At 45.7% G+C, this 72,089-nt stretch overlaps 1 protein-coding gene across 2 annotated transcripts; it reads left to right on the top strand.

Annotated features, from left to right (window-relative positions):
- The first annotated feature begins 23,685 nt into the window (after positions 1-23,685).
- Positions 23,686-46,980, top strand: HNMT (histamine N-methyltransferase). 2 transcript variants are annotated; one of them, XM_073634245.1, is made up of 7 exons: positions 23,686-23,833; positions 31,196-31,399; positions 37,834-37,886; positions 40,026-40,133; positions 40,262-40,392; positions 41,773-41,866; positions 44,991-46,980. In XM_073634245.1, the coding sequence occupies exons 2-7, from the start codon at positions 31,263-31,265 to the stop codon at positions 45,365-45,367; spliced, it is 900 nt and encodes a 299-aa protein (XP_073490346.1). In that variant the 5' UTR covers positions 23,686-23,833; positions 31,196-31,262; the 3' UTR covers positions 45,368-46,980. The 2 variants fall into 2 exon arrangements, with proteins under 2 accessions (XP_073490346.1, XP_073490347.1); XM_073634246.1 differs by lacking the exon at positions 23,686-23,833 and adding an exon at positions 30,840-31,122.
- The last annotated feature ends 25,109 nt before the right edge of the window (positions 46,981-72,089 follow it).

Below are 72,089 nucleotides of genomic sequence, written 5' to 3'. Positions count from 1 at the left end.
ATATTACTGTCTGCAATTCTTTATGTAGTTTTATTATTCTTTTAAACCATTGGTGGATTCTGTAGTGGTGAGCTCTCCCTGCTATAAAATCCATGATCTGTTCCCACCCACCTGGGAGATTTATATCTTCCCGCTCACCTTTGTGTGTTTTAGTTTTCCCTGTTACAATCTCTACAGTATAAAATAAATAAGAATTCCAGCAGGGGGCATAAGAGCCCCTCATAATGGCCACAGCAGGTGTGCAGTCCTTAAAACGTATTTGATATCTCACTAATAAAGTCCCCAGAGATAGGAAAAAAACTGTGGTTTAGTGGTTTTTACACGACTGTGATATGATTTTGACCTGATTTTCAGTGCAATTATGCAGTGTGACTTTGATGTAACTTTGGTTGCATTTTGAATGTGGTTTGCATATTCTGTGGTGCCAAATGCAAATTGCATTAAAGTAGCACAGGAACGTTTTCCAAAATCGAATCATGCGGAGACATATTGATATGAGCAGGCGCAATTGAAAACCATGTGAGTTTCTTTGTCATGCGATTCATGCAGGTCACACCTGAAATCGCATTAATGTGAACCAGGCCTTAAAGTAGACAAAACAAAAATGACATGCATGCTGCAGTCTGTCAGTAGCATTAACATGGTGGTTTTTGTTTTCATGAGTCACCTGTAGAATAGATTTATTACCTTTTATGAACCATTATTTTTCACTTAGGCCCCTTTCACACTGGGGCGGGAGGTGCGTCGGCGGTAAATCGCCGTTGTTATTAGCGGCGCTTTACCGTCGTTTTAGTGGCGGTATTCGGCCGCTAGCGGGGCGGTTTTACCCCCCTAGCAGCTGAGAAAGGGTTAAAAACCACCGCAAAGCGCCTCTGCAGAGGCGCTTTGCCGGCGGTATTGCCGCGCTGCCCCATTGATTTCAATGGGCAGGAGCGGTGTATACACCACTCCGAAGATGCGGCTAGCAAGACTTTTTTTCCCGTCCTGCTAGCGCACCGCTCCAGTGTGAAAGCCCCCGGGCTTTCACACTGGAGACACAGCAGGGGCTGTTTCGGGTCAGTTTGCAGTCGCTATTTTTAGCGCAATAGCGCCTGAAAACCGCCCCAGTGTGAAAGGGGTCTTATTTTAAATGCTCAAGCTTCAAGCAAAAGTTGTGGTTGGAGGCATTGGAAGTAACCATATTGCACTGACTGGGTGCTGATAAAGATCAGCTTTTATCCATATGGTCATACCTCCCAACTTTCTGAAATGGGAATGAGGGACACCTATTAGCAAAAGTATGTAGGTATAGGACACACCCCCTGCCACACCCCCTTTAAAGGAGAATTGTACAAAAAAATAGATTGGCTAAACCCACAAGTGTTTTTACCTCTACTATTTCTTTATATTGGTTTTTAGTATTTACAAATGCAGCAATTTAGAAATTGGATAAAAGGTTTAGCACTAGAAAACACTTTTTGATAGATAAATAGTGCATTTTATATACAACTATATAGATCAGACCAAAATGAGGGACAAATGAGGAGGAAAGAGGGACAATGTTCCAAATCAGGGACAGTCTCTCAAAATCAGGGACAGTTGGGAGCTATGATATGGTTTGGTTTATACCTACTTTTTGCCCCAAAAAGTTGCTGTAACTGCATAAAAATGTCTGGAGTGATTACCCAGAAAAGCCTCTTCTGTGCACCTCTCTGATTGGGTTTCACTTTAATATTGAGCCTGCTGAACTCCTCCATTCGCTTTCAGTTACTTCCTATCCACATACACTTGTCTAGCAACAGCTGTTTTGGATCAGCTTACTGACAACAGCAGAACATGCTTGTATAATGTTTTCTCTTTTTCGGACCATTCTCTGTAAACCCAAGAGATGGTTGTGTGTGAAAATCCCAGTAGATCAGCATTTTTTGAAATACTCAGACCAGTCTGTCTGGCACCAACAACCATGCCACATTCAACGTCACCTAAATCCCCTTTCTTCCCCATTCTGATGCTCGTTTTGGACTTCATAAAGTTGTCATCACCATGTCAAGATGTCTAAATGCATTGAGTTGCTGCCATGTGATTGGCTGATTAGCAATTTGTGTTTTTACACGCACATGAACTTTAATGTTAGTCTTAGTCCGTAGGGTTCAATATTGAGGTGGCCCATCCTTTACAGCTATAACAGCTTCAACTCTTCTGGGAAGGCCGTCCACAAGGTTTAGGAGTGTGTCTATGGGAATGTTTGACCATTCTTCCAGAAGCGCATTTGTGAAGTCAGGCACTGATGTTGGATGAGAAGGCCTGGCTCACAGTCTCCACTCTAATTCATCCCAAAGGTGTTCTATTGAGTTGAGGTGCAGGCCAATTAAGTTCCTCCACACCAAACTCATCCATGGCTTTATCTACCTTGCTTTATGCACTGGTCCAAATCATTTGGTGGAGGGGGGATTATGGTGTGGGGTTGTTTTTCAGGGGTTGGGTTTGGCCCCTTAGTTCCAGTGAAGGGAACTCTTAAGGTGTCAGCATACCAAGACCTTTTGGACAATTTCATGCTCCCAACTTTCTGGCAACAGTCTGGGGGTGGCCCCTTCCTGTTCCAACATGACTGCGCACCAGTGCACAAAGCAAGGTCCATGAAGACATGGATGAGCAAGTTTAGGGTGGAGAAACATGACTGGCCTGCACAGAGTCCTGACTTCAACCTGATAGAACTCCTTTGGGATGAAATAGAGTGGAGACTGTGAGACAGGCCTTTTCATCCACATCAGTGTCTGACCTCACAAATGCGCTTCTGGAAGAATGGTCAAACATTCCCATAAACACACTCCTAAAACTTGTGGACAGCCTTCCCAGAGGAGTTGAAGCTGTTATAGCTGTAAAGGGTGGGCCAACTCATTATTGAACCCTACGGACTAAGACTGGGATGCCTTCTCCTATCTGTGCACTCCGTGCAACCTTTCCAACAATCCATTCCCACTCTCTGATCACCACCTTATTAGTTTTGCTCTCTCCTTGTCTTCCACCTCTTCTCCCTCCAACCGCCCAACAGTTACACGCAGAAACCTTCGCCACCTCAACCCTTCTCTTCTCTACTCTGCTACTGATCACCTCTATGACAAAATCTCCCCCCTGTCCTGCCCCAACCTAGCTACTTTCATTTACAACAGCTCACTGTCCTCCTCCCTAGACAAGCTGGCCCCCCTCACTACACGCAGAATTAGGCCCCGACTGCTACAACCCTGGCAAACAGATGACACCAGAAGTCTCAGAAAACGTAGCCGCGCTCTTGAGCGCCTGTGGCATAAGACTAAGACCCAGGAAGACTTCACACAATATAAATCTGCCCTCCTAAAATACTACTCCTGCCTTCACACTGCCAAACAGACCTACTTTATCACACTCATCAACACCTTCTCATCCAGTCCACGTCAACTCTTCTCTACCTTCAACACTCTACTCTGTCCTCCACTGCCTCCACCCACCAACTCAATCACCGCCCAGGAGATTGCCAATCACTTCAAAACTAAGATTGATACAATTCATGAGGAGATCGCCAATGCGCAAAAACCTCCCCCATGCAACACCCCATGTCCACAGATGCAGTCATTACTTCCCTCATTCAACCCTGCTACTACTACTGAGGTTGCTAAACTTTTATCTAGCACTCATCTAACCACTTGCCCCCTGGATCCTGTTCCCTCGCAAATGCTACGCTCACCCTCTGACTCGATTCTACGCTCTCTAACTCACATTTTCAACCTCTCCCTCTCTTGTGGCATCTTCCCAAACTCTCTAAAACATGCACTAGTCACCCCCATACTAAAAAAGCCCTCACTGGATCCCACCAATCTCAACAACTTACATCCCATCTCCTTACTCTCCTTCTCCTCCAAACTTCTTGAAAGACTGGTCTACAACCGATTAAGTGACCATCTGACCATGAATAAACTTCTTGATCCCCTTCAGTCCGGTTTTCGCCCTCAACACTCCACGGAAACTGCTCTCCTTAAACTCTCAAATGACCTACTAATGGCTAAAGCCAATGGACACTATTCTGTACTACTTCTCCTGGATCTCTCTGCTGCCTTTGACACAGTGGACCACCCACTTCTCCTCGAAAAACTCCACTCCTTTGGTCTCCGTGACTGCACTCTTCGCTGGTTCTCATCCTACCTATCCCACCGCTCCTTCAGTGTCACTTACAACTCTACTTCCTCCTCTCCTCTTCCTTTTTCCGTTGGGGTCCCCCAAGGTTCTGTTCTCGGACCTCTCCTTTTCTCAATCTACACCACCTCCTTGGGTCAGTTGATTGCCTCCCACGGCTTTAAATATCATCTCTACGCTGATGACACCCAAATCTATCTCTCCACCCCCCAGCTCTCTCCATCTGTCTCCTCACGCATTACCAACTTATTAGCAGACATATCAGCCTGGATGTCACATCACTTTCTCAAACTCAACCTATCCAAAACCGAGCTCATGATATTTCCTCCCTCAGGTGCCACTTCCCCTGATCTCCCTGTCAAGATCAACGGCTCAACTATCAACCCATCTCCCCACGCCAAGGTCCTAGGTGTAATCCTGGACTCTGAACTAACCTTTCGACCCCACATTCTATCACTATCCAAAGCTTGCCGCCTCTGTCTTCGCAACATCTCCAAGATACGCCCCTTCCTAACCATTGACACCACAAAGCTTCTAATCCACTCCCTGGTCATCTCCCGCCTTGACTACTGCAACTCCCTCCTCATTGGTTTACCTCTAAATAGGCTATCCCCACTTCAGTCCATCATGAACGCTGCGGCCAGGCTCATCCACCACACAAACCGCTCAGCGTCTGCTACACCCCTCTGCCAATCCCTCCATTGGCTGCCACTCAGTCACCGAATTAAATTCAAGATACTAACTATAACTTACAAAGCCATCCACAACTTGGCCCCTAGCTACATCTCTAACCTAGTCACAAAATACCAACCTAATCGTTCTCTTCGCTCCTCCCAAGACCTCCTGCTCTCAAACTCCCTTGTCACCTCATCCCATGCTGGCCTTCAGGACTTCTCCAGAGCCTCCCCCATCCTCTGGAATGCTCTACCCCAATCTGTCCGTCTTTCTCCTACTTTATCCACTTTCAGACGATCCCTGAAAACTCATCTCTTCAGAGAAGCCTATCTGGCCCCCACCTAACAACTGTACATTTATCTTCTCAATCAGCACATCACCCACAGTTATTACCTCTTGTATCTCTTGACCTCCCCTCTTAGATTGTAAGCTCTAAGGAGCAGGGCCCTCTGATTCCTACTGTATCAAATTGTATTGTACTTGTACTGTCTACCCTCAAGTTGTAAAGCGCTACGTAAACTGTTGGCGCTATATAAATACTGTATAATAATAATAATAATAATAATGTGCATGTAAAGGCAGGCGTCACAATACTTTTGATATTATAATGTAAATGATGATGGTTGAGTTGGTTAGTTATCGCTCTAAGGAATGGGGTTCGTCCCCTGAAACACGTCAGCTTGCCAACACAGTGGTGCATCAGGTCAGGCCACGTGATTCCCGCACTGGATCATTATCTGGTGTATTACAGCACTTATATATTTCCTACTTTTGTGAGTATTGATTTGGCTGGTTGTTCTATATGTAGCACCCTCTAACTGAAGGTAGGTGCTAGACTAGTAATTTTTCTATAGCTCAGGGTCCAAGTACAGGTAAATTTAGCCAGGTCTGTGCTTCAGGCTGGGCCTGGTTGTTTTGCTTTGGGACTGGGAGTGTTTGGTGTAGTGGGAGGTGTGGCCGCCAACACTCTGACTCAGAAGCGCCTCCCCTGCTTTCAGAAGGGGTTGGAACTGAGGTTTGAGTGGCAGGCAGCTCATGTGAGGAGCTGTGACCAATTACCCTTTGGTATAGGCAAGGGGCAGGTCTCCCATATAGGCTGAGGTCACATGCTGCCAGGGAGGAGTTCTGGAAAGCAGGAAAAAACAGCATGGAGTATTGAGTTGCTGTTATGGGCATCCCCACACGGTGATGCGCCGAGTGCGGAGGAGGGATGGAGGAACCGCTAGGAGGGAGTCTTAGATAAAGATCTTCATCTCTAATGCCCTGTACACGCGGTCGGATTTTCAGACGGAGAAAGTGCGATCGGATTGTGTTGTCGGAAATTCCAATCGTGTTTGGGCTCCATCGGACTTTTTCAATCGGAATTTCCAACACACAAAGTTTGAGAGCTTGCTATAAAATTTTCCGACAACAAAATCCGATCCTTTTAATTCCAATCGTGTGTAGACAAATCCGACGCACAAAGTGCCACGCATGCTCAGAATAAATTAAGAGACGAAAGCTATTGGCCATTGTGAAGAAATAGTATGTTTTGCAGTGAAGGATTTGTACAAGAAAAGAAGGAGCAATAGTCTGCAGAGAAGTTTTTCAAAGGAAGGAGACTGGGGGTGCAAGGTGTGCATACAGTTTTGCAAGGCCAAGGCCACTGAATAACCTCTGATAATGTGCTAAATGCTATGGGCATCTCATATCGTCCTTTTCCCAGCCAAGTTGTATTCTGCAATAAACATAACAAAACTATGCAAATGACTGTTCATTGTCTTAACTGATAGATGGGGGTCTGGCAGCAGGGTAATTGGCGGATTGCCAGTAACCAAGTGGTGAACAAACCGCTACATATATAATAATAAACCTTGGGTAATGCACCAGGCATTTTATCTCTCCTGTGTGCTTTTTGTTTAATGGATATCTACTACATTTCTCCTTCTGAGGAGGGCTGCATCAATGGAGCATACCAGAAGGATTCTCTCACTTTCTGTCGATAGGCTGCAAAATATTGAGACTTAATGGCAGCACTCTGAGCGCTGGAGGTGTTTGTGTTTTTTATACCCAGTACTAGTCCAAGATGGCTTGGTTCCAGTAACATTTACTATTGGCTTCTATGGAAAATCTTGGTCAGCGTGGCATGGCAAGCTGACCAAGATTGCACCACACATGTGCAAGATCAGTAGGTGCATGCTGGGTAGCCTGCATGCATGGAATCCAGGAAGGAGTACACTGTAGCTTCAGATGCCTACACTGGAGATGGCCGTGCTGTGCAGGAACTTCACAAAGTAAGAAAATGATGCTGCACAAATGGAAAACTGGGCATAGTTTATAGCATACCTTTGTTACATTGCACGAGGCATGAGTATTCTAGGGGTATTTTTATCTTAAGTCATATTTCGGCAAGGAACTCCGCTTTAACTCTTGAAAACCATACACAGCCCACTTTAAAAAATTACTTCCGCTTTTCTGTTTCTCACTCTATATTTAAGCCCTCTTGTCTTCTATAACGTCATATTATTTATATAATTTTATTTCTCCTGATTCCACTATTCATATTCCAAAGAACCGCATAGCCAACAACAAGCTGATACAAGCAAGTAAGGGCGCTCATTCACTTTGATAGAGTTTATTTTGATTAGTTTTCCAAAAGGAGAAGGAACATGCAAGCTTATCCAACCGACTGCAACATGAGATCGTTCATGGGGATGAATATAAGTGTGATTTTATTGTAAATTAAAATGTTTCTTTATTCTGAAGCTGCAGAAATACCCGAATACATTATCTGAAAGAGGCAGGCTCTACTTCTTCCTTCTTTTTTTTTTTTTCGTGAATTGAAACAAAATTGCATTTGGACGAGTTCCTGCAACATGAAAAGGATCTGCGGTGAAAGAGAAGGCTGTTCAGCTTGTAAGAAGTGTTTATTCAAAGGAGCCAAGTGATTAAACAAGGTTTTCATGGAGGGGGAAACGGGGGGCCGGGTCATTGATATTCTGCGTTGTTATCCTACAGTCTAAATAAAGTGGTGCCGGTTTATTTCCAAAGGTTATCAAGAAATGCTTCAGTGTCGGTTATGGTGTTTGCAAGTATCATACGGACATGTGAGCATCTTCTGTAGTCGTTCTGCAGGCCTGTGAAGCCTTTGTGTAAGCACTTTAAAACATTTAGGAATGCGGGGATTAAAACATGAAATAACATCAGATATATTAATGCTTCTGAAGTAGACCTATTAATAAAACATGAAACGTTTAAAGCTGAACTCTAAGCAAACAGCTAAATACACAAATGATTATATACAGTGTGTATGTGTGTGTGTGTGTATATATATATATATATACAAACCATATTTATTGGGGTATAACACGCACATTCATTTTAAGAGTGAAGTTTCAGGAAAAAAATGTAAATTTTAAATAAGGATATTTGAAGAGCAAAATAAGGGTCAGTGCCCACCTGCAGCCTCACCATTGCCATCATTGCAGCCTTGTCAATGCCCATCTGCAGCCTCAGAAGTGCCATCAATGCAGCCTCATCAGTCCACATCAATGCAGCAGCCTCACCATTGCCATCAGTGCAGCCTGATCGATGCCCATCTGCAGCCTAGAGGGGACAGGGAGGGGGGTGGGACGAGCACCGACAGATTACATACAGTGAGAATCTCTTATGATTGACAGAACAGTGGTCCAATGGTGGCCCAGGAGACAGGACTTCCTATTACAGAGGCTGCCAAGTAAACAGGAGATTCTCACTGTATGTAATCTGACGGCGCTCGTCTTGCCCCCCTCCCTGTCCCCTCTGAGGCAGCTAAAATGAAAGTATTGGCATATGCAGGCACGCTCCTGAGCTGGGCTGTGAATGTCCATAAACACACACACAGCGTGGCTCAGAAATGCCCCCTGAACCCTATTTACAGAACTGGACTGACAGCAGGCTATGGCCTGCTCCTTAAGCTTGGAACACATGGGCTAAATTGTAGTCAACAGAAACCGGCTGACATTCGGCCCGTGTGTATGGCAGCTGGTCTGACAGAAGCCGCCCATTCGGCTGGCTTTTGTCGAAGGCTCGTGTCTAAAAAAGGTCTGGCAACCGGCTCCCAGTCGGCACTTTCAGCCAATGGCTGAGAACGCTGATCAGAGTGGTCTGGTGGGGGAGCTGTCCCCCTGTCAGAACACAATAGCACAGCAGGGGAGATGGCTGTACTAACATCAGATTGTAAGTACAGTGACTCTGAACAAAGCTGTCAGTTTTGTTCAACCGTCTGGGTTGAACAAAAAAGAAAAATTACTAGTGGTGTGTAGGAGGCTTTAGGCTCTTGCTGCTCTCAGAGTCTCCTGTGAGACCAGGAAGATGGAGAACGGTGGTGAAGACAGGACAGTGGTGGATCGGTGGAGGAATCGGGTACATTTTAGGGATAGGGGGCAGTTTGTGAAGTGTTTTTACCTTTAATGTGGGAATGGCAGCTTACATATTTTTTTAAAACACACTACCTTTTGGCTACAATATTCAAATTCTATCCTATGGCCTATCTCCATTCCTCAACCCAACTTGTCTGTTTGAGTTCTGCCCAAAGATTTCCTGTCAGGACAGCTAATGGACACTGAGAAACATAAAAACACATTTTTTTGTGTGTGGAAGGGTTAGAACTTCTATTGCTGGTCTAAAAATGTCCAATAAGAAATAAAATAGAAATAAAAGTAAAAAAATCTTTTATTATGGCTATTATAGTATTGGAAGACATAAAACGACCTACAACATTTCGGGGCTCAGAGATCTCCAAATTCCTTCTTCATTGTTCTAAAATTGTACATAGGAGGACTCAAAAACAGCACAGTGATCAAAATGAATGATTTAAATCAGGGGTCTCCAAACTTTCTAAGCAAAGGGCCAGTTTAGTGTCCTTCAGGCTTTAGGGGGGCCAGACTGTGGCCAGTGAGAGTAGAAAATGCCCTGGCACCAGTGCTCCATCATTGGTTCTAATGGGGGTGAATAGTGCCCTTATTTTGTTGATAACATTGAGATGAATAATGCCCCATTGATGGTGTCAGTAGGGTCACCCTACTAGGGTTAGTAGGGTGAATGGTGCCCCATCATTGGTATGAGTTGGTGGAATAGTGCCCCAAGGGCCAGATAAAAGCAAGCAAAGGGCCACATTCAGCCCCCAGGCCACAGTTTGGAGACCACTGATTTAAAAGGATGAACTGAGCAGAGTGAAAAGTGCCCAGAAGCTATATAGCAGCAACACACTGTGCCGTTTTTGATTCCTCCCAACAATGTGCAATACCGGAGCCCTGAAGAAAGAAAGGGGAAATCTTGAGCCCCTGAAATATGTTTACTGTTTTATGTCTTCTTGATATAAATCAATCCCACTGTTTAACATTGTCTAGTTTCCTTGTCTGACCTCTCTCACAGTGGCGTTGCATCCACAAGGGTGCACGGGCGCCGTCCCCTCTCTCCAGCCACCCACTCCATGACCAATGGATAGATTCATGCATTGCATGAATCTATCTATGGCGGTCGCTGCCACCCTGTATTCGGGCGCCGGGCGCCTGAATTACAACGGCGGGGGTTGTTTTTGAAGCACCTGATTAGAGCCATAGGCTCTAATAGGCATAAAAAAAGGTGACCTTCACCCAGGTGTGTTAGGACTTTGAATATTCATTCGCTGTTCTAACACTAAACCGCCTCTCCGCCAATCATGTGCTCCAGTCTGTTACCCGTCACCTGATTGGCTGAAACGACAGGCGCTGTGATTGGACACCTGATGGGAGTAGACACATGGAGGACACCTCTCACCGCCGTCACCCGCTGCCCCACCGAAACAGGGTAAGTGCCGGGAAGACGGCGAGCGGGCGGGGGGGTCACAGTGGCAGCATTGGATGGGCACAGTGGCAGCCTTCGATGGCACAGTAGCAGCGTTCGATGGGCATGGTGGCATTTGGGCATGGTGGTAGCGTTTGGGCATGGTGGCATTTGATGGGCACGGTGGCAGCATTTGGGCACAGTGGCTGCAATTGATGGGCACAGTGGCAGGATTCGATGGGCACAGTGGCAGCATTTGATGGGCAAGGTGGCAGCGTTTGGGCACGGTGGCTGCAACTGATGGGCTCAGTGGCTGCAATTGATGGGCACAGTGGCTGCGTTTCGCACAGTGGCTGCATTTGATGGGCACAGTGGCTGCAATTGATGTTTTTTTTTTCCCAGTACTTTTCAGTTTGTTTGCGCCTCCCCAAAAACTTTTGAGCACCAGCCACCACTGCTCTCGTTAGACCTTTTTATAGCTGTATTCCATACACCATGTCCCCTAGCTATAGGGTACCCCATTTGTGCTGGGAGCAGCCTCGCCGGTGGCACTGTGCCCTGTTTCAGTGTGATGGGAGTCACATGGCAAGAAGTGAAGGTATATCTCTCAAAGACAGAAACTAGAAAACAAGAGACATTTTAACTATTCTACGTTCTATCCAAAATAAGAAAATTTATTGCCTAGATTAAAGCTTTAATTTATTAAAGATTACATAAAAGAAAAAAATATTTTATTAGTTTTGAATATATATATTTTTTTTTTACTGAAAAACTTTTTTTTTATCTATCTCTCTATCTATCCTATGATATCCCATATTCTATCTATCTATCTATCTATCTATCTATCTATCTATCTATCTATCTATCTATCTATCTATCTATCTATCTATCTATCTATCTATCTATCTATCTATCTATCTATCTTTTAATCAATGGGTAGAATTAGTGTTTATTAACCACTTAAGGGCCAGCCGCCGTCATTATACTGTGGCAGGTGGGCTCTCCTGGGCAAATCGCCATAGGTGTATGTCGGCCGCTTTAAGGGGCGTGCGCGCGACGCCGGAGCCGATGCGCATGGCTGGCAGCCACGATGTCCGACGGCCACCCACGATCGCTCCACAGGGAGCCAGAACGGGGATCTGTCAATGTAAACAGCAGATCCCCGCTCTGACAGGGGAACAGAGACAGAACTGCTGTTCCTAGTGATTAGGAACAGCGATCTTTCTCCTCCAGTCAGTCCCCCTCCCCCCACAGTTAGAATCACCTCCCAGGGAACACATTTAACCCCTTGATCGCCCCCCAGTGTTATCCCCTTCCCTGCCAGTGACATTTACACAGTAAGTGCATATTTATAGCACTGATCGCTGTATACATGTCAATGGTACCAAAAATGTCAAAAGTGTCTGATCTGTCTGCCGCAATGTCGCAGAGTGCCGCCAATACTAGTAAAAACTTTAAAAAATAAAAACGCCATAAATCTATCCCCTATAACTTTTGCGCAAACCAATCAATATATGCTCATTGCGATTTTTCTTTTACTAAAAATATGTAGAATACATATTGGCCTAAACTGATGAAGAAATCCTGTTGTGTGTGTTTTTTTGGGGTTTTTTTGGAATATTTATTATAGCAAAAAGTACAAAATACAGTTTTGTTTTTAAAATTGTCGCTCTTTTTTTTGTTTATAGCGCAAAAAATAACCGCAGAGGTGATCAAATACCACCAAAAAATTACCACCACAATTGTTTGGGTACAGCATCAGACGACCGCGCAATTGTCAGTTAAAGCGACGCAGAGCCGTATCGCAAAAAATGGCCTGGTCATTAAGGGGGCAAATCCTTCCGGCCCCTAAGTGGTTAATTTACTGTATGTCTAATAATATTTATTCCGATGTAACACGTCAGTCTCACTTAATATCCCCTTCTACATTTTCTATGGTCCTATAAATAGGGAAAGTAAAAACTATCAGCAGCAGATAAAAGGCAGGTAATGATGAGATGAATTGACACTCTACAAATGAGTGACAAACGCCCATTACGGAAAATTTTAGCTAAAAGCTCTTCAGTGATTTAATCAATGTTAATGAAGTCCTCCCATAGTAATTAATTCAATTCCTGCACAAAGCTTTATTACACCGTGTCTATCTATCTCACTTCATCAAACAGAGTGTTCAATCCATATGTAATTACAGAATCACAACTTACATGTACAGCTGAGGGATACGGTGTGCCTGGGTCTGAATAATGATTGTCCTCGGTGTATTTGTAGAGATTAATAGCTGATCCATTTCTGGCCATAGGATACAGGTGAGGAGCGAAAGCTGTCCATCCACATGATTGTTGGACATTCATACTTTGATGTTTTTCTTATGTGGACTAAAGGAAAAATTTGCGACTTTAGATGAGACATGGGGGTCACATGTCTCTATCCCTGAATATGTATGAAAGGGGGGGGGATTTTGGGACTTTGAATGAGATCAGTGCATATGGCCTAATGATTATGCATCTTTCTGTTGTGTGAAACGCGTCTATCTTGACAACTGCTGGTGTCCTCTGGTGTCATTTTGGATATTATCACATTCCAATAAACTTTACTTGGAGCCCACCCTGCAGAGATATCGGATTTGTGTGAGCCGTTGTGCGGTGCGGAGAAGGCCGGAGGTCATCCCTTGAGCCATATTCTTGAGATCATCATCCTGACCATCTTCTTCATCCTCATCATCATATTTGTCATCATCAATCCCTCTGTTCCAGTGTGGTGAGCGGGCGATGCCCAATCTAATAGACACTGTGTGTAGACATCATTGTTTTCTGCACTCCTTATTATCTTTAGTTCAAGGATCTGTTCCAGCATATCATACATAGACACTATACACAGACATCCATGCCATCCATTCTTCTGCTGTTGCTTGTAGTTCCACAGAGTTTAACATCTTTAAGTCAGTGATCACCGTGAATTCAATTACAGTTCTGATTTGCACAGGAATATTGTCTACTGGTTTTACACCATCTATTGTATCAGCTATTCTGCCTAACCAATCAATATTCTTTGCATGCAATTAAACACCTGAGAGCTAGTTGAAGATTAACCGGATTGCCACACAGCAACCCTGGACTAATTTTACTTCTCTCCCCACTTTTTTTTGGGTTTAAATCCAAGTTTGTTCTATGATTCTTTCCTCATTTATCTCACTGAGTAAAATATTCTTGATCTAACTAGTTTTGGTTTAATTCCCTATTGTTATTTTTATTTAACCACTTTGCGGAGGCAGTACGTCATATGACGTCATGGACTTTGCAGCTACAGGCATCATCCAGATATCATTTTTTCCGCCAGCGATTCTATTCAGTTCAGCCGCTTGATAGTTCTTACAGGCAGCGGGAGGGGACACCCCCCCACCCGCCACCCTTCGGTGTTTTTCCGGTCTCTCCTGTGCGATTGGCGAGCCAGAGAATGAATCGGTCGCCGCCGCAAGTTAGCTATAGAGATTTCTGGTGACCAGATGGTCCCCAGTCATCTCTATGACCCTTGGAGGCCCGGGCATGAAGTTAGGATGTCACGTCCGGGCCGGCGCATGTAAACAATGCCAGGGACTCGGCTGTAAAGGCCGAGACAGTTTATTTTTATTTTTTATCTTGGTCTTTCCAGCCTGAAGGAGAGTCCTAAAGACCCCACATCTCTCTATAGAAATGACCTGTCAAGCACTATTCCTATTACAAGGGCTGTTTACATTCCTTGTAATAGGAATAAAAGTGATCAGAAAAATGTAAAGAGAATAAAAAAAAAAAAAAGTAAAATAATAAAAGAAAAATTTAAAGCGCCCCCATCCCCACGTGCTCGCGCACAGAACGCACACGTACATCGCGCCCACACATGTGAGGTATTGTCACGTGCTTTAGAGTGAGAGCAGCAATTGTAGCCTAAGACCTTCTCTGTAATGCCCTGTGCACACGACCGGTTTTGCCGTCAGAATAAACTCTGAAGATTTTTCCGATGGAGTTCCAACAGAATTCCGCTCAAGCTGTCTTGCATACACATGGTCACACCAAATTCCGACCGTCCAGAACGTGGTGACGTACAACACATACGACGGGACTAGAAAACGGAAGTTCAAGAGCCAGTAGCCAATAGCTTCCGTCTCGTGCTTGCTTCAGAGCATGCGCCATTTTTGGTGCGTCGGAACAGCATACAGACGATCGTTTTTCCTGATAGTAATTTGTTCCGTCGGAAAAATATAGAACTTGTTCTCTATCTAAGTCCGTCTGAATTTTTGATGGAAAAAGTCCGATGGGGCATACACACGGTCGGAATATACGATGAAAAGCTCCCATCGGCCTCTTTCTGTCGGAAATTCTGCTTGTGTGTGCGCGGCATAACTCTAAACAAGTAACCTGTAACGAAATTTAATCTTTTGGTGGAGGGGGGATTATGGTGTGGGGTATCTTTTTCAGGGGTTGGGCTTGGGCTCTTAGTTCCAGTGAAGGGAATTCTTACGGTGTCAGCATACCAAGACATTTTGGACAATTTTATGCTCCCAACTTTGTGGGAACAGTTTGGAGATGGCTCCTTCCTGTTCCAACATGACTGCGCACCAGTGTACAAAGCAAGGTCCATAAAGACAAGGATGAGTGAGTTTGGGGTGAAGGAACTTGACTGGCCTGCAGAGTCCTGACCACAACCCAATAGAACACCTTTGCTCACACTTCTGGAGTAGAGATTGTAAGCCTGCTCCCATTTTCTGAAGACCGATGGGGAGACCTTTGATCCTCTAGCTTTGATCGGTGCCATAAGTATCAGCGTGACTTTTAGTGGAGTGCACAGTAAAGTTACGGCCAGGGCTATAGCAAGGTAGCCAATATGGCAGGTAAATTAAATACCCCAGAAAATAAAAATGCAATATTTTGTTTCTTTTGCAGAACATAGACTAAATCTTACAGGTACTCTGTGAGTCCTGAAATTAAAACATTTTTGAAACTATTAAAATGAAGTTCCAGTTCCACCTCCACGTTTTTAGGACTTGTGAAAACATCTCTTAAAGGGTGGTCAAGGCTTTATTTACATGATTCATCGAAAAATGTGCACAGATATTGTCAAGTGTTCCCCAAAAAGTCTCCTACTCGTGTGAATCAGAATTCTGGTCATGTGGACACGATAGGCGAAGCACTTCGCTCTAAAGGGATTTCCATATCAAAGGCTCGAAAATCACTGCTGATTTAAAGCTGAACTCCAGGCAAACCGCTAAATACATACATGAAACCCATAGGGAGCTGTTTTATCTGCTAAAGAGATTGTATTGTCTCCATCCAGTTCTGAGATTTAAACAGCTCTGCCATACAGCACAGCCCTTTCTGGAAGGGGATGCCTGTTTTTTTTTTTTTTGGGGGGGGGGGGGGGGGGGGTTCAGTAACACCTACAGGTTTCCTACTTACCCCCACCCTGTGACTGGACAGTGAAAAGAGAAGAAGCAGACTGATGAGCTCATTTCTCTGTCTGCTCTCTTTTCCCATCAACATGCTGCTTGTACTGCAGTACACCTGATTGGCTCAGTTTGCTGCTTCTCCTTCCCCCAGGCTGAGCTCTGCTGTACAGGGACTGCACAAAGCTGATACCAAATCAAATTAAGGTACTTGGTAAAAAAAAACAAAAAAAAAAAGAGCCGTTAATGTATTAATTAACCTCTTGCTGATTGGCTCATAGTAGACATACTGCGAGGCAGCTGTACAGCTAGGAGCCCCGACGCACCTGTATGTAGCGCCCTGGGGTTTAGTCAGGGAGCTTCTCACCAAATTCCTTGTCAGGAGTAGCTACTGTAGATAGGGAGAAATCAATGCATCTCTAACAAGTAGGTTTGGCCTTGTTGTACTTTTCTCTTCTGCCACTAAGTGGCCAGGCACTTGGTGGCATTAGATGTGAGAAGGACATTTCAAGGTCAAGTTATGGGTATATGGGATATCTCAGCCAATGGGTCGGGGTTTTCTTAAATCCCTTAGCCTGCTGGGAGAACCTATATATTCGGGTGGAGTCAGGTGATCTGTGTTCTGTGCCACCTGGACCGCTGTCTCCCGGGCTGCTAGGCTGGAGATCCTATCCCGGGGGGCATCTGGCTGCCAGGCTGTGTGAGGGCCTATCCAAAAGTAAGAAGGCAGCGCAGGGTTGGGATTGCGGCTTGCAGTCCAACCAACAGTGACGTTTCTGCTGGACGGAGAACCTGTCGTGGTTGGAGGTAGAAGGGAAGCTGTCACCATTAAGCGACCAACCACCTTTACCAGGGACCACACTGAGTGACTGAAGCAAGTACCGGAGCAGTATTCTCAATGAACGGGCACGGTGGAGAATCTGGAAACTTCAGGTGGTGATCAAGTCAGGGACCCAACCAGCGGAGGTGACGCTTGCAGAGCAAACTTGTGTGTCAAGCCAGGGACTGAGCCGGTCAGCAGGAGTGAAGCTTGAGAGGTATCTGCAGTGCCAAGCTAGGGACCAAGCAGGGAAGCGTGGGTGACACTTGAGAAAGATACCACCGCAAAAATCTTGAGGAGCTCACGGGATTCAGAGTCAGTGAATCCAGTGAGAGACTAGGAGCTCAAGGGGCTGAGGAGCTACAAGTGGACATTGTAGTGAAGCTGAGAGAACTGTTGAACTTTGTATTAGGAACTGTTACTGTAGATACTGTTACCATAGGAGACAGCAAACCTGCACGTGCAGAAGTGGCATCTTGCTGGGGCCTTTCACTGTACAGCTGTCCTCCTATTGAAGTCTCCGACTCTGCCAATTGAAATTGTAACTACTCAAGGGTGTCCTGGCCCTAACCCTCTTTCCCTTGCAAAATATAAAAAGAACTGTTAAAAGAAATAAAACCTCTTTTGCATCCAAGAAGTGTCTGGCGCCCAATGACTTTCACCACCTTTGCACCCACTATGCCTCACAACCCACTACATATTGAGGGATGTCAGCTGTCTTCGGCCTTGAAGGTTCTCATTAGACTGGGAGAGGTGAAAGACTTTTTGCTACATGTACATCGCGGTGTACTCCCTGGTTTGGTGGCACACATGTGCGTGCCCCGTGCTGAACAGTGCTATGGTTGGAAACTGCATGAGTTTATCAGCAGATTTCAGCCAAGGATTTTGGCTGAAACCTGCTGATCAGCTGTTGCCAATCACAGCGCACAGTTCTATGTTGACAAACACACATTTCTCTTTGCACAGATAGCAATCTGCCAACTCTGATTTGAGGAAGGAAAAGCAGACAGATCTATTAGTAAAAGCAGCACATAACACACACATTACACATGTTAGGCACACAGTTAACACCTTGATTGCCCCTAGATGTCAGTCCTTTCCCAGCCTGCCATTAGTTTAGTGTACCGTATTATCACTGATCACTGTATTAGTGTCACTAGCAACTATAGCATAAGTTAGTGCCCCTCCCAGCCAGTGTCAGTTAGCGCTCAATTTCCCGTCACATTATCGCAGTCACACTATAAGTCGATGATCATCGCAATAACTAGTATAGTGTCTTTACAGATCAGTATCTTGATCACGATCAGAACTATACTACTGTCCCCAATAGGATAGTGTCCCCAAAAATGCAGTTTGGTTTTTACCAAAGACATGTAGCAGAATACATTTTGGCCTAAATTTGTGAAGAAATTTGATTCAATTGGATATATTTTGTAACAGAAAGTAGAAAATATTGTTTTTTTTTCAAAATGTTTGGTATTTTTTCATTTATACAGATGTAGCTAAATTGCCTGTTGTGTCAGGAACACTTTGCGACTCTTTTTTTTTGTCATATCCTGAATGCAGAGTGAGTGGGGACTCACAGGAGAGCAGAGGATCTTGGGACATGTAGTCCAGGGATCTGAAACTCCCCCTGGAGACTAATCGCTGTGGACTACAAGTTCCAGCTGGCTGGAGGGAGAAGACAGAATGCTGGGAGAGGGGATATATAGCCTGTGTTGGGTAGGAGTCGGTCTCTTGGGACCATTGCCTTCACCTGGAAGCAGTGTCCTAGACAGTTGGGGCGAGTGAGCCGGAGCTGCAGCCTAGGCAGCAGGAGAGGGCTCCGGTGGGCAAGTGTGGAAGCATCCGTCATCGGCAGTGTCCGGCCTGGCTTGGTGACAGTCGGAAGGTCACCCTCATCACCTGCATTACAGATCCAGCTGAGCTTTAGTGACGAGGAGTGTGGAAGAGCACCGTTCTTTGAGCACAGTATCTGCAGGAGTCTGCTGCAGGATCTTCATGTCATCCCTTGATCCTGGTTTCGTCCAGACTGGTGAGCGGGCAATAGCCCACCCTCTTTACACCCAAAGACACTGCATGCAGACACCTTTACTTTGCCCTCCTCATAAAAACTCTATAAGGAGACATCTACAAGAACAATTGCACTGTCTGAATGACATTACCCAAAGGTTACATTAGGCTCCTTCACTTGAGCTAGCTGAAGATAAAAAAACATCTGCATCAAAAGGACTCCTTTGTTCCCACCCGCCCCCCCACAAAGAAAGGAACGTTGGGCATTTGACAAGCCCCTATTACCAAGGAACTCTTTCTTAGAGACCACGTCATATACTTTGCACAAATTATCAGTGTTGAGTGTTTGTGTTTAATGGGTTGTGAGGTCAGGAGACAAAAGAAGAGTAGTCTGACATAAAACTGGTCATTCTCCTTCCCTTTTCTGGCCTGCATCCATAGGTCTTGATCAGGAAAATGTTGCTGTTCTTTATTCTACTAAGGTCTATATCCACAAACTATGTGTCAAGAGGTTAATCATAGCCTTATATTTGCTTAAAACACTTCCTGTTGATACTGTTCACTATCAGGCTGGGTTCACACTAGAACACGCAGCAGGAATCCGGTGCGTCTCCATTTACCGGTTCGGGTCCGATTTCAGCCCTGAAACGGACCAAAAGACGCACAGGACCCCAGTGCAATTCGCACCAGAGGCGCTCCGGAAATGTATGAACCGGCTCCATAGAGAGCCGGTCACAATCTCCTGCTATGCGAATTGGATTGGAAACTCACAACCAATTTGTATAAGTGTGAACCCAGCCTCAAACCAGAAGTAAAAACTGATCTGTTTTACTGTGTCCTAGTTTTGGTGTCTGTCATGTAACATTGTACCCAAATGAATGCCATTTTTTTTCCCACAAATAGAGCTTTCCTTTTGGTGGTATTTAATCGCCACTGGGTTTTTATTTTTTGCAGAAACATTTTATTTATTTTTTTTACGTTTTTTTCTTAGTTTCTGTCAGAAAATTTTGTAAATAAGTAATTTTTCTCCTTCACTGATGTGTGCTGATGAGGCTGCAATGATGGGCACCGATGAAGCGGTACTGATGGGCACTGATGAGGAGGAGTTAATATGCAGCAATGGTGGCACTAATGTGCATCACTGATGAGCACTGATAGGCGGCAATGATGGGCACTTATAGGTGGCACAAATGGGCACTGATAGGTGGCACAGATGGGTGGCACTGATGGTCACTGATGGGTGGCACTGATGCATCGCTGATGGGCACAGAATGGCCTCACTGATGGGCACACATTGGCATCACTGGGCACAGATTGGTTTCATTGATAGGCACAGATTGGTGTCACAGATGGACACATACTGGCATCGCTGCTGGGCACTATTGGGGCTGCAGTGATGATCAGTGCCCTGATTATCTGTACAGGTCTCCCCTGTAAGGAGATGCCGCTGATTGGCTCTCCTCTCCTCACTCTGTCAGTGTGAGGTGAGGAGAGCCGATAAACGGCATTTCCATGTTTCCAGGTGATCAGCTGTGATTGGACACAGCTGATTACATGGGTAAAGAGCGGCGTCATCTGCTCTTTACCGAGATCAGGGTCGCACCATGTCCCAGGGACACAGTGCGCCCACGATTGCTGCGGGGGGCGATATCGTTGTGAGACTTGGCGACATCATATGACGTCGGCCCAGAACAAGAGAGGATCCCGCCCGCCGTCATTTGTCTGTACGGGAGACGGTTAAGCAGCTACACAATAAAAAAAATAAATACATTTAATTTGGGTACAGTGTTGCATGACCGTGCAATTACTAGTTGAAGTAGCGCAGTGCTGAATAGCAAATAATACCATGCTCATCAAGGGGGTAAAATCTTCCAGAGCTCAAGTAATACAGAGCTGTAATAATTTGTGTTTTTATATCTGTCTGGATTTCAGCTTTTAGACATAAGATTTCCACAGTATTGAAGTTTAGGATTTACATCGTTATGTTGGAGTGTTATCTGAAAAACTTGACATCCCTACCATAAAACAGACAGAGAAAACATCACACCAGAGGATCAGACAAGTCTACGGATAAACATGCTACCCATCTGCTGAAAACTCATTCAGGATTGACATTACTCTGGTTTTTGATATTCCTATCTCTGATTTAACCTGGAAATCCAAAATAAAATTGGACACTTGGAAGATGTTGTCTTTCCCTGATGTTGTCATGGTGGAGATGACGGAATATCAGAAAGCTGCATCTGACAACAATGGAGTACAGAAAAGTTCTGGATACCTGAGAACTTTTCTTTAAAAATGGAAAGATTTCAACTACAAGCTTTATTGTCACATGTCGAGGTCGTAACATTTTTTTTATAAAAAATTGGGAAGAACCAAACTTCTGTCATCCAGGATTTTTCGAATGATCTCTTCAGTAACAAGACAGAGCCAAGAGGCACCTGGTGTTGTGCCGATAAGGGTGGACCGACCCGAAGCCGTATTACTTGTTGTTTGGTAACATCCCTCGATCGGTGTCAGATCATACAGATTTATTCACTTTAAGGTGACAATCCACATATTGAAACAACATTACATATACGATATGTGGATCCTTCCTGTCACTGAGGCTTCATTTGCAAGAAGCTTCAGAAACCAAACTTATTAAAAACTAATGTATAGTGTATCTCTAGACAGAACATTTCTTAATCTTCTGGAAAGAACAGAAAAAAAGTTGGAACCTCTACCACAGGGGTCCTTAAACTTTGTAAACTTAGGGCCAGTTCACTGTGTTATAGATCTTCGAGGGGCCAATGAAAGTAATGATGCCCCATAGTCAGTGGGAATGGGTAGGTGAGCAGTGGCAGTAGAAAATGACCTCCTGCCTGGGAGTAATAATAGGAGAAATGGTGCCCAAATTTTAGTATCAGTGGGAGGAATAGTACCCCATCATTGGTGTCAGTGGGTGGAATAGTACCCCATCATTGATGTCAGTGGGAGGAATAGTACCCCATCATTGGTGTCAGTGGGAGGAATAGTACCCCATCATTGGTGTCAGTGGGAGGAATAGTACCCCATCATTGGTGTCAGTGGGAGGAATAGTACCCCATCATTGGTGTCAGTGGGTGGAATAGTACCCCATCATTGGTGTCAGTGGGTGGAATAGTACCCCATCATTGGTGTCAGTGGGAGGAATAGTACCCCATCAGTGGTGTCAGTGGGTGGAATAGTACCCCATCATTGGTGTCAGTGGGAGGAATAGTACCCCATCAGTGGTGTCAGTGGGTGGAATAGTACCCCATCATTGATGTCAGTGGGAGGAATAGTACCCCATCATTGGTGTCAGTGGGAGGAATAGTACTCCATCATTGGTGTCAGTGGGAGGAATAGTACCCCATCATTTGTGTTAATGGGATGAATAGTGCCCCATTCTTCGTGTCAGTGGGAGGAATATCTCCCCATCATTGGTGTTAGTGGTAAGAATAGTGCCCCATTGTTGGTGTCAGTGAGACAAATAGTGTCCCATCATTGGTGTTAGTGGAAGGAATAGTGCCCCATCATTGGTGTTAGTGGAAGGAATAGTGCCCCATCATTGGTGTTAGTGGAAGGAATAGTGCCCCATTCTTGGTGTTAGCAGGAGGAGTAGTACCTCAACATTGGTGTCAGTAAAAGCAATAGTGCCCCAATGTTGGTGTCAGTGGAAGGTATAGTGTTCCTTTTTTGGATATCAGTGGAAGAACATTGTCCCGTCATTGGTATCAGGGGGAGGAATAGTGCCCCATCATTTGTGTTAATGGGATGAATAGTGCCCCATTCTTCGTGTCAGTGGGAGGAATATCGCCCTATCATTGGTGTTAGTGGAAGGAATAGTGCCCCATTGTTGGTATCAGGGGGAGGAATAGTGTCCCATCACTGGTGTTAGTAGGTGGATTAGCACCCCATTGTTGGTGTCAGTGGAAGACAGTGCCCTGTCGCTGGTGTCAGTGGGGGGGAATAGTACCCTGTTGTTGGTAACAGTGGAAGGAATAGTGCCCCATCATTGGTATTAGTGGGCAGATTTGTACCCCATTGTTGGTATTAGTGTGAGGAATAATAAAAAAAAAACAGTTTAAAGACACGTAATGCAGTCTAAGGACTTGCTGTTGGGTGGTTTTCTGTGTTGCAATACTTGAATGCTGCACTGTAATTTTTTTTATGTATGCAGCACAAAGCTGCTGCTTCCACATAGACGGTCACATGACATATATTGAGCATTTCAGGGGTGAGAAAACAAAAACCTGTGAAATACCTCCTGCGTGCCGTTTGTGGAGAAGGGGCCTTGTGATGGCCACAGATGACTTGATTTATTTTATCCAATCAATCTGCAATTCTATTGATATGATCAAATCTGTAAACAATCAAATAGCCTTAACTTCCCATCCGATCCATTTAGACTCCATTTCAAGCAGAGTCAAGGAGGAATATAATCAATTGTTTTACATCCATCAGTGTATTGCTTTGGTCTTTTAAGGGTTAAAACAGGCAGTGAGGAGGTGAAATATCCCTTCCCAGCCACCTGTCAACCACCCTCTGAAAAGCGATCCACCTGGGATCACTTTTCAGAGAGGTGGCAAGGGCTGCTGCAGGAGAGAATGAGTTCTAACAAATACTGTGAACGGGCAGGTCAGTGTGTTTTATTGCAGAGACATGAGAAGCCCGCCTGCTCACATTTTTTTAATGTATAACATCCACTTTAAGGTGACTGTAGCCGTATTAGTGCCCTCGCAGCAACACCGCTGAGTACTGCCTGTGAGAGCTTTTCTTTTATTTGTCAGAATATTATTGCCTAACAAAGACACAAACCTAAACTCATACTCTGCATTTCCAATAAGGATTAGCTGCATGGCTTCCTGCACACATGACCTGGGAGGAATGTGAAGGCGGTACAGTAGGAGTGACCACTCAGAAATCCCTCATTCATGTCATCTCAGTTTGCTGCAACTTCACAAATTCCCAGTCCGGTGAGTACAGTTCTGCTTTCTACTGAACTTTCTATACACAGAGCACAGAGTTGTTAGAATTGGATATAGTATTGTAATATCTTGTCCCTGGACCTGGGCCTGTGCAATGTTCTGTGCCTGAACCCGAGCAGTGTCCTGTCCCTGGACCCGAGCAGTGTCCTGTCCCTGGACCCGAGCAGTGTCCTGTCCCTGGACCCGAGCAGTGTCCTGTCCCTGGACCCGAGCAGTGTCCTGTCCCTGAACCCGAGCAGTGTCCTGTCCCTGGACCCGAGCAGTGTCCTGTCCCTGAACCCGAGCAGTGTCCTGTCCCTGGACCCGAGCAGTGTCCTGTCCCTGGACCCGAGCAGTGTCCTGTCCCTGGACCCGAGCAGTGTCCTGTCCCTGGACCCGAGCAGTGTCCTGTCCCTGGACCCGAGCAGTGTCCTGCCCCTGGACCCGAGCAGTGTCCTGTCCCTGGACCCGAGCAGTGTCCTGTCCCTGGACCCGAGCAGTGTCCTGTCCCTGAACCCGAGCAGTGTCCTGTCCCTGGACCCGAGCAGTGTCCTGTCCCTGGACCCGAGCAGTGTCCTGTCCCTGGACCCGAGCAGTGTCCTGTCCCTGGACCCGAGCAGTGTCCTGTCCCTGGACCCGAGCAGTGTCCTGCCCCTGGACCCGAGCAGTGTCCTGTCCCTGGACCCGAGCAGTGTCCTGCCCCTGGACCCGAGCAGTGTCCTGTCCCTGGACCCGAGCAGTGTCCTGTCCCTGGACCCGAGCAGTGTCCTGTCCCTGGACCCGAGCAGTGTCCTGTCCCTGGACCCGAGCAGTGTCCTGTCCCTGGACCCGAGCAGTGTCCTGTTCCTGAACCCGAGCAGTGTCCTGTCCCTGGACCCGAGCAGAGTCCTGCCCCTGGACCCGAGCAGTGTCCTGTCCCTGGACCCGAGCAGTGTCCTGTCCCTGGACCCGAGCAGTGTCCTGTCCCTGGACCCGAGCAGTGTCCTGTCCCTGAACCCGAGCAGTGTCCTGTCCCTGAACCCGAGCAGTGTCCTGTCCCTGAACCCGAGCAGTGTCCTGTCCCTGGACCCGAGCAGTGTCCTGTCCCTGAACCCGAGCAGTGTCCTGTCCCTGGACCCGAGCAGTGTCCTGTCCCTGGACCCGAGCAGTGTCCTGTTCCTGAACCCGAGCAGTGTCCTGTCCCTGGACCCGTGTAGTGTCCTGTCCCTGGACCCGAGCAGTGTCCTGTCCCTGGACCCGTGTAGTGTCCTGTCCCTGGACCCGAGCAGTGTGCTGTTCCTGGACCCGTGTAGTGTCCTGTTCCTGGACCCGTGTAGTGTCCTGTTCCCGGACCCATATAGTGTCCTGCCTGGACCCGTGTAGTGTCCTGTCCCTGGACCCGTGTAGTGTCCTGCCTGGACCAGTGTAGTGTCCTGTTCCTGGACCCGTGTAGTGTCCTGTCCCTGGACCCGTGTAGTGTCCTGTCCCTGGACCCGTGTAGTGTCCTGTTCCTGGACCCGTGTAGTGTCCTGTTCCTGGACCCGTGTAGTGTCCTGTCCCTGGACCCGTGTAGTGTCCTGTCCCTGGACCCGTGTAGTGTCCTGTTCCTGGACCCGTGTAGTGTCCTGCCTGGACCAGTGTAGTGTCCTGTTCCCGGACCCGTGTAGTGTCCTGTTCCCGGACCCGTGTAGTGTCCTGTTCCTGGACCCGTGTAGTGTGCTGTTCCTGGACCCGTTTAGTGTCCTGTTCCCGGACCCGTGTAGTGTCCTGTTCCCGGACCCGTGTAGTGTCCTGTTCCCGGACCCGTGTAGTGTCCTGCCTGGACCCGTGTAGTGTCCTGTTCCCGGACCCGTGTAGTGTCCTGCCTGGACCCGTGTAGTGTCCTGTTCCCGGACCCGTGTAGTGTCCTGTTCCCGGACCCGTGTAGTGTCCTGCCTGGACCCGTGTAGTGTCCTGTTCCCGGACCCGTGTAGTGTCCTGTTGCTGGACCTGTGTAGTGTCCTCTTCCTGGTCCCGAGCAATGTGCTGTTCCTGGACAGTCTGAGCAGTGTCCTGTCCTTGGACCCACGTAGTGTCCTGTTCCTGGACCTAGCAGCATCCTATTCCTGGACACGAGCCGTGTCCTGTTCCTGAAACTAAGCAGTGCCTGTCCTTGGACCTGAGCAGCGTCCTGTTCCTGGTCCCTTGCAGTGTCCCATTCCTGGATGAGCCGTGCAGTGACCTGTTCCTGGACCTGTGCAATGTCCTATGCTGGGACTGAAAACCTTCATACCTTTATAGAGTCCTTGCTGAGGAATGAGAGACTTGCTCTTCCTGGATTCACTAATTGCACTTTCTACACAAAGGGTCTACAGAGCACTAACACATACAGTATGACAGAGTTCTGTCTGAAAGTCATGTCCTTATTCATTTAAAAAGATACAAAAATAAAACGGTAACCATCCACAAGAGAATGGCACCAGCTGGGGAGTTGATGGGATAGAAGAGTCTGTATGTACATTCTCAGAGTTCCTGGAATTCCACATATTTAGTACAACATGAAACTATCACTTTCAGCCTTCCTCTGTCTTCCAGCTTCTAGCTGCATCCTCTGCCTGTAAAGCTACTTTCACACTGAGGTGGGCGGGTGCCGGCGGTAAAGTGGCACTATTTTTAGCACCGCTTTATCGTCGTTTTAGCTGCGCTATTCGGCTGCTAGCAGGGGTTAAAACCGCCCCGCTAGCGGACGAATAGCGCCGCTAAAACGTGGGTTAAAACCTCCTGCAAAGCGCCGCTTTGTCCAATCATGTGACAGCCAATCACGGCAGTCACATGACCATAAGCCGCCTCCCTGCATTCTGTGCTGGCTCTAAGGAGGCGGCTTATGGTCATGTGACTGCCATGATTGGCTGGCTCTAAGGAGTTAATATGGAATAAAGATGCACAAAACCACTTTACATTTTCTTCAAGAATATGTTACCCCAACATTTCATATTCCTGATGTGTGCCTGCTGTACCATGTACTTGTATGAGAAATGATCCTGTTCTCTTTGTATTACTTCCTTTGCGTGAAATTCCTGGTGATCCTGCCAGTCCCACTGTTTTCCTATTAATAACTGACCACTAGGCATGGGAGAAAAGTGTGGTCAGTTTTCTGGCTGTGCTGGAAACTCAGTCTGCTCTCCTCCAATGATTAGATTTGTCTCGACATGCCCCCCACCTCCCATTTACAGGAAAGATCAGGGTGCTGCTGTTTCTCCTGCCCCAGCTCTCCAAGCTCTTTATGCAGCTGAGAACAGAGGTTATGTGGTCACTTATAAAAACATTATACTTTTTTTTTTCTTTTATATCTATACACACATTTTTTTTTGCCTTTCACTTCTATTTTAAACTGAATGAATCGTTTTACAAGCTGAGGATTCACATAAACTTTAAAGTAATATTAAAGTCTTGTTTTTCTATAAAAATAACAAACACATCATACTTACCTGCTCTGTGTAATGGTTTCGCACAGAGCAGCCCAGATCCTCCTTTTCTCGGGTCCCTCACTGGTGCTCCTGGCCCTTCCCTCATGCCGAGCGCCCCCACAGCAGGTAGCTTGCTAAGGGGGCACCCAAGCCGCTGCTATGTGTGTGTGTGTATCCATTCAGACGCGGAGCCGTGGCTCAGCCCCACCCCCTCTCTCTCCTCATTGGCTCGCTGACTTTAATTGACAGCATTGGGAACCAAAGACGCCTGCTGTGTGTCTCAGCCAAGGGGGAGTCCCGGACAGTCTTTCGTGCAACATCGCTGGATAGAGATGGGGGTCAGGTAAGTATTAGGGGGGGCTGCTGCACACAGAAGTTTTTTATTTTAATGCATAGAATGTATTAAGATAAAAAAACCTTCTCCCTTTAGAACCACTTAAACCACCTCCGGACCGCCTACCACATATATACTGCAGCAGGGCGGCCCAGCTGCACGAAATCACATACCTGTACATGATTTCGTGCACAAGGTGTGGGGCACGCGTGCACGCCGCCGACAACCCGCTGTGATTGGACACAGCAGGAGCCAATGAGCGGGTCCAACAGATTCAATGTCCGCTGGGAACCCGGCGATCGTTCGTAGAGGGACAGAACGGCGGTCTGCCTATGTAAACAAGGCAGATCACCGTTCTGTGTGAGGGAAAAAGAGAGATATTGTGTTTCTGAAACACGGATCTCTTTCTTCCCCCAGCCAAAGCATTCCCCCCACAGTTAGAAAGCACCCCCTAGGGACACACTTAACCCTTTGATCTCCCCCTGATGTTAACCCCTTCCCTGCCAGTCTCATTAGTACAGTGCATATTTTTTTAGCACTGATCACTGTAATGGTGTCATTGGTCCCCAAAAAGTGTCAAAGGTGTCAGTTAGTGTCCGACCTGTCCGCCGCAATGTCACAGTCCAGCTAAAAATCGCTGATCGCCGATTACTTGTAAACAAATAAATATAAATAAAAATTCCATAAATATATCCCTTAGTTTGTAGACATGATAACTTTTGCGCAAACCAATCAATATACGCTTATTGGGATTTTCTTTTTACCAAAAATATGTACCAAAATACATATTGACCTAAATTAATGAATAAATTCGATTTTTTTTTTTTTTTTATTGGATATGTCTTATAGTAGAAAGTAAAAAATATAGTTTTTTTTTCTAAAATTGTCTGTCTTTATTTGTTTATAGCGCAAAAAATAAAAACCGCAGAGGCAGGGGCGTAACTAGAAATAGCAAGGCCCCATAGCAGAATGTTGTATGGGCCCCCCCTGCAAACAGCCACCCCCCCCCACAGCTGCCCTAGTGTCAATGCAGTGTGACCTGTGCCACATATAGCGTGACCTGTGCACAATGCAGCGTGCCCTGTGCCCAATTCAGCGTGACCTGTGCCCCATACAGCGTGACCTGTGCCCCATACAGCGTGACCTGTGCCCCATACAGCGTGACCTGTGCCCAATGCAGCATGACCTGTGCCCAATGCAGCGTGACCTGTCCCCAATGCAGCGTGACCTGTCCCCAATGCAGCGTGACCTGTGCCCAATACAGCGTGACCTGTGCCCAATATAGCGTGACCTGTGCCCAATGCAGCGTGACCTGTGCCCAATGCAGCGTGACCTGTCCCCAATGCAGCGTGACCTGTGCCCAATGCAGCGTGACCTGTGCCCAATGCAGCGTGACCTGTGCCCAATGCAGCGTGACCTGTGCCCCATACAGCGTGACCTGTGCCCAATGTAGTGTGACCTGTGCCCCATACAGCGTGACCTGTGCCCAATGCAGCGTGACCTGTGCCCCATACAGCGTGACCTGTGCCCAATATAGCGTGACCTGTGCCCAATGCAGCGTGACCTGTGCCCAATGCAGCGTGACCTGTCCCCAATGCAGCGTGACCTGTGCCCAATGCAGCGTGACCTGTGCCCAATGCAGCGTGACCTGTGCCCCATACAGTGTGACCTGTGCCCAATACAGCGTGACCTGTGCCCAATACAGCGTGACCTGTGCCCAATGTAGTGTGACCTGTGCCCAATGCAGCGTGACCTGTGCCCATTGCAGCGTGACCTGTGCCCATTGCAGCGTGACCTGTGCCCCATGCAGCGTGACCTGTGCCCCATGCAGCGAGACCTGTGCCCCATGATGCGTGACCTGTGCCCCATGATGCGTGACCTGTGCCCAATGCAGCGTGACCTGTGCCCCATACAGCGTGATCTGTGCCCCATACGGCGTGACCTGTGCCCAATTTAGCGTGACCCCTGCCCAATACAGCATGGCCTGTGCCCAATACAGCGTTGCCTGTGCCCAATACAGCCTGGTCTGCCTGTGCCCCATACAGCCTCACCTGTGCAGAGGAAGAGGCAAGCCACCCGGATCAGCAGAGAGCGGGATTTCCCGCTGTAATAGCTTTCATTTGAATTTCCTGTCTTCCCGGGGCTCATCATCACATAGCCCCACCTCTTGGCCTGACGCCTTTGATGACGTCACATGTCCCGCATTGGATTGGCGTTCTGTCTATCAAAGGCGCCGGGCCAAGAGGTGGAGCTATGTGACGTGAGCCCCGGGTACACTGGACGTTCTAATGAAAGCTCTTACATCGGGCAATTCAGCTCTCTGCTGATACGGACAGCTTGCCTCTTCCTCTCCTCTCTCTTCCCCTGGCTGGGAGACTGTGGCGGCGGTGCTCTCATCCTCACCGCGCCCCACTCGGCTGCGGGCCCCATAGTGCCCGCATGGGTCGCTATGGTGGTAGTTCCGCCCCTGCGCAGAGGTGATAAAATACCACCAAAAGAAAGCTCTATTTGTAGGGGAAAAGGACATCAATTTTATTTGGGTACAACGTTGCACGACAGCGTAATTGTCAGTTAAAGTAACGCAGTGCCGTATCCCAAAAAATGGCCTGGTCAGGAAGGGGGGTAAAACCTTCTGGAGCTGAAGTGATTAAAGTGGTGCTAAAGCCTGAAGGTTTTTCACCTTAATGCATTCTATGAACTAAGGTGAAAAACCTTCTGTGCTACAGCCCCCACCCCCCCCCTCCCCCAGGCCCCCTGTCCCTTTTTCTTACCTGAGCTCGATCCGATCCAGCGATGTGCACAAGCGCAGCGGCTCCAGCCGCTGTCGCTCTCCTCATCGGACAGATTGATAGCAGCAGGAGCCATTGGCTCCCGCTGCTGTCAATCAAGAGCTGTGACACAGGAGCGGGGGGCGGGGCCAAGTCCCACTGACTGTGTCAATGGGCACAGAGGCGGCTTTCCCTGGGGGGAACCCGATGAAGGGGAGGGGCTTGGAGCGTCGACGGGGCATCCCAGAAGAAAAGGATCGGGGATGCTCTGTGCAAAACCATTGTACAGAGCAGGTAAGTATAACACGTTTGTTATTTTTATACAAAATATAAAAAAAAGCGAGGGTTTACAATCACTTTAAATAAGGGATTTCACATCATGAAATGTCATTTTTAATGGCACCCCAAAGCACCGTGCTAATGCATATATGCTTTAGCACACCACATCACTTGGTAACCTATTTCCATGTGTTTTGTTGCAATGCGTAAAAAAAAAAAAAAAAAAAAAGAAAAAAAGAAAGAAAAACAATACATGCTTTCTTCAGTGCTATTTCTGTACAGTGGGCAGCCCAGTCACGTGAACGCATGTAAAAGGCACATAAAAACATGCTTCTATGCACATGCATTGTAGCATTGCATAGATGTGAATGGGGACTTAAGATCTTGTATTTCTGCTGCCTGTAGTCCTCCTTCTTTGCATCACAAAAAAAATAATTCTCCAGGAAATGAGACTGAAGGAATCACACAGAAACATTTAACACATCGGAAGCAGTAAGTGTGGATGAGCTGTAAACAGCTAATATCTCCCCGGCACAGCACTGAAATCCTGTCTTTTCTCACACAGGGCCGGGAGCCGAGGCCAAGACAAACACAAGAAGCTTTTCATTCTCTTTGCTGCGGAGGAAGAAAACATGGAGCCTGGGATGAGGAGCCTGATGTCTGACAACAGCCGATACGTCGAGTCCTTCCGCCTCTTCCTACAGAATTCCACAGAGCACCAGTGCATGCAGGACTTCATAGAGACCAAACTGGCCGCCATTGTGTCCAGGTACAGTACCCGGCTCTCCTGTCCTGCCTGCTGGGGCTTTCCCTTCCTATGTGTTCTTCTGTGACAGTGAGATATTCACATACCTAAACTGTCCTATTGTCATGGCAGTGAAAGGGTCAACTGTTACACCATAAGCCTAGGCCTGAACGTTAGACCGCGGGCAGCCATGCATGTCCTGACCAATAAACAATCTTTCTAACAAAATATCTCTGTATAAATATGCAAGTTGTGCCTATGGGGGAAGGAGGGGGAGCGGGATTATGCGGGCCCCTTTAGGGGGAAACAATAGTGTTCAACCATTTAGGTTGGCATTCCCTTAAGAACCATGGGTCGGCCAAGGTCATGGAGGGGCCTACAAACAATTGGACAATAAACTGACAGACAATGCTGATGGTCTCCAATGTGAGTAGTATAGGCTTAGTTTTTTTTTTGCTCCTGATCTGCATTTGCGAAGGATTGGGAACAAAGGATTGAGGTCTTGAACTTGTACGCTACAGAGAAGCCTATACCGGCGTTTATCTCTATGCTTACCGGGCCTTGGCCTCCATTGTGTTTTGGCAAATACATGCTTTATGATGCAGTCTCTGGACTGCTTTTCATCTCCTATACAAGTCAACAGCAAAGGAAAGCAGCTCAAAAGCAACACATTAGCTAGCCATCAGTTGAGCAATCAAAATGGTTAATAACTGATTGATCTGTTCATAATATTGATTACATCAGGGGTCTCCAAACTTCTCAAACAAAGGACCATATTACTGTCTTTCAGACTTTAGGAGGGCCAGATTGTGGGCAGAGGGGTAGAAAATGTCCCGGGCCCAGCATCAGTCAAAATAAACATGGCCTCAAGGTAGGAGGTCAGGAAGAGTAGCCTATCATTGGCATCAGTGGGAGAAATGGTGCCCCATCGTTGGTGTCATTGGGTGAAATAATGCCCCATCATTGGTATCAGTGGGAGGAAAAGTGCCACATCGTTGGTGTCAGTGGGAGGAATAATGCCCCATCATTGGTATCACTGGGAGGAATAGTGCCACATCGTTGGTGTCAGTGGGAAGAATAGTGCCAAATCATTGGTGTCAGTGGGAGGAATATTTCCCCACAGTTGGTGTTAGTGGGAGGAATAGTGACCCATTATTTAGAGGAAGAATGCCCCAAAGGCCGGATAAAGGCTAGCAAAGGGCCGTATCTGGCCCTCGGGTCATAGTTTGGAGACCACTGGATTAGATTGATACATGTACTGCCAGCTTTAGGAATAGGAGCACATGGGGAGGTGCAGCATGGTGCGGCAAAAGTAAACACTAAGAGTCCAGTTGCAGGAAACAGAACTTGTATTAAAGTTTGCAATTCACAGCAGGCCCAGCAGGAAGACAGCCAACCGGGAGCACTCACAGGATATAACAGCGATATGTAGCAGAGCAGGACTCGGATATGCCGACAGTGTCTTTTTTGGGCGAGCGGAAAGCGGCCAAGCTTCCAAGAAGGATGGCGTGGTCCTATCCTTTCCCTACTCAGCTGTAACCTCTTCCTGCAACTGTTCACTGTCCCTGACAGACTGGTGACCTGTCCCTACACGTCCCACGTGCTAAATGCGCACCAAGCCTGAGAGCCGGGGTCTTAAATAGACTCTACCTGACCCAAGATGGCCACCACAGTCACATGGGGCGGCAACATCCAACCAGATAGCTTCTCCAGTGACCCAGGAAACCATAGAGGAACCAAGTTCCTCTAGACTTCCTCTCCCTCTGCAATGCCGCCACCTGCATTAGAGAACGTAGACTGCACCTGCCTACAGGCACACAGAAGGGTTGCTAGACCCTGGCACCCAGTGCGATGTGTGGCTACTTCTCAGAATAATAAACACCTCTATGACCTGCTTCTGCCATCCTAACTTTCCCTATGGATCTGCCATCCACATGTGCAACAGGAAAGCAAGGGTTATTGAGAGTAGGGGGACGTAGATGTGGAATCAGGAGGAGGGTAATGGTTCAATAGAAGGAGGTGATAGGGCAGCAGAGGGTGGGGATTGATTGTGTGTCAGAAGGAGGGTAATGGTGCAATAGAATTGGCTGATAGGGTAGCAAAGGAGGAAAGGAAATGGAATATAGATGACATTGTAATTCTAGTGAATGGGCAACCCTACCATGACAGAAATAATAGGAAATGTGGGGGCAACACATAATTAATCTGGATGTCACTAAAGCCTACTGCACCCTAGTACACCAGTTCTGGGGGGATGCGGAGTCAAGGAGGAAATATAGTAGGTGGTATGTGTTTCTGGCTGCTGAAGCAGGGGTAAGAACTAATTAATTAGGTATGATAAATAAAAAGGTATATTATTTATTAAAGTTACTTATATAGCACTGACAATTTACACAGCGCCTTACATATACATTGTACATTCACATCAGTCCCTGCCCTCAAGGAGCTTACAATCTAAGGTCCCTAACTCACATTCATCGCCAATTTAGACAGGAGCCAATTAACCTACCAATATGGCTTTGGAGTGCGGGAGGAAACCCACAAAGGCACAGGGAGAACATGCAAACTCCAGGCAGGTAGTGTCATGGTTGGGATTCAAACCATTGTCCCTAGTGCTGCTAGGCAGAAGTGCTAACCACTTAGCCAATGCGTTGCTAATATCTATTATCCACATCCCCACAACCAAGCTGAGATTCTGTCTACATCCACAATCAACTGCCTGCCACCATTTACATCTACCAACGTAACTTTGTTTTTCCAGAATTCTAGCAGGACCTCTCAATGTGGTGCTTCAGATAGTGCCTAGTACAAATCCCATTTGGACCTGCTGCTTTGTTTTGATTTCTGATTGAGCATAGAGTTGACACCTGGCTGGTAAAAAATTGACTTGTTGCCAATGTTATTGATATGAAAGAGATCATAAGGCTGATATTTTCCCAAAAGAAAGATAGACCTGACCTTCAGTGATTTGGCCTATTATCACTACAACCAGATATCAGACTCTTGGTCAAGAAAGGTCATTTCACACCTTCTCTGTGGAAGATCTCCTGTGTTTGAGCCGATGGAGACCTTTTAAGCTGCAGAAAATCAGCTCATTTATTTATTTATTTCAGGTACTTATATAGCGCCGTCAATTTACGCAGCGCTTTACATATACATTGTACATTCACATCAGTCCCTACCCTCAAGGAGCTTACAATCTAAGGTCCCTAACTCACATTCATACATACTAGGGACAATTTAGACAGGATCCAATTAGCCTACCAGCATGTCTTTGGAGTGTGGGAGGAAACCGGAGTACCCGGAGGAAACCCACGCAAGACACAGGGAGAACATGCAAACTCCAGGCAGGTAGTGTCGCGGTTGGGATTCGAACCAGCGACCCTTCTTACTGCTAGGCGAGAGTGCTATCCACTACACCATTGTGCCGCCCAGCTCAAAAGTCAAACAGACATAGCATTAACTTTTTATGCATTTTTTTATTTTTGAATAAGTATGAGGGTATTAAGAATTAGGAGGATATAAGTAAGAGGATATCAAGAAACGTTACATTTTGTATATTATAGAGATAACAGAGATGCAGATTATACTTTATAGTAAAAACCTAGGTGGCTCAGAGACATTTTAGGGCTTTTTGATCCATATGAACGGCAGTAGTATTGTGAGCTAGGCTAGGGCACTATGTCCTTAGAAATAAGAGATGAACCACCAAGACATGGGCTAGATGCCTCGAGATGTCTCCTGGTGTCAAACATTTTTGTTTTATATTACATAGACGAGAAAGCAGATGGGTTTATGGCATTGGGTGCAGGGAACTACTATGAGGGAAGGGGGGTGGGGGAAGGGTAGCAGGATCAATCTAACTGGTGGGGCAGGTTATAGGAGAGAGCTGCGAAAGTGAGAGGTAGTCTAGAAGCCTTTTGGTTGATTTGTGGACACAGCACGCTAACGTCCACGTCCATTAGCCAGGCGTAAATTCAGCACTTGCCCAGGCAAGTTTAGCACCCAATGCCTATACCAGGTGTCTCCAAACTTTCTAAACAAAGAACAATTTTATTGTCCTTAAGTCTTCAGGGGGGTCTGACTGTGGCTAGTGTGATTGGAAATTTCCCTGTCATAAGTGGGAGTAGATATCGCCACCTTTGGTATTAGGGGGAGGAATAGTGCCCATCATTGGGAGGAGTAGTGCCCCGTTGTGGGTGTCAATGGGAGAAATGGTGCCTCATTGTTGGTGTCAGTTGGCAAAATAGTGTCTTGTATCAGTGGGAGAAATAGTGCCCCAATGGCTGGATAAAGGCAAGCAAAGGACCGTATCTGGCCCCCAGCCACAGTTTGGAGACCACCGGCCTATACCATATGACCATATACTATGACAGTGGATGAAAATAGATCAGAAGTGAAGTTATATGGCAATGACATTTGGTTCATTGCTTATGTGATCTTCTTTCCTCCTTTTAATTGTATTTTGTAAACCTGTTTACAAATAGAAGAGTTTTTATTGTTTCAACAGTTTTCCAAACACATTTGTTGGGTGCTAGTTGCACTTCAAATTAATGCGGCCCCCGGGAAAAGGCAGTCAGCTGCAAATGATTAATTGTGTTTCTCACAATCTTTTCTAAACACCAGTGCCTATATTAAAGAGGACCTGTCCACCGTCCAACACGTAAAGGCCTACTGGGCTTCCATTTTATGAGGTCACGCCTATTTATGAAATTGTAGCTGGTGTGTAGATGATGCTGGGCATTTAAAAGGGAAGTATGGGAATTTAATCTTTATTTTTTTAATCATTACCTAGGTTGGACCGATGCTGCATCTGTCCCCCATCAGCTCTAAGGCCAAGAACTGAGCGATCAAACACAGCAGATCGCTCAGTTCTCACAGCTCCCTGAGCAGAGAGCTGGTGACTGTCTGCTCTGCCCCCCCACAATGCTCACTGGAGCACTGGGCTGTGGAAGGGACAGGAGTGGCTGGTCCAGTGGGCAGATGGTTGCGAACTTTCCGGAGCCTGGACTGGCTCTGTGACGTCAGCCCGCTGTTTGCTGAAAACGGGTCACAGGAGTGCAAAGCAATCTGCACTCCTGTGATCCACAGGTGAAGTACATTTTACATGATTAACATGACATTGACAATTATGTGGCTGCACAATGGTAAGCCCTAACACCATGCTGCCATATATATGTGGCACCCCCAGCACCGTAACTGCACTGTCATCAACAGCTCCAGGTCACTGTTGATGATCTGGAGCCAGTAGAATAGGCTCCCGATCATGTGATTGCATTGACAGCCAATCACAGTAATCACATGATCAAGAATCCCCTGTAATGCCTTCGGCATTATGAACTCTTAAAGGGCTGACTCCCAACGACTGGAAGGGGTCAAGAGATAATTGTACTTTGTTTAACAGTATACCTATGTCCTTGTTGCCTCCCCAATGCATACTTACCTCCATCCCATGGCCAGCCTCATTGTCTACATTCTTTGGTAAAATCTTTGCAATGCGATGGCAGCACCTGCAGTCGACCTTCATGGACTCCTTAGAGAGGAGATGCCTAGGGGATGGCCCCAGATAAATCTATAAGGGATCACATGAGCTAAAAAAAAAAAAAAAAAAGAAAGGGAAGAACCCGCTCCAGGTGTCTACTTCCTAATGATCTCTCCCCTCTCCAGGTGTGGGTGCGGCTCAATATGCAACCATATGCAAAAATTGAACAAAAAGGTCCAGATGGCCGCACTCCATTGAAAACGATTTCTTTATTGTTATAATAAATCCATGCAGCAAGAATAAAACCACTGACGCGTTTCACACCGTTATAGCATGAGCTGGCATGGCTTGCACAGAGAAAATGACAGCAAAGGATGTAAACACTGTGACAGCCTGTGGCCTTGGGATGTAGGTAAGCATGCATTTAGCGAGGGAGTAATTTAGGTGAAGGGAATAGTGGGGGCATGAGCTGGAAGGATACTTGCACTTTGTCTTAAATTGCACATGTCTTTAAAGGAAAAGATAATGATACACAATGCCAGCAATGAGAGAGATAGAAACGCCAGCTTTACAGGAGGAATAAGACCCCCCCCCCCCCATTCCATTTAGATATGTGGAAATACATTAACAGAGACATGCAGGGCCTCCATTTCTTCTTTTCAGTTGTAAATACAAAGAAATGGTGAATGTGTGACCTTCAACCTTGAACAAAGTTTTCTTGTTGGGCAGGTTTGAGCTCCACCAAAAACATGGGTCATTGGGATTTTCAAACATGGCAGCTATAAAGATATACAATGAATGGACCAAGGCAGATGTCTTTTGGCATTTGCTCCGCTTTTGGCAGTTATTTTTCTATTTATTGACAAACTGTGCCAGTGAAAAGTCCATCCGATTTGTTCAACACTCGCTTGGTGAATGTATGGTCTGACCATTTCATCTCTAATGCTTTGAATTTCTCTTGTTATGTCTTTCTCAGCATAGGCGATGGGAAGTCAGTCATCAATGTCCTCGGAGTAGGAAGTGGCTCAGGTAACATCAGCTATTCATAGACATTACAGAATAAACTTATCCAAACATTATGAAATGCTAATTCACACTGAGAGCACGTAATGGGCAATCTAAGGTGCATGCTCATGCCTTAACCTTCATCATCCACCACCCCAATCCTCTACTTCAAAACTCCAAAAATGATATGCAAATACCAGATTTCAAAAAGTCTTTGCCCAGAGATGGGCACTCATCCATCTTCCATGTACCACTAAGTGAGAGTCATCAGGTCTTCCTATTGGTTGCTCATATACTGCACTGTGGGGGGCATAGTGGAAAAGTGCTCCATGCAGGGGCATGCCAAACTTAAGAAAGTCTTTGCATAGGGACAGGCTCCTATCCCTCTTCCCTGTATCAACATGTGAAAGTTATCAGGCCTGTCTATAGGCTGCTCATATACTGCATTGTTGGGGCATAATGGAAGTGTGCCCCATACAAGGGCATGCCAAACTGTAGAATGAATTTGCATAGGGACAGGAGCCCCATCCATCTTTCCTGTATCACTATGTGAAAGTCATCAGTCCTGTCTAGTGGCTGCTCAGATCCTGCATTGTAGGGGGCAAAGTGGGGATGTGGCCCATATGGGGGTATGTGTTTCCGTATCCATAAGTACTGAATTTTTGGAGTACTGGAGCTGCCAAGTGTAGGTAAGGTGAAAAAAGGCAGCTCAGAGTGGGTTCACTTAAAATGACAATGCAAGATGTGTTATAGGTTAAATGCACGGCAGATCCAACAAAAGCCTTACCTTTCCTTAGGAGGTAACCCCTCCTTCCTTAGGAGATAAACCCAGCAGGCTCCTTCAACAAAAGTTGATTGCACATTTGACTTTTTTCAAATGGAGTGGGGCCACTGGATGAGCAAATTTCAGTATGGGGCTTGAATTGTAGGTATCAGTCTTCCAATGGCAGGTTTTCCATCATAATTCAGCTTGCTAAATTGGTGAATTCTATGGAGAGAAAGGAATAATGGAGTAAACAGCATGTGCCCTGCTGCACACATCAACCACGTTGCGTAGAAAATCACGGCAGATCTTGGCAATGCGGCAAAGGATCTCACTGCCATTTTTTTTTTCATGGGACATCTATCCATCCAGGACCAGCCTAAAGTGATACTAAAGCTTTACATTTTTTAAAATAACACACACATGTTATACTTACCTGCTCTGTGTAATGGTTTTGCACAGAGAAGCCCCGGTCCTTTCCTTCTCAGGTCCCCTCATGAATTTCAATGTGGTTTTTTTTGTGTTTTTTTTTTTAAGCATGTGATTAGAGCCGGACGCAGTGGCGGTACTGCAAGAGGATCGCCGCCTACCGGGGGGTGGGGAGGTGTAGTGTGAGTGGATTCGCCGCACGGAGGGGGGTGTGTGACCACCAGCCGCCACTGGTTACTACATATTTAACAGACTGAAAGGAAGCAAATAAAAGAAGTTCATTGTTGGGGCTTTTTGACACTTTAAAAAGCCCTAACCCCCCGGGTGATCTATGTACATTACAAGAAGTTTAACAAATTGCAAATTCTTACCTTTTGTTATTCTGAAGAAATCCATGTGTGTTTTACTGAGTGAGTCTAATGGGAGTGGTTTCATAATTATCAACCAGCTGCTGCACCTGCAGGGCTCTAATGAGGAAAATTGCAGGGTCTGCATCCCTTTTAGATGTGATTTCCTATTGGGAGCATCTCACCAAAAATGACATTTTTGTTGCAGGCGATGCTAAAAATCTGTCTTAAATCTGTATCTTAGTGCAGACTTCTGGGAAAATCAGTGAGCCAATCACACAAGCAGGAAATTATGTTTGGGGGGGGGTAGAGGGGGCGTTCTGTACAAATTATCTGTACAGAACACCTCCAGGTAGCCATATTTCAATTTACATAAAATTACAGCACTGCAGATTAAAAAGAAAAGGTAATTTTTAATAACATTCAATTACAATATGACTTGTGTCACAATTGTATATGCTATATTATTAATATTATTTTTGCTATTTTTTTTCCCCATGAAAGTGGAGTTAACCTTTTAAGCCCTACAAAACACGGAACACACTACAGAATAAAAAAAATATGAATATTTTGACTTGTATTATGGAGTTCTAGAAAATTTAAACCTGTTTTTCTTTTTTTAAGGTGAAATAGACTTGCAGATGCTCTCCAAGATTCATGACCGATATCCCGGGGTCTCCATTAATAACAATATTGTTGAGCCCAGCCCTGAACAGTTGTTGAGCTACAAAGGTGAGCCTGCTATCTGCCCTTTGCTCTTTTAGCACTTAGCCAGCCGCCATAAAGCAGGACGAAGTTACTTCATTCTTTCCAAAGTTCATTTTGAAGATAAATCCCATCACATTGTGTTCTGTCTGCAGAGCGCGTGGCCAAGACGCCTGGCCTGGACCATATAACCTTCCACTGGAACAAAAAGACTTCTACAGAGTTCGAGGTGCAAGTGAAAGGGGAGAAACAAGATTCAAAGTATGATTTCATTCATATGATTCAGGTTGGTGCCGTGTTAACTAGATTCATAAGTCAAAATAAAAAAAAAAAAATATATATAACTGATGGTAATAACTCTAGTTTAAAAAAAAAAGCCCAACAGTTATAAAAATGGGAAAGCAGCTCTCATTGCAATACTCTCCTTCAGTCTGACACTGTCACCTGCAGAAAATTCATTCCTCCACTAGATGGTGCTGCTCTTCTGGGTTAGGGCATGGCCACTGTCATTCAACTTACTTCCTCAGTCTAGGCTGTCACGGACACACCCACCTGGGAGTGTGCATTACAGCAACCTGGGCTCACAGTACTATTGCAGCGAACAGCAGTGGCACATCTGCACAAGCACTTTTTTTTTTTTAGTTTCATTGGCTAACATGAAAGCTTAGGAGGTCGAAGGTGGGAGACCCAAGCTCAAACTTTACAGGAAGGGCTCTTTCACATGGGCGACAGTGCCAACTGGTGGCTGCCAGGCATTAAGTTGGTGATTCTGCCACCTCCTGAATGTCAAGTGATTTTGTATTAAATTACTGTGCCACAGCCTCAAGCCAATTCTTTGGCCTTAGCGGGAGCATTTGGCAGGTGGCGCCACATTGTCCAACTCTGGTAAGCCGAGTTAAAATTGCCACAACTGCAGCTGCAAACCATCACAACCATGGCATGTGTACAGCCCTGTCCAGCTGCAATAGTACAATTTAACTGGGTGGTCAGGGAGTGGTAAAGCCATGGCTCAACCACCTGTTTTTACTGTCCTCACCTCTGGCCGCCCATGTCTAAGTGCCCAAAATGATGAGAATTGCATATAGTTTCAGCTGCTGAAAAAGTAAGCTACATTTGTGCTTTAAACATAGACATCAGAGTCAGCTAAATATGCCTAAAGACTTTGTCGTTTTTAGACATGCATCCCTTCCATGTGCTCCTTGGTGTTATAGGTTGGGGTGGTTGCCATTTGTTTGTACTGTTAGTAATTGGTGAGGGGACGCACTGGATACCTTTAGCTGCCATTGTGCTACTGCAAGGTGTCCTGTGCATCCCTGTAACTTTGAGGGGTGGGCTCCAGGTATACCTGCCCTCAATCTACCAATTATTATATATGTGGAGACTCTCAAAATTATAGAGTTAGGACTGCAGTACACTAGGGTGCCATGACTTGGCCGCTGAAGCTGACACCTTTTTGCAAATGTGTGCAAACTAAGCCCCTTGGTTTGAACGTGAACTGATAGACAGGACAGTTTGGTTTGTTGCAGGCTGGCTGGTAAGTGAGCTGGGAATATTTGTTTGTTGTTTTCTGAAGACTACCCTAGTCTACCTATTGAATGAGGTGTTCTTTGGGATCATTCAAAATAAAATTGCAGTGCTTTATAAAAAATGTCTTGTGTAATTACAGATGCTGTACTATGTGAAGAATATTCCTGCTACTTTAAAATTCTTCACCAGCTTGCTTTCAGCCGAAGGGAAACTTCTTATAATCCTTGTATCTGGTAAGATATGAGCAAAACACGCTTGTTTGTGAGGATTGAGACATACCCAGCTGGACATAGATAGTCTGACTACCTTAACAACCTTGGCATTAAAAGTGGGAAACTGGACATCGATAGTCCAACTATCTTAACATCCATGGCATTTAAATTGGCCAACTGGACGAAAAAATTGGTCAACTGAACATAGATATTCCAATCATCTTAACAACCTTGGAATTAAAAGTGGCCAACTGGACATGAATAGTCCAAATATCTGAGCAACCTTTGCATTAAAAGTGGCCAACTGGACATGAATTGTCCAACTGTGAGAATGGAAAACACAAGATAAGTACCTTGAGGCTATGAGTGCTATGAGGCTACAGAACAGAACTGCCTAGACACACTCACCTACTGGGAAGTGCACTGATATTTTTCAAGAGGCAATCCAGACAATGGGACATTTTTCTGCCTTAAAGTGAAGCTTACGGCAAAACTTTTTTTTTTGGGGGGGGGGAGGATGGGAAAGGAGAGCTATAACCCCTGTCAGTTTTTTGGCCATCTGTGTCCCCTTGGGGATATTTCCCTTCACTTGCTGTCTTATAACCAAAAACAGGGAGGGAGAAGAAGTCCTGCAAATTGATGGACTCCTAGGGTGTCACCAGAACTAGTGTCCCCATTAGATGATTTCCCCTCTATTACTGATGTCAACCCTAAATTAGGGATTTACTTTCACTCTCAGTGATAACGGAAAACAGGGCAAATAGAGAGGGTGAATCTCCCTAATGGGCACAGACAGCAATAAAAACTGGCAGGTGTCCTAATCCCTCTCCACTCCACCCAATACTAAAAAAAAAAAAAGACCTTTTAGTAAGCAATGTCACCCTTCGACAGGAAGTGTGTTACTGGCAGGGCCACCAGGTGCAAATAAAATGAAAAAAGAAAGCGGATGCAACCACCACATCTAAAGACTAGTGAATTGAAATTTTATACATTTTTATTCTTGGGTTAAGATATACTATAAGGTGTGTGTGAAAAGTTAAGGCTCTAAAGGGCTAAACTTTGAGGTTAGGATAAGGAGGAGCTTAGGATTTTAGGGTTTTGTGTGAGAGTCTAAATGGGAGGAAATGTTCCATTTGCATTAGAGCCCAATGGGATTGGGGCAGCAATCCCCAAACTGCGGCCTAGGGCCAGATGTGGTCCTTTGCTTGCCATTATCTGGCCCTTGGAGTACTATTCCTTCCTCTTAAATCAACAATGGGGCATAATTCTTGCCATTGACACCAACAGTGGGGAAATATTCTTCCCACTGACACCATTGATGGGCCACTATTCCTCCCACTGACAACAATAATGGGCCAATATTTCCTCCCCTAATATCAAAGACGGGGCATTGTTTACTCCCACTGGCGTCAGGACATTTTCTACTCCCACTGGCTCCACTCTGCCCCCCTAAAGTCTGAAAGACAGTAAACTGGCCTTTTGTTTTGGTTTGGGGGGAGGGGGGGTCAGAGAAAAAGGTGCAATACATACCCTATTTCTCACTCTGGTAGGTTCCCTCCATCTGTGTTATTGACCCCCAAAGCCTTTTCTCTAAGACTCTCTGGCCAGCGGTTGCACGCTGAAGTCATCAAATACAATGCAGGGCCAATAGTTCTGTGCTGTATGTGTGGACGGCAAGGGCCATCTGCGACCCAGAGTGTCAGAGAGAACAGGACAGAGCGCTGAAGCTGGCCAAGGTGAGCTACCTCTACTCCAAGACTTATTGGGCATTTAACCCTTGTACTACGTGGGTTGGCCCACTGCAAGGGTAATTTTTATGCAATTACTGTAGTTGAGGTTATAAGCCACCACCATTGAATATGGAGAGTTTAAAGAGGGGGTTGGCAACGCGTCGTTTGCGGGCAGGTGACGTTTAGACCGCAATCCTTCCTTGCCAACACCTGGAATCTGGACAGGAGAGGCGGTGAGAGCAGCATTTACTAGAACCTTCTCTTCTTTACTCCTGCAGCCGTTAAAAGCCTCCTCACCTCCTCTCCCACCCCTCTGGCATTCAGCGGCTGCAGGAGGGAAGGGGATCGGTATCAGTAAATGCCATTCCCCCCATCCCTCCTGTCACCATTCCTCCTCTTTCAGCTGCCCTGTGCCTCTCGTGTATTTACAAGGAACAGTAGGCGAGCAGCCAGCATGCGACCAGCACTCCAGTGGACAGTGCAAGGTTCAAGGGGTGGGCAGCGCAACAATGACAGGGCCCTGGGCAGATGCCCCTTTTGCCCCACGTTAAAGATGGCCCTGGGGATTTCTGAAGTACCAATCACTGTGTTCATTCGTAACTGAAGCATAGTAAACTGGGTTCACTATGCTCCTGTTTGTGAATGAACAAAAAACCACTTAGCACAGAGCACTTCCTATACACTCACTGTCCAGTGCAGCTGAGGCTGCAGGGAAAGAGACTGGAATATCTCTGTCCTCAGTCCCTTTTTCTGTCTCAAAAGTGTGACAACACAGGTCTGATTAGACCCCTTAAATTTCACCAAAGGCTCCTAAAAAAATTTTTTTTAAAAATTATAAAAAATAATATTGTAAAAAATAAAATAATAAAAATAAAAAACTACGGACACCATCCACTCCCCTACTGTCACTGTCCACTGCTCTACTGACAAGTCCAGTGCCAGCTGACACCATCCACTGCCAACCCTATTGACACCTTCCCCTGCCCTATTGACACCTTCAACTGCCCTACTGACACTTCCCGCTGCCCTATTAACACCTTCAACTGCCCTACTGACACCTTCCCCTGCCCTATTGACACTGCCCACACACTGTCCACTGCTGTCCTAACATTAGTTTTCATATACTATGCTAGTTAATTTCCAAAAAAAAATAAGGGTGCCAAACCCTGGTGATCTTTGATCTCTTTCATATTGTTTGGGTAGATCTTTGCCTCCCAAAGGTTGCCTACCCATGGCTTAGAGATACAGTATGTTGATATTCTTGATCCATTTAACCCACCACCTATCCAAATCGGAAATATTATTTATGGGTAGATGGCCCTTCATTCGTTTGTCTACTTTATGTCTAGTATACATTTTATGAGTATAAAAAATTTGCTTTAAAAGTATAAACTTGGCTTCACTTTTGCTACCAGGGACCAGCGGGTGGTCTACTCTGTGGAAGAAATATGGATCCCGCTTGCCTCTGAACGATATGTGCCTGTACATCACAGCGGGCGACGTTGCGGACATGTTGAGTTCAATGGGCGCCAAGTACCAAAGTTATGACCTGCAATCTGATATGGACATCTCAGAGTGTTTTGTGGAAGGGGACCGGAATGGGGAGCTGCTTCTGGACTTCTTAACAGAAACCTGTGATTTTAAGAAAAATGCCCCAGCTGACCTTAGAGAGGCGGTCATAGAGGACCTGAAGAGCTCTGGGTGCAGCTCTAAACGGGACGGCAAAGTCATTTTTAATAACAATCTTAGTGTGATTGTGGTTGAGAACAAAGAGGCATCACCCCAACCATGATATCCTTCTCTATTACAATTAGGAGAGACTCAGTGTTAAAACATTCCTGGGCATTCACTGAGATTGAAGAACTCCAAATGACACAAGAAGACACTGCCCCTGTGCTAAGACAGAACATCCTGTGACATCTACATAAGTTTGAGGTTGATAGGATTTTCTCTTTGTGAGATTGAACATGATGTTCCCAGTACCTCTTTGTGGCACTGTAAGCCTTTTATTGGTCATTCTGTGCAAATGTTCTTATAAGAATTACCCTGCATTCAGTACATCAAGAGATTGTAGCAGGGCTGGATCGGGATATGAATAGTTTGTTTCTTGTTTGATCATAAATGTATAAAACATTTGTGCGACTGTGATAAACATTTACACATTTCAAATGAAAATCGCCATATTTTCTCTAATATATGAAATTCCTAAATCTTTTGCGCCACCTATTGGCCACAATGAGTTTTTTTTTTGTTTTTTTTTTTACCATTAATACCTCAATCAGGAAAAATGCATTATAGTTGCTAGGCGGCGCTGATGATATGGGAACTACATATATTATAGAAATTTTTTTCTTTCTGTTTGTCGCATCCGCACAATGAACATTCTAAATATAGACTCCTTTAGACCCCCTTAATGTGTATTAAATGAAACTAAGTGTAACAAGTAGAATCATTCTGCTTACTTAAATCTGAGATCTTTGTAATCGACAAAAGCCAACTTCCAAGGAACACCCTGGTTATGGGTATATAATATATATACTTTGTGAATCTGAGGTGCACAACTTCCTCTCTCCTTTTCTGATTTGTTACCAATCAGATTCAACCTTCCAAGGCAGATTTTAATTTTATTTGAGACTTTCTATATTGAAGAGGAGCAATGAGCTGGCAATGAATGTATTTGGGAATCATTTTTCTGTAGTACAAGCAGGGTTCTCAGATAGTTCTCAGATAATCAGATTACAGGTAATGGAGCTGGTGCACAGCTTTGTTCACTGAACACATTTTAAGGCTTAGGGGGTGTATTTATAAAAAAAAAAAAAAAAAAAAAAATTGGCAGAGCTATTTTCCTGCAAAACTGCATTACGTTAGTTCTGTTTGAATACTGGCAAAATTCATTCATTCCGAATAACATGAATCAAGAAAATACAGGGTTATGGCCACTAGATGGAGCTGATGATCATAGAAAATAAGCATTTATTTCCTATGATCATCAGCTCCATTTAGCAGCCATAATGCGGTATTTTCCTGAATCACGCTATGAAGAACATCTGACCTGTAGGGAAAATAGCCTAGTAAGATTTGATGTTGCTTCGCCAGAAAAATAGCTTGGTCAATTTTTTATAAATACACCCCTATTTTTTTTTTTTTTTTTTAACTGGAGGATACCCTGTAAGATATTTACACTACTGAAACGTATTATTTTGGATGGAAGAATGGGAACATTCCCCGACCCGCCCTGTTTAGGGACTGGGAACATCTGAAGATAATACCACTACAGGGATGAGAACTGGTGCAAAGATTGAATGCTGCAGTTCAATAACCTGTGTCCTCTGTCTCCATGTGACTGAATTGTAATTTTTAATATAACTGTATTTCTAAGATTAAAGTGCACCTTAACCCCAAACACTTTAACCAGATATCGTCCTGTAATTTTAAAAGGCTGAATACTTTTTTTTTAAGCGCTCAGGTTTAAGAGAAAGCTGGTTCCTTTCCTAGGGTGATGACGCTTTCTCAGTTCAGCTGCAACGTTGTCACCACTCTTGAGTTGGACTACAAGCAGCTGTGCCAGGGGAGGACTGGGCTTGTGGCCTTACAACTAAGTGGCTCTTTCATGGTGTGTTTCCGTTGGGCTAAAGAAAATCTAACAGGTAAAGTGTGCCATGGTGCTGCAATTATTTCGGGGAATGGAGAAAGGCGAGGACATGGTTTATTGGGACACACCTTTCACATCTTCCACATCTTAACGCGTTTTGCGCTTCACAAGCGCTTAGCCATAGCCTTCATGGTTTGGGTGTAATTCCATTTATTTGCACTGAAATGCCAAAGGTCCATTTAATCAGTGTCAGAAACCATGAAATCAGGCCGAGACAGAAGTACAGTTAAATCACACTCGTTTTAATAATAAAAGTAAAAAGAACAAACAGTCAAAACTTAGCCATATTTCAGTACCTGGAACGGATAGACAGCCAAGCCAGAAGTCAGGGATCAATGTAGTGGAACAGCAAGCAGGATCTGGAGCCAGAAGGAATGTCAGCAAAGCAAGTCTTGAACAGGATCGCAGGAGATTTCTGTGATGTTGACCAAGGCGAAGGCAAAGAACCTCTGGACTGGACGGCTTAAGTAGGCAGGACTGACGAGCAGGATATCATCAACAGCTGAGTAACTGTGGAGAGATAGGAGCTGGCAATTAGCTGAGAGAAGGAAGGGCTGAGCCCAACCCTGACAATCCATACGGTCCCGCCCACAAATTAAAATAACTTGTTGATTTTTGGAATGAGAAAAAGACAATGGGTAATATTTTTATTAACCTAATGATAAATTAAAAATTCTTTGAATTGGGGTGGAACCCTCACTGGATGTCATCTAATTTGCTAAAGCACTATGGGGTCTATTTATAAATCATTAATTGAACGAATGTCACAAGCATTCGTCAAGGCTGCATGAATTTTCTCCATATTTTCTCTAATACTATTACTTCCTATGATTATCAGATTCATCTAGTGGCCAAAAATGCAATATACAGTAAAACCTTGGTTTGAAAATAACTTGGTTTGAGAGCGTTTTGCAAGACAAGCAACATTTTTAATAAATTTTACCTTGATATACAAGTAGTGTCATGTCACAACTGAGTATAAAAGAGAAGAGAGGCGCCTCTAAGTGTAGCAATATGGTTACATTTAATGAAGGTACAACATTTAGCAACTCACATGGTTGATGATTAAAAGAGGCACATCTAAGTATGCAGGCATCCGGGGTAAAGCTGTCCACATAAACCGTCCTCCACACCGCCATCAAAGTCATCCCTTCCACGCTACGCTCCACAAGCGCTTCAAGCCTCGCTTTCAGATCGCTCTACTGCAGGGTAGTCTTCCCGGTCACGATTGCAGAATGACAGCGGTGAGAGCCGGCGGTGTGGAGGATGGTCTATGTGGACAGCTTTACCCCGGATGCCTGCATACTTAGATGTGCCTCTTTTAATCATCAACCATGTGATTTGCTAAATGTTTTACCTTCATTAAATGTAACCATATTGCTACACTTAGAGGCGCCTCTCTTCTCTTTTTTACTCTGGAGCTCCTGCTGGATTTTGCTTCTAATCCCCTTGTGGAGGCTTCCATTTGTGGATGGACATTTTATGGTTACACAACAATAACATTGCTATAATTTTTTTATATGGAATATAAGCTGAAGGATTTATGAATAAATGGTTGTGGAACAAAATCATCTGGGTTTTCATTATTTCTTATGGGCAAATTCGCATTGATATACAAGTGCTTTTGATTACCAGCATGTTTCCGGAACGAATTATGCTTGCAATCCAAGGTTTTACTGTATTTGCTGATTGGGGTATTTCAGGAAAAACATACTTAATTTTGGCCACTAGATTGAGCTCACTATCAAAGGAAGTTGCAGCATTAGAGAAAATACAGGGAAAGTTAATCCGGTGTGGACATATGCTTATGACATTCGTCGAATGAATGTGTTATAAATAGGCCCCTATGTGTCATAAAGAATTTTTGTCAGTGTCCTGCCATCATCACTTTACTGCAGCTATAGAGATCAAATTTTAAACTGTCCCTATCATCTTAGGTTATAGACCAGCCAAGAAAGGATAGGTTTAGAACCCAATGACCATTCAGGTCCAGTTTGAAGTAAACCCCAGCTATGCTCATTCAGGTTTACTTTATTGATCAGTGTGGTCATATGGTTGCTTGCCATTGGGAGCAATATAATGGAAACCAGCTCCAGGGTGGTGTACGGATCGCTTCTCTGGCAGCAAGGGGCATCACGGCCGCTGTGTTCAGTGGGGTCCAGAGGGGTGGCCAGGTTTATTTGTAGTAGCTCACCTTTTCATTTTTCGTACAAAGGTAAATTTACCCTTTACCAGATCTCAAGGGAGCAAACCAGAGAAATTAATTCTTGGAGTTTACATACACTTTAAGTTTTCTAACCAAAATGACCATTTTCCAAAGCTACAGAAACTATACAAAGTGTTGAGTCAAGGTGACCGGAATCCAGGCGGATCATCTGTATGTAAGAGAAAACTTGCAAAGTCGTTACCGTATTTTCTATCCTTGTATATGCCAAAAGCCTTTCTTGTTATTTTGTTGCGGAGTGTAGATGTCTGTTAATGAATCACCCACCAGTATGTCCTGGCTTTTATAGCAAAACTGAAAGGATAACAACATTTAATGGAAGCGGAGGGTCACGCTGTGATGTCAAGTGCCTTAAGAAAGGCTCGCAGCCTATTCTATTCATTCTACTATTTCCTAAGAGATTCTTTCTTTTTCTTTAACTTTGTGTATTGTTAATACACAGGTACTGATGTAAAAAAAAAAGAAAAAAAAGAGAACAAGGGTGACGGCAGAAAAGTCCATCAAATCTGCCCATTTTTAAAATTTTTTTTTTACTTTTGTCTGTCCCAAACATGTTTGTTAATATTCTTAGTCTGCATTCACATTTTGTGTTTTGTAAACGTGCGTAAAATCATACGCATCGGTTTCAATGGGCTGCCCTATGTGCGACAAACATGGCAAAGTAGTCTCATGTACCTTTTTGAGCATTGAGCTTTTTTTTTTTAACTGCACGGTTTTCCCCGTTTGCAGTGCCACTAACAATGACAATGCAAGCACGACAGGCGTTTTTTTTAATGTAGCACCCTTGTCTTAAACAGGGGCTAGTGGTAAATTTAGCTGTGCTAGGTGGTATCTAACCTGGCTGATTTGTAGTCTTTGTGGTTATTTGGGTTTTCTCCTAAGCCTGGTTTAATTAAATTGTTTATTTATTTAGCGAAAAAGGTCCACACGGACCGCAAATGAACATTGTTACATACAAACAAGAAAAAGAAATCAACACGTATCAACAGGTACATATCTTGTCACATAAGAACATACGATCATTGTAACTAGCATTTGTGTCGAGTGTAGGTGGTAAGTTCTTTGTTTCCTGTTGAAACACGTATAACATCCTTGTGCAAAGTTATTCTTGTGGTTACTGTTTCTGGCTTTATGGAAGCAGGGCTCTTATATCCCTGCTGAGCATAATTGTGATGTCAAGCAGTCCCCCTGGACCAATCCCGCTTCTTTTTGTTATTTTGGATAGTTGGAAGATATAAAGAGTATTAAGGTGTTAGAAGAAACGAAAGAGGAAATAAGACGAAGAGGGGGTAGGAATGGGAGGGGGGGGGGGGTTGGGGGTGGGGGGGCAAAAGGTCCCCACTTGTATGGAGTGATATCAGTTACCGTCTAGATTGTGTTTGACTAACATGTGGGCAATTTGTTAAGTCAGATTGTGGTTGTATTTGGTTGAGGTGAGGGAGTAATGCCTCTCAGTGATTGGCCTTCTGCTGAGTAAAAGAACATGTTCCACAGTTGCCATGTGTTAGAAAATGTCTCCTGTCTGTTTTGGGCTGTGAGGATGAGATCCTCCATGTTTCTGATTTCCTCAACCTTTGTGAGCCAAAGTTCAATCGAGGGAGGGTGTGAGGATTTCCAGTTTAGTGGAATGCAGGCTTTAACTGCATCCAATAAGTGTCTGATCACAGATTTTTTGTATGTTCTTTCTGGTATATTCGACGCGTGTAGAAGGAAAAATGCTGGGTCGTCTGTTATTGTACGTTCAGTGAATCTTTGGACTGTCTCTCTAATTGTTTGCCAGAAATGTGTTAGTTTGGGACATGTCCAAAAAATGTGTAGAAGGGTTCCCTTATTGGATTGACATCTCCAACATTGGTCTGATGTTGTCGGGTATAGCGTGTGTAGAACTACCGGGGTTCTATACCATCGAGATATGATTTTGTAATTAGTTTCTTGGGTTTTTGCGCATATGGAGGACTTATGTGTGAATCTAAGTATTCGGTTTCTTGTGGAATTGTCAAACTGTCGGTCCAGTTCCCTTTCCCATTTGAGAAGTCCCGGGGGGGTTGAGACTACCGGGGGTGTAATCAGGAGTTGGTATGTCAATGAGAGAGTATGTGGTAGTACTCCGTTATCAGTGCACATTTCCTCTAGTGTCGTGAGTGGTTGGTCGTTTGCAGGCGGGGGTTCCATAGTATGGAGAAAGTGTTTCAATTGATGTGATCTCAGGAAGTCCAAGCGGAACGGCCCCGCCGGGTCAATAAGTTCCGCAATCGACTTCCATTTTCCTCCGGAGCTGAAATGCGACGCCTGATATAGGCCCGCCCCGCTTAAACCACGAAAGACCCCATCATTGAGGCCTGGGGTAAATTGAGGGTTGCCCAGTATAGGGCGTAGTGGGGAGTTTTGGGTTGAAAGAGAAGCCTGAGACAGGAGGCGAGTGCTGATTCTGGCAGTGGTGCCAATCAGAGGATGCTGTTTAATCTGTGCTGGTAATGCGGCATAACACCATGGGGCTCTACCTAGGGGCACCTTGCTTTGCGCTTGTTCAATTTGTGTCCACAGTTTAGTCTTGTGATGTCGGCTCCAGTCCACTAATCTACTTAGATGGATTGCGTGGTAATAAGTGCGGATATCTGGCAATGCCAGACCTCCGTGAGGTTTAGGGAGGATAAGTATTTTTTTTGCGAGTCTAGGTCTCTTCCTGGCCCAAATGAATTCTGTAAAGATCGATTGCACTTGCTTAAAATAAAACGCAGGTATCTGGATAGGTAGAGCCTGCAGGAGATACAGAAATTTGGGAAGTATGGTCATTTTTAGGATGTTGCCGCGACCCAACCACGAGTGGAGTCCAGTGTGCCATTGACTTAGTAGTGTTTTGACCTTTTTTAGGAGGGGTGGGAAATTAAGTTCGTATATTTTTAAAAAGTTTTGTGGGATTAATGTACCTAATTATTTCAGTGCTGTATTGGTCCATTTTAGGTTAAAACTTGATTGGAGGTATTTAAGTTGTGGTTGGGGTATCTCGACACTCATCGCTTCCGATTTAGAGAGGTTAATTTTTAGGTTTGAAAGTTCTCCATATTTTGCAAATTCCCGTAGTAGGTTTGGTATGGATATGGTAGGGTTTGTGAGTGAGAACATCATATCGTCAGCGTATGCCGAAACCTTGTGTGGGGTCCCGTCTACCTCAATGCCGGTGATGTCTGGATTCAGTCTAATATGGCATAAGAAGGGTTCAAGGGATATGGCAAAGAGTAATGGTGAAAGTGGGCAGCCTTGTCTTGTCCCGTTTCTAATCTGGAACGAGTCTGATAGTACACCGTTGGCTCTGACCCTCGCAGTAGGGTTTGAGTACACCGCTTTAATCCAGTTTGTCATGTTGTTTCCCAATCCTATATGTCTCAGTGTAGCAAGCATAAGATCCCAGTTAACCCGGTCGAACGCTTTTTCCGCGTCTGTGCCTATGAAGACACTAGGGAGTTTTTTAAGATTGGCGAGTATAATAGATTTAGAACCTTAGTGGTGTTGTCTCGTGCTTCCCTGGTAGGCACAAAGCCTACCTGGTCTAGGTGTATCAGTTGGGTCAAGTGTTGTTGTAGTCTGGTGGCTAATATTTTTGTGAAGAGTTTTAGGTCGGTGTTGAGGAGAGATATTGGGCGATAGCTTCCGCATTGAGTCGGGTCCTTACCTTCTTTGTGGATTACTGATATATGGGCTAGTAAGGTTGAGTCATGTAGTTTACCTGCGTCACTGAGGGTATTGAAAAGTTTGATCATTTGTGTACCTAGTGAAGGAAGTAGGGTTTTATAATATTGCGTTGTTAGTCCATCCGGACCAGGGGCTTTCCCAGTTTTGGTGTTGCCTATTGCTGTCTGTAGTTCTAGGAGGGTGATGGGTTCTTCTAACTGTTCGCGTGTTTCAGTCGGTAAGGTCGGCATAAGGGAGGATGTTATGTATTCCGTCATTCGCTCTGAAGGGTATGAAGGTGTGGGCTGGTTATATAACGATGCATAGTATGTTTTAAACGCTTGGGAAATTTGTTGGGGGAGATTGACAGTCTGTTCCGCAGATGCTGATATCCGCGGTATGTATGAAGCCGTTCTCTGTGTCCGCAATGTCTGGGCTAGGAATCTGCCACATTTGTTCCCCGATTCATAGACCTTACTGCGGCAAATTTGGAGTGCTGCTTTTGCTTTGAACTGGAGAAGGTCTGTGATCTGTTTGCGTGTGATGTTCAGTTCGCTCTCTAATGGTCCGGATTGAGTCTGTTTGTGTTTAGTTTCTAGTTGTAGTTTGGAGAGTAATGAGGTAAGTTGGGCCGTTCTCTGTCTTTTGATTCTTGAACCATGTTTAATGAGTATACCTCGTATTACCGCCTTGTGGGTCTCACAAATCACCCCCATATCGCTGTCCGTGGTGTCATTTGTTTGGAAGAAGTGACCTATTTCCTTTGTCACATCTGCCAACACCTCTGGGTCTTGTAGAAGGCTCTCATTAAGCCTCCATGGCTTCCGTTGCTTGTTTTGGATGTCTGTCAAAGTATATTTGAGTATGACCGGGGCGTGGTCTGACCACGTGATAGAGCCTATACTGGAGTCCTTGATTGCTTGTAATTGACTGTGGGGAATCAGGAAATAATCTATCCTTGAGTAGGTGTGGTGTGGGCGGGAAAATGTATAGTCTCGCTCGCCTGGGTGGAGCAGGCGCCATACGTCAATCAATTGGGTGTTGTGGAGTGTTGTTTGAATTATTTTCCGCTGGCCTCTAGGTATGGACGTCTTTCCTGTCGAGGTATCCTCTGCTGGGTCTAGAGGGACGTTAAGGTCGCCTCCTACTATAAGCTGCCCTTCCGTAAATTCCTGTAGTTGTTCTAGGTGTTTTTTGATGAAGGTGTCCTGGTTACTGTTTGGTGTGTAAAAGTTCGCAATTGTTACCCTCACGTCTCCTATCAACCCCTTGAGGAACAAAAACCGACCCCCAGGATCTGTTTTCATGTCAATTAGCGACCAGGGGATTCTAGCTGAGATTAAAATTGAGACTCCTCTAGATTTGGTTTCTGAATATGTTGAGTGATATACTGTGGGGTAATATCTATTCTTTAGTACAGGAAAGGTATCACCCCGAAAGTGCGTCTCTTGTAGCAGTGTTATATCTGCCTTCAAGCGTCGCATATCATGTAAAAGCATCCTTCTCTTTTCAGGAATGTTTAGACCTTTAGTATTTAACGTCATGATGTTTAGTGCTTCCATTGTCGTGGGGGGTTGGGGGTGGGTGGGGAGGGGGGGGGGGGTAAGGGTGTCAAAATAAGAAGGTAAGAATAGGTAAATAGTTATGAGGGAAGAAGAAGTAGAGATTTAGAAAAACAGTAATACAGCCCCTTGGGGGTAAGAAATATTTTCTTGCCGAGAGTGGCGGCCTCTTTAAGCACCACCTGGGCAAGAATACTACTAAAAGTGTTAGCAATACTTTGCTATAACGCTCTCCAGTTGAACAAAATCCAACTGTTTTATGAGCGTAGTCCTATGTGGGGTTATGTTCAGCGAGAGCCAGCGGGAGAAGCCCCAGTGGGAGGAGCCCCAGCCCCCCCAGCCCCCGCGACCACTAGTATAGCTTATGATGTGAGCATTTAATGTGTTCTGTGTACTATCAGGAAAATATGTTCGTAGAGCAAGAATAAGTCTATTATTCGGTTCACTGTCCTCAGACCTTCCATTATCTGTATTAACATTACAGGAATTCAACAATGACATTGCAATAGTCATAAAAATAAAAGAAAACTCAGAGAGAACACACACAGGCTAATATAAAACCCCAATAACTTAACATTCTTAAGCTTGCCCCGAACTAACTGTCACCTTTCAAAGATCCCTCACAAAATCCTGTCACCCTTTGTGCTTCTTCTTTCCGGGTATATGACTTCTGCGTCTCGACATGTTAACTCCTTGGAGTACCAATGTTTAGTTCCCCACCCCCTTCTAACATCCCTCTTTCATGTAGTGTAATACCTGGTACTCGATTCTGTTTAGGGTGTCTATAGCAACTCGAGAGTTCCGTTGTAAGATTATGGCTACTTTTGTGATTCTGTGATTCAGTCTGTTGTAGACCTTAGCAGTTCATGAATCTAGTCCTTAATTATGCAATCATGAGTTGGTCGTCCCGCTTTATCAGGTATCATGTGGTGCTGGTAACAACTCTCTGCTTGTAGGTGAATGCGTCTTCACTTTTACTTCCCTGAGCATCTTCTTGGTTCGGGGTGGGCCTTTTCGACATTCGGCAGGGTCAACAAATAATTTTATTCCTCCCCTGGCCTCTTGACAACGGTCCGTCTCCAAAGTCTCCAAATCCTTGTTCTAGGAAGAGGCCAAGGACTTGTGAGTCTGTCAGAAAGGGGAGGTTGGGTATGGTTCAGTATGCACTCTCCATCAGGTAGTCAACTCTCATGGGTGAACTAGTTTCCGAGGGGTGATTAGTGGAGTTCCTGCCTCTTGAAAGACCAGTGGGGCCCTCGCTCTATTATTGGGATAAACAAACAGTCTGTGTGTAACATGAAGGTGAAATGATTAACAAGTGTTATGACTCACGTGACCCGTTGTTGGAAGGCGCACGGGATCTCCCTCTAGGTCCACGGTCTCGGGGAGGCTGGTATGGTCTGCCTCTGTTCGGTCCCGAGCGGCCTGTTGGCCTTGAAATCTTCTGAAGCCAGTTTGGAACTTGAACAGGTTCTGCCTCCAGGAATGTGAAGAATGCTGGTAGGTCTGCTGGTGTTCTCAGCGTGAAGGAGTTATGTGCTTTGCGGAAAATCACTGCTAAAGGGTACCCCCATCTGTAGGTGCAGCCATGACGTCTTGCCACCTCCAGCGCTGGTTTTAGCAGGGCTCTCCTCTGTAAAGTTGCTCTAGAAAGATCTGGTAAAATCTGGATGTGTACGCCATCAAATTAGATTTCTCCGTGTTCCCATGCTTTGCGGAGGATATTTTCCTTTTGCGAGTAGCGATGCAGGCGGCAGAGTACGTCCCGAGGTCTGTCTGGATCCGCTGATTTTGGACCAAGCGTACGATGTACTCGATCGATTTCTAGAGAGGGTGGAGGTGTTTCCAGGAGTCTTAGAAAAATAGCTGTAACCGTCTCTGCGAGATCTTCTGTGCCTGTTGCCTCTGGAATTCCCCGCAGTCGCAGGTTATTACGGCGACTGCGATCCTCCATTTCTTCCAGATGTAGCTGCATCTCTTGGGATTCTATGGCATGTGTCTCTTGTGCGTATTCTAATGCTTGCACACGATTCTCTAACGAGGAGACCGACGATTCTCCATTGGCCACCCGGTCTGTGAGTGTGTGTAGATCTGCTCTCACTTCTGTCAGGTCTCTGCTGTGTGCTTCTTCTATTCGTAGTATTAAGGCCTCAATGTCCGCACGTGTGGGGAGAGCTTGCAACAGGGAGCGAAGATCTTCATCTAGATGACTTCGGTTCTGTGTCGGTATTTCTGGTTCAGATCGAAATACGGCCGGTGTCCCTGGAAGATCGCCGCGTGGAGAGGGGGGTATTGTAGATTCTGTCATTGTAACTGTATTCATCCTCCTGCTGCTGACTCGTGGCGCCGTAGCTGTGGCGCCGGGGGAGGGGAGCTGTTCGTTCCTGAAGTAGTGTCGTATCCCGGACTGGGAGTTCTGAGTTCCGTGTCCCCGGTTCGCAGATCTTGTCCTGTATCTGCGGGGGATGCTCATGCCTTGCTCAAAGCTGGGTTTAGTTGTTTTGTGGTCGGTTTGGGCCGAGCGGGGCCGGGAGCCCCCCCAAGGCAAATCCTCACTCGGCCATCGCTAAGCCACTCTCCCTCCTGAGCACTATTTCTGGTGCAATCACAAGTGTATGAGTTTATGAGTGGGGGAGGCTGTCCATTAAAAGTGTGGTAACCATGCAGCAAAAAGTATATTGCAGGGCTAGCAGGTATCCAGTGCTATAGATAGGGGAAAGTTCAGTGAGTTTAGATGGTTTGCTGCTTAAGACAGTGTAGGTGAGAGTTTGGGTGTCTCTGGAGCAGCAAGATGGCCGCCGTCCTCGGATGGTAGGCCGAAGCCGCGGAGTTTCCTGAGGGGGTGACCGGCCGGTGGATAAGTGAGCTCCACTGTTTTGTTTTAGGCCCTAGGGATCTTTTGGCGTGGGCAGATGTAATGTAATGATGCACCTCTACCTCCGGGGGGTTTGGGCCCCGGAGGGAGATGTGTGGAGCGGTACTCACTGCGTCCCTGGAGGACGGCCCAAATCTAGTCCGCAGGCAGCCGCCGAACTTCAGAGCCGACCGCAGTAGGCCTTTCTGGGCCGGAGGTCTGTTTCTTGTACTGTCTGGTGGTGGGATGTACGTCCACTGTTTGTAGGGTGTCCGTGACCCCCTCAGATTCCTGGTGCAGGCCTCCGGGACTCCCGAGCGAGCTGTAGGCCGCAAAATGGCGCCGGGCCTCGGCCGTGTACAGGCAGACTTGGCTCCGGGGCGGATCCAATCAGCTAATGTCCGAAATAGTCCCCGGAATCAGATTCACAGGGGTCCGCAACCCGATTTGTGTTGCCTACAGCCCAAAACAGATGAATTAGGATGGCGGATGGGCTTAGATTGTGTTGGCTGTATGGAGCTCAGAGCTCGCACGTCCTTCCAGCTGCACGTCCGGACACGCCCCCCCTAAGCCTGGTTTAACTGTGGTTCCTTCCTTCTGTCAATAGGTGGCACTGTTGCCTTTGGCATTAGTATTATGATCTGCAGTGAGACTTATGAAGTGAGTGAGAGTTATGAATATGCATATCTCTTTCAGCCAATCAGTAGATGTTTCAGGCCAGTGAGCATGCTGGGAGAGAGTATATATTTGGAGAAAGTCATGCGATTGAAGTCCTCACACCCAGACCTTGGTTTAGTGTGGATGTGTAATGAACAGCTGCGTTGGGTTAGGCCTGGAGTCTAAGGCCTGGACATGTGCTCGAGGCTCTTCCAGAAAGTGCATGTGTGTTGCCTGGGGGAATGGGAGAGGCTCTGCCAGAGAGAGAGACTCTTGTTGCCTGGAGACATAAGGAAAGGGTTGGAGTTTTAAGATGAAGTACCAGAGGTTACTCTTCATGAACTGGGAACAGTGGAGAGGCTGGGAAAGCATCAAGAGAGACTCATTCAAAGAAACCCTGCACATTGTTGTGAGTTTTGGTTGCTATAGGAGACAGCTGTTGCTAAGTGGATACAGAACATTGGGTGCAGGCCTAAGACCCTTGTTCTGTATTACTGTCTACCTGTTTTGTTTTCGAACTCTGCTAATCTGTGTGGCTACTGTCCTAGGGTGTCCTGTGCCCTGACCCTCTCTCCTGCATTTTTCTATTGTGAGCAATAAACTCACTTTTGTTCATCCTAAAAATAGCTGGTGCCCATCTTTTCTGCAATTGACCACACCCACCATGCCCAAGAACCAAAACCCTGAGGTGAAATGTCAGCCCTCCCTGATGCTGGGGGTTCAGGGGGGCGCTACATTCATGTTTCGTAAACAAGCACCAAATAAGAAAGTTTTAACTGTAAATGGATGAATTTCCGGTTGAACCCTCTGCAAACAAAAAACCCCAAAAAACTGGGATTTTTAGTTCACATACATTGCAATGCATGTTTAAGTTGGCCAACTGTGTCAAAGTAATCCCTCTATGGCCATTCCCTACTCTGCTCTGCGAAATGCAAAGGCCCTGACAGCCTCCACACCCCCTCACTCCAGGTCTTCCATCTGACAACCACCACTAGCTGGACTGGTTATACAAAGTAATAAAATATAGGTAAGTAGCACTGTTACTGTTGGTGCAAAAATGCAATGCAAATGTCCTTAGGAGAAAAACATAAATGGATTAAGCAATGTCCCAATGAAATAAAAAATGAATAGAAAGACCTTCCATATTTTTTTATTTTTTTTTTTCTGCTAGCTGGACTGGCCCTGGGTATTTAACCACTTCCAGCCCAAGGCCGTCATATGACATCCTTGAATTTCAGTGGGAATATCTGAATGATGCCTGTAGCTACAGGCATCATTCAGATATCCTCGTTTTCAGCTGGTGATTCTGTGCACCATAAGAATGATCATAGCGGCAGTTCCACTGCTTGATCGTTCTTACAGGCGACGGGAGGAGACATCCCGCCTCCATCCGGTGCTTCTCCGTCTCTCTCGTGCCATCCGGGACCCGGAGAAAGAATCAGCCGCTGCCAGATGACGACCATAGAGATTTCCGGTGACCAGATGGTCACCAGTCATCTCTATGACTGTCGGAGGCCCGTGCGCGGCTTTATGACGTCAGGTCCGGGCCGCTATTGTAAACAAAGCCGCGATCGCGGCTGGTAAGCATGAGATCGTAATTTTTTTTTTTTAATCTCATGCTTTCCAGCCTAGAGGAGTGATATGGGGTCTTATTGACCCGCATTTCTCCATAAAGAGGACCTGTCAAGCACCATTCCTAGTACAAGGGATGTTTAAATTCCTTGTAATAGGAATAAAAGTGATAAAAAAAAATGTAAAAGAGAAAGGGTAAAAGTAAAAAAAAAAGTAAAATAAACAATAAAAAAAAAAAAATTTTAAACACTCCTGTCCCCGGAGCTCGCGCTCAGAATTGAATGCACACGTAAGTCCCACCCACATATGTAAATGGCGTTCAAACCACACATGTGAGGTATCGCTGCGTGCGTTAGAGCGCGAGAAACAATTCTAGCACTAGACCTCCTCTGTAACGCTAAACTGGTAACCTGTGAAAATGTTTAAAGCCTTGCCTATGGATATTTTTAAGTACCGAAGTTTTCTGCCATTCCATGAATGTGCGCAATTTTAAAGCGTGACATGTTGGGTATATATTTACTCGGCATAACATCATCTTTCACATTATACAAAAAAAATGGGCTAACTTTACTGTTTTTTGTTATTTTTTAATCCATGAAATTGTTTTTTTTTCCCAAAAAAAGCGCTTGAAAAATTCTTGCGCAAATGCCGTGCGAGATAAAAAGTTGCAACGACCTCCATTTTATTCCCTGGGGTATCTGCTAAAAAATATATATATAATGTTAGGGGGTTCTGAGTAATTTTGCTAGCAAAAAAAATGATGATTTTTACATGTAGGAGAGGAGAGCCAGACTAGGCCCAGTATGAAAGTGGTTAAGGAGGCCTGCCCCCTACCAATCCAAGTTGGGGATTGGTCAGGGCTCCCTAGATTAAACCAGGTGGCTCCACCTCCCCTCTCTTTCTAGAAAGCACTAGAAGCTTCTGGAAAGAAATAGGTTCTGATGACACAACCTGGGAGTCATCCAGCCATACCCTGAGCCACTCCCAGTCCAGAATGAAAACAAACAGGCCTAGCAACCAGCCAGGCCTGCTTAAATTGACCTATTCTCTCAAGCACACTACTAGAGGGTGCTACAGTAATTAGAATACTTACATGCACATGATCTCTTTCACAAATAAATCTACAAACCTCATATATTCCCTTTTAAATATATCGTCCTAATTTTTTTGTTGTATAGCAATCAGGGTGCAGAACAGACAATGGTAGATGGACTGATAAAACAAAAAAAAATGTGATACAATACACAGCGGTACAGAAGCAGATACAATGTTTCTTCCTCTCCTTGCTACTACATCAAAATGAGTTACCTCAGCAGTTGGATTTGTGCAAGAGATAAAGGCCTAAGTGAAGAATGGGTGTCTTCAAGGTGAATTTGATTTACAGAGGCTGTCAAAAAAGCAGGCAGTGTGCCCGGGAGCCCTTGTTATCCATGCTGCAGACGGACCCAGAATAAAACAGTTCTCTAAAAAAAAAAAAAAAAAAAAAAAAAAAAAAAAGGAAGGGCTAGATTTTTTTAATAAAGGTGTGATAACGAGGACCACGCTTATGGAAGGGGTAACGTTGAGCACTAAAAAAGTGTCACAAAACTGTGTGAACAATAAATATACAAATACAGTACAGGGGGTTTCTTATATAAATAATTTAAAGCAGCCTTTTCCTTTTGTCAATGTTTCCAAAAACCATTGTTGAATATACAATCTTTTCCCAATAGACCCAGGTATTCCTTCATTGGGCGCCGGCATAGCCCAGACTTCTGGCTCGCCCATTTTTGTGACACCGCAGTCTGCATACCAGACATGTGCGAGTCGTTTTGTTACAAATCCATATTTGCATGATTTGGAGTTTCGGATGTACTTGAATCTCCAAATCACAATAATAACAAATCTCAACTAATCCTAAATAAATTACAATAAAAACAACAAATTCATTTTGTATTGATCCGCTTCATTCGGATGACAAGATGTGATAGTTTGGGCCTTTTGTTAATGTTTGAAGCTTCCGAAATAACAAAACGACATAAGGAATGATCCGAATAAATTCAGATCCATTCGCTTTTATTCTAGTGAGCTTACTGTGAATATTCTAAGATTCTTTTTGGATTGGGGCTGAACTTGAAAGTCCATTTGTTTAATTTGGATGTGAGCAGCCCAACAAGCAAAGTCAGTTGGGAATAAGGAAATTAATTCAACCTAATAACATGATGTATTAATGCAACAATCCATGCACAGTGAGTAGCAGACCACAATCCGGTACAGCAAAGGTTAAGTGTTTGCCCCCTAGGCTATTCTGCCATGTGCCTGTGGTTCATTGAGGCCTCAGTTGGGCTAGCTGGAGGTCTACTTTTCTGAAACTTTGCTGAAGCTGACCGAGGGGGTGTTGTCTGAGGATCTAGTCAGGTACCACAGGCAGAGGCGGCTCTAGGCTTTGTGAGGCCTTTGGCAAAACTTCGACATGAGGCCCCACTGATGCCCTTGAACTATGCAGCAGGCCTTCCCAGATTGAGATGCTCGTGCAGTGGATGGGAAAAGTGACGTGCGCAGACGCAACATCACTCCTCATTGGCTGGTAGGCAGAACATCAGGAGTCTTAGGTTACGCGAGAAGTGAGTGTAACAGGGCTTTTAACGTTGCCTGCATACAGAGGCATTAAGATGTCCTGTCATCTCTAAAATAAAGGGCTGCAGATCAGATGTTCGGCACACTTAAGTGAGACAGGGCTCTTAATGCTGCCTGAGCACAGCAGTGTTAAGGTCCCCTGTCAATCAAAACTGGGGTAATGTGGGTTGCACTACCCCTGAAGGAGCCGCTTGGTAATTTTGGGTTCCCTGTTCTGCGCCTCAACTCCAAGAACACCTTCAGCCTCTCTGACACACCTGGTTGATTGAATCACTACAGACACACATAGCGTATAGTACCTTTCACCTTACCGTAGGATATAGGCATAAACAATTACACACGTGTTTAGTGGTAGACACTATTTGTCTAGAATTAGGAACTTGCATAAATGATAAAAAATCCAGTTCACAAAGCAGAGTAGAACTACCCTCAGGTAATAAAGGTAAACAAATATATCTATAAAAGCAGCTCTATATCAATAGCAAAAAAATCAATACGAGAAAAGGTAAATCAATATTTAGCAACACAACTGTAATCTAAACATGTTTAAAGGAATAGCAGTTTCCTAATTGTTTTCGAGTGCACTCGAAAAAATGAGAGAAGGTGGGGTCCCCCTTTAAATGGCAACAACAAACTGTGCAGGGCCAGTGCAAGGATTTTTGTTTACTTATCCCTGGTCCAAGAAGTGATGTCATACAGGGGAGGGCTGGCAGCCTGTCCAGTCAAGTGGCCCATTGAACCACCAAATCAGCTCATCCATGCCCACCTGGTTTTTCAATGCAGCCTCACCAGTGCCGCCTCATCAGTGCCCATCAATGCAGACTCACCAGAGTTGTAGTTTCCTCTGCCCTGCTCGGGAGCTTGAGCGCGGACTACAACTCCCGGAATGCAACAGCAGCCGGATGGGCCGCCGGCCCAATTTCCTACAGGAGAAAAAAAAAAGGCAGTGGGCAGCAGCATAGATTAACAAGCAACATAGATTAGAGTGGCCTAGGGGGCACTCTGCCCCCCCGGCCCAGCCTGCCCCTGACGTCATACATGACACTTCACGGTCTGTGTACAGGAGGGTGGCTGAGTGGATGAAGGTCTGCTGAGCTACGGCCGCCCTTCCCAGTGCCACCCATCATGACAGCACCGAGCCCGCAGGTGGGACAGTGGTGCCCGGTAAACATGGTGAAGGGGGTTGCACATTGTGTCAGTGGTGGAAGTGATAGGCGGCTTCCCAGCCACTTGTAACACTTCCAGATGAAAGGCGACAGTCAGCTTTACTATAGTACACACACTTCGAGCTGCTATAGGGGCTGGGGATTAGGATTTTACTGCCCCCCTATCCTGGTGCCCTGAGGTGGCTGCTTAAGCCACCATATGGTAGTGCTGACCATAGCCCTAGGGCCACTACAGTTATAGGGCAGTCTTTAGGCTCGGTTCACATGTGATTCGCACCACACTGCAGTGCAAATCACATGTGAAGTCTGTGCTATGCGATTTCTGCCATACAGATAGTATTGCTGAATTTGCATCGCATTTGGACCAAGGTCCACACCAGAATCGGATCGCATGGGTGTTCCCACCCATGCGATCCGATTCATGTCTAAATTGACAGTTTACACAGCAATATGTGAACCGATCTGGGGGTGTCATTAACTTTGTATTGACACTTTCAGCGGTTCGCATAAGGCAGTGTGAACCGAGTCAGGTGCGATGCAGGAACCGGCAGTGGATTTGCAGGGTTTTCGCATCGCACCAGTGTGAACCGAGCCTAAGTGTTGGTTCACACTACAGCGATGTGGGAACCCTGCAAAACCGCTGCGGGTTCCCGCATCGTATGTCTCCCGGTGGCAGCTCACACTGCCCTATGCAAACTGCTTGGAGGGTCAATACAAAGTTAATGACACCCCCAAATCAGTTTGCATATCGCAGTGTAAACTGCAAATTCGGACAGGAATCAGATCACATGGATGTGAACACCCATGCGTTCCGATTCTGCTGCAGATCAGAAAAGAGGTCCTGTGCGAGTTTGGTCCGAATGCGATACAAATCCAGCCATACAATGTGTATGGCTGAAATCGCATAGAAGTCGCATGTGATTTGCACTGCAGTGTGGTACAAATCACATCCGATGTTGAACATCGCTGCAGTGTGAACTAGCACTAAGTCCTAAATCTTCATCTCTTGCAGCTGTGAATAGGGCCTGCGGGCAGTATTAGGGCCAAAGAATACCAGGGTGGGAAGTTCCTATAGATGGCAGAAGATAATGGCCGACTGGCCTTTTTACCTGACCTGGGGATACAGCAACAATGGTTCCTCTGATCAGGAGTTAGCTCATTCTGGGTTGCCTGTGGCGACTCCGCTGGGTGGTGCCCAGATCTGTATTGTGGAAATAACTTCATGCCTTTCTTCAGAAGTGATGGTGATAGGCAGTGCAGGGGCGGATCCAGAGTCTAGTCTCGGGAGGGGCACTGCCAGAAAATATATTTTTTGGGGTACATCTATCGGGGAAATGGCTGGTGTTGGCGCTTCAATCATCACGGCACCATGGTTGTTATGGTGTCAGGATGATTGAAGCGCTTTATTACTATAATTACATTGTTATAAAAAATTAAATAGTTTAACTCACCATAATGCAGAATCAGTGGGAGCCCCGAGTGTGTCACTTGCCACGTTACCTGTCACTAGATGCAGATTGTCACTTGCCACGTCGCCTGCCACATGTTGCGGATTGTCACTTGCCACGTCGCCTGTCACCAGATGCAGATTGTCACTTGCCACATCGCCTGCCACGTTGCGGATTGTCACTTGCCATGTCACTTTCGTCGTCGCCTGCCACGTTGCGGATTGTCACTTGCCATGTCACTTGCCACGTCGCCTGCCACGTTGCGGATTGTCACTTGCCATGTCACTTGCCACGTCGCCTGCCACATGTTGCGGATTGTCACTTGCCACGTCGCCTGTCACCAGATGCAGATTGTCACTTGCCACGTCGCCTGCCACGTTGCGGATTGTCACTTGCCATGTCACTTGCCACGTCGCCTGCCACATGTTGCGGATTGTCACTTGCCACGTCACCTGTCACCAGATGCAGATTGTCATTTGCCACGTCGCCTGTCACCAGATGCAGATTGTCACTTGCCACGTCGCCTGCCACGTTGCGGATTGTCACTTGCCATGTCACTTGCCACGTCGCCTGCCACATGTTGCGGATTGTCACTTGCCACGTCGCCTGTCACTTGCCACCTGCTAAGGTGGTCTCTTGTGTCCCAGAGACAGGCAGCAGAGAGATGATGTAATCTCTCTGCTGCCGCAGCTGCCTGCATAGAGGAGGGGAAGTGGAACTGCAGGGATGCAGGGCGGGCGCCGGGCGGTGAGAGATGATGTCATCTCTCTGCTCCCCCGCCCGCCGGCTCCCTGATTGGCCAGCACGCAGCGGCCCGCCCACAAACACATTGAGCGGCACATGTCAGTCAGCGGCGGCTCTCTCTCACCTATGGAGCCACCCGGCGGCTCCCTCACTCACGGAGCTGCCCAGCGGCTCTCTCAGTCACGGAGCCGCCCGGCTCCTCCTTCACTCACAGAGCCGCCCGGCTCCTCCTTCACTCACGGAGCCGCTCAGCGGCTCTCTCAGTCACGGAGCCGCCCGGCTCCTCCTTCACTCACGGAGCCGCTCAGCGGCTCTCTCAGTCACGGAGCCGCCCGGCTCCTCCTTCTCCCACGGAGCCGCCCGGCGGCTCTTTCACTCATGGAGCCGCCCAGCGGCTCTCTCACTAACGGAGCCGCCCGCCGGCGGGCTCTCTCTCAGTCACACCCTGCTCTCACAGTCACCCACATTTTTCGGAGGGGGCAATTGCCCCGTTGCCCCCCCCCCCCTGGATCCGCCCCTGAGGCAGTGTGGATTTCTCTGTGGTGGTGCAGTGCAGTGGGATTCTCTCTCTCTGATGGAGTTCTGGGTGCACTTCCCCAAAATTCCCCCGGGATCCTGGATCTCTCTCCCTCCTCTTCAGCTGGGCATGCTGGGGGCTGCAGTTTCTTCCCTTAGTTTTGCAATGTCCACCACTCGAGACTACATTTCCCACAATCCTCCTCTGTTTCATTTTAGTGTTTTTTCCCCCTTGTCCAATAAGAAGGAGGGGGAAGAAACACAGTACAGTGCTGAGAGGAGGAGAGGGGGGGAGAAGAGCCCTCAGCAGCTTCTCTCTCCACACAGACACAGACAGCTGCTCCATTTTTCTGCTGCTCTGCTCAACTCTGACAGGAGGAAGGAGGGGGGATGGGCAGGAAGCAGAGAGAGAGAGGGAATGCCCTCCAGTCTTTTAGCGGCGGCTCGAGCAGGGGGGTGAAGGAGGTCTCCTCGGACCCGCTCCTGTCATTTGCCGGCGGCATATATCAGGCAAATTCGGCGATGGCGAGGCCCCTATGATGGCGAGGCCTGAGGCGATCGCCTAATTTGCCTAATTGGAGAGCCGCCTCTGACCACAGGGTGAAAGTCTCTAGAAGATATTGTAAGGAGACAACCAATTATCCAAGGACATTTGTGAGTACAGACTGGTATGAGAGATCCGAGAGATCCAAGAGACTGTGTGCTGCTGCCATTCCTCTTATGCTAGAGTCATCATATTTAAAAGGGACATTGTGTCTGGTGTCCTCAAGAGCTCAGTCTATTTAAGGAGGAAGTAAACCCTGATGGGTAAAAAGCATAAAAAGCAAGTAAAAGCGAAATGGGCAAGTATGCATCGCATACTAGCCCATTATATGCCACTTACCTGCAAACGAAGCCCGCAATGTCTGCAATGTCCCCGCTGGTGGAAGCAGCCATCTTCACCCCTCTTTCTTCTGGGGCATCCGCGTGGGAGCCGACGGTCACATCAGAGGGCCCTATAGAAACGGCACGATCCTGCCGCCTCTAAAGTGCGCTTGCGCCGATTACGAGCAAGCGTGTATGGTAAATGTATCGTGCAGGTTTAGGAGATATTTCCAGTACCTACAGGTAAGCCTTATTATAGGCTTACCTGTAGGGAAACGTGGTCAGTAAGGGTTTACAACCACTTTAATTCTTAGTGAAAGGACTTTGCTTGGAATCTAAGAGGAAGATTAATCTCCTCAGGTTGCTACTACAAAAGCTTAGTCCATCATTCAAGCTCAGTCATAGCATTCAAGCTTAGCCGATTTGTAAGTATGGGGTCTTTTTTGGTGTCCCCTGTGGTTTTAAAGATTATATGCATTATCTCTATCTTACATATTCTAAAACTGATGTTTTACTTTATAGACACTTAATGTGCATCCACTCCTGAGGAATCACAGCGCTGGAGCCACGATACCCGGAAGTTACTCCAGGACAACGTGTTGGCGGTCAGAGGGGGAGACGTGAACCGTTGTGGGGGCTTCGATCAGAGGTAAGGAATACATAATCAGCTAGTATGCTATGCATACTAGCTAATTATGCCTTTGCTTGCAGGGTTTTTTGTTTTTTCGTTTTTTTTGCTGAGGGTTTACTTCCTCTTTAAAGTTATGTTTTTGTAAGCTCAGTCTAGGGCTGGGGAAAAAATCGATTTGAATCTTAAATCGGGTTGAGAGGTCAAATTGATAAAAATTTTCAGCAAATCGATTTTTTAGATTTTTTTTTTCACCAGGACCGAAGCTGACACCGCGGACTAGGCCGAAGCCGCGGCCTTGCCTAAAAACTCCTGCCCGCAGCTCCTCAGGACCAGCGCGGTGTCAGCCGCGGACTAGGCCGAAGCCGCGGCCTCGCCTAAAAACTCCTGCCCGCAGCTCCTCAGAGCCAGCGCGGTGTCAGACGTGGACTAGGCCGAAGCCGCGGCCTCGCCTAAAAACTCCTGCCCGCAGCTCCTCAGGACTGGCGCGGTGTCCATCAAAAAAAAAAGAAAAAAACTAGATTCCAATCGTGAATCTAGTTTTTTTTTTTTTTTTAAATCGCAGATTTTTTTTTTGGAGAAAATCGCCCAGCTCTAGCTCAGTCCATCATTTACTTGTGCAAGGATTTGGCTCCCATTTTTAAAGGAGAAAGTTTAGTGTCCTCAAATTGCTACTGAAGGTTACTGGAGTAGCCTACAATTACCCGCTACCTATCCAAGTTCAAATTTTCATTAATGCATCCAAAATAAGCATACCCCTAGACTGGTTGATGAGTCTGAAGAGTGATTGCAATTGTGTGCCTAGCTGAGGGGCAATTATCAGGAAAGGGAACCCTGGGCATCTATTCAGCGGCTCCTAGGGGTAGCATTGCAGATGCACCATATTTGGTGGCAATAATTATCCCCCTGTTGGGTTCAGGGGACCTGTTCTCTGCAGCAAAAAGCAGTATATGGAAATGGAAAGTTAAGGGGGTTCAGAGGACCTCTTATTGGGGGCAAACCTGCAAGTGATAATCTGTTCTATTTGCTGCATTATCAGCAAATAACTCATTGCAGATTTGCTCTTCATTAGCACTCTGGAATTTTCTTTTTGTATTTATTCTTTAACCACTTGCCGACCGCTGCACGCCGATATACGTCGGGACAATGGCAGCGGTGGGCAAATGGGTGTACCTGTACATCCCCTTTAATTGGCGGGGATAGCGGGCGCACGCGCACCCGCCGCATACAGCGTGACCGCGCCCGCGGAACCCGCAGACTCGATGTCCGCTGGTGTCCCGGCGATCATGTCATGGAGCTGCAGAATGGGGAGATGCCTATGTAAACAAGGCATTTCCCCGTTCTGCCTAGTGACATGACAGAGATCACAGCTGCCTGTCATCGGGAGCAGTGATCGCTGTAATGTGAGTGGAAGCCCACCCCCCCACAGTTAGAATTACTCCCTAGGACACACTTAACCCCTTGATCGCCCCCTAGTATTACACCCCTTCCCTGCCAGTGTCATTTACACAATAATCAATGCATTTTTATAGCACTAATTTCTGTATAAATGACAATGGTGTCAAAAGTGTCCAATGTGTCCACCATAATGTCACAGTCACGATAAAAATCGCAGATCGCCGCCATTACTAATAAAAAAAAACAAAAATAATAATAAAAATGCCATAAATCTATCCCCTATTATGTAGACGCTATAACTTTTGCGCAAACCAATCAATATACGCTTATTGCATTTTTTTTTACCAAAAATATGTAGAAGAATACATATTGGCCTTAACTGAGCAAAAAAATAGTTTTTTTATATATTTTTGAGGGATATTTATTATAGCAAAAAGTAAAAAATATAGCTTTCTTTTCAAAATTGTCGCTCTTTTTTTTTGTTTATAGCGCAAAAAAATGAAAACCGCAGAGGTGATCAAATACCACCAAAAGAAAGCTCTATTTGTGGGAAAAAAAAGGACATCAATTTTGTTTGGGTGCAACGTCGCACGACCGCGCAATTGTCAGTTAAAGCGACGCAGTGCCGAATCGCAAAAAGTGCTCTGGTCAGGAAGGGGGGTAAAATCTTCCGGGGGCTGAAGCGGTTAATCCACACAAATATCCAACTAACTTCTGCATTCAAAACTTTTAAAACTAGAGCCGTCCGCAGCACAGAAATAGCTCAATGCAGGCGTAGATTGTGAGCTGGCTTCTTCTGCAGGCAGCTATTTCAAGAAGGCGCTCTCTGCTTTCCGCTGGAAGATTGGACCCGGTTAATAGAAGAAAAAGGACAGCCAAATGAAACCTATTCATTTAAACAATTAATATGATTGCACCAATGCCTGGACACTGAATACACCCTACAGAACACACTGATTACTTATTAAAAGGGATACTTTTATATACACAGCAATTTTCAACTTTGACAGATAGAAACAGCTTGCCCTCCTCCATTCCTATTTTCTTTCTTTGGATATGTTCATAGGAAATATAATTTAGGTAAATATAGGATGTCATCTTTTTTTTGTGTGTGATAAATGACAATTTTTTTTTTTTTTTTTTACAGGATAGTGCACCATTAAAAGAAGCCTAAATGGAAATGTCAACGTTCTAAATATAAAGCAGCTTATTATAACAGTCACAAATATAAAATACAGAAAAAAAGGCCAGCATCAGAAAAAGTGAGAGATATCTGTTACTTACAGTAAAATGGTTACTGTATGTGAAGACCAAACTGACTATGATGGATAAACGTAAGAGCAGGAATTAATTGTCTATGTCAGCCTATTTCAACCAGGGTGCCTTTGAGTTTCTTCAGGGGTGCCTTGGCAAAATGCCTAAAAATTGCCCAAAAATTGTATACAAGTCAGCAGGTGGATCAAGCCTGCCTTATAGTTACACAAAGCCACAGGCTTTCATTGTGCACCATTACAACCATCCAGCCACTGGCGTCCTAACAACTGACTCCATCAGTTGATAGAAATGTCAGGTGCCCGAACAGCATCCTCATTTGCCCCTCCCCTTCCCCTCTCTATCAGCACTGGGGTCACATTAGCTGAGTGAGTAAGAGAAACTGAGGGAGAAGAGAAACATTGGCATACTAGTCAGTACCAATGTGCAAAGGTGTATTTACTTTGGAAGAATAAATCACCTTTAACCACTTCAGCCCCGAAAGGATTTACCCCCTTCCTGATCAGAGCACTTTTTACAATTTGGCACTGCGTCGCTTTAACTGCTAATTGCGCGGTCATGCAATGCTGTACCCAAACGAAATTTGCATCCTTTTCTTCCCACAAATAGAGCTTTCTTTTGATGTTATTTGATCACCTCTGCGGTTTTTATTTATTGCGCTATAAACGGAAAAAGACCAAAAATTTTGAAAAAAAATTACATTTTCTACTTTTTGTTATAAAAAAAAATCCAATAAACTCAATTTCAGTCATACATTTAGGCCAAAATGTATTCGGCCACATGTCTTTGGTAAAAAAAAATGTCAATAAGCGTATATTTATTGGTTTGCGCAAAAGTTATAGCGTTTACAAACTAGGGTACATTTTCTGTAATTTTCACAGCTTTTAGTTTATGACTGCCTATGTCATTTCATGAGGTGCTAAAATGGCAGGGCAGTACAAACCCCCCCCCCCAAATGACCCCATTTTGGAAAGTAGACACCCCAAGGAAATTGCTGAGAGGCATGTTGAGCCCATCGAATATTCATTTTTTTTTGTCCCAAGTGATTGAATAATGACAAAAAAAAAAAAAAAAATTACAAAAAGTTGTCACTAAATGATATATTGCTCACACAGGCCATGGGCATATGTGGAATTGCACCCCAAAATACATTCAGCTGCTTCTCCTGAGTACGGGGATACCACATGTGTGGGACTTTTTGGGAGCCTAGCCGCGTACGGGGCCCCGAAAACCAATGACCGCCTTCAGGATTTCTAAGGGCGTAAATTTTTGATTTCACTCTTCACTGCCTATCACAGTTTCGAAGGCCATGGAATGCCTAGGTGGCACAAAACCCCCCTAAATGACCCTATTTTGGAAAGTAGACACCCCAAGCTATTTGCTGAGAGGTATAGTGAGTATTTTGCAGACCTCACTTTTTGTGACGCGCTTGCGTTCGCCTTAGCGCGAGAGCAGGGGGGGACAGGGGTGCTTTTTTTTTTCCTTTATTATTTTTTTGCTTTTTTATCTTATTTTTAAACTAATCCTTTCATTTTTTTTTTTTTTAATCATTTTTGTTGTTATCTCAGGGAATGTAAATATCCCCTATGATAGCAATAGGTAGTGAAAAAATTGGGGTCTATTAGACCCTAGATCTCTTCTCTGCCCTCAAAGCATCTGACCACACCAAGAT

The sequence above is a fragment of the Aquarana catesbeiana genome, linkage group LG06, assembly GCF_042186555.1.
Source record: "Aquarana catesbeiana isolate 2022-GZ linkage group LG06, ASM4218655v1, whole genome shotgun sequence".
Taxonomy (NCBI): domain Eukaryota; kingdom Metazoa; phylum Chordata; class Amphibia; order Anura; family Ranidae; genus Aquarana; species Aquarana catesbeiana.
This window is presented reverse-complemented; position numbering and strand designations above follow the sequence as displayed.

Bases quoted from the DNA above. Each gene is read 5' to 3' on its own strand.
- HNMT (XM_073634245.1), top strand. From the start codon at position 31,263: ATGGAGCCTGGGATGAGGAGCCTGATGTCTGACAACAGCCGATACGTC. The intron at 40,134-40,261 runs GTGAGCCTGCTA...TTCTGTCTGCAG, and splicing joins ACAGTTGTTGAGCTACAAAG to AGCGCGTGGCCAAGACGCCT. The intron at 40,393-41,772 runs GTTGGTGCCGTG...GTGTAATTACAG, and splicing joins ATTTCATTCATATGATTCAG to ATGCTGTACTATGTGAAGAA.